General features: G+C 37.8%; 1 protein-coding gene across 1 annotated transcript; it reads right to left on the reverse strand.

The window, feature by feature from the left end:
* Positions 1 to 9,808: 9,808 nt before the first annotated feature.
* CR2 (complement C3d receptor 2) lies at positions 9,809 to 41,054 on the reverse strand (the record flags this gene model as incomplete). Its single annotated transcript, XM_079724695.1, has 19 exons — positions 9,809 to 9,899; positions 14,168 to 14,243; positions 14,942 to 14,965; positions 16,302 to 16,490; positions 17,568 to 17,753; positions 18,798 to 19,190; positions 20,054 to 20,136; positions 20,492 to 20,579; positions 20,654 to 20,830; positions 21,216 to 21,620; positions 22,534 to 22,610; positions 22,903 to 22,993; positions 23,073 to 23,249; positions 23,852 to 24,259; positions 24,774 to 24,856; positions 25,083 to 25,182; positions 25,268 to 25,456; positions 27,307 to 27,696; positions 40,997 to 41,054. 19 exons carry the CDS (start codon positions 41,052 to 41,054, stop codon positions 9,809 to 9,811), a joined length of 3,285 nt encoding a protein of 1,094 aa, XP_079580821.1.
* Between the last annotated feature and the right edge of the window lie 31,035 nt (positions 41,055 to 72,089).

Genomic DNA, 72,089 nt, shown 5'->3' on the forward strand with positions numbered 1-72,089 from the left:
ACAAAGTGGGAAAAGGTAATGTCTGAAGTAGAGATTGGAGTTATGCTGCCATAAGCCAAGGAATGCCAGCTACCTCTAGAAGCTGAAAGAGGCAAGGTACAGATTCTTTTCTGGAGCTTTCAGAAAGAGTCAGTCCCACCAACACCTTGGTCCAGCCCTGTAGTATTCATTTTAGACTTCTGACCTCCAGAATTTTTAAAACAAAAATCTGTGTTGTTTTAAGATTCAAGGTAATTTGTTATAACAGTAACAGGAAATTAATATGGAGAAGGGAGGGTAGCCTGATCAAGGGAGAATGTCAAAAGCTTTTTGGATTTTTAACTGAGAAAGTTATGGTCATTGGACAAATGGAGTTTCGTGACAGCCAGGAGGTGTGGGAATGTTCTAGGAAAAGTTAGGGAATATAGGTAGTTTGTTGATTATGAAGCTGGACTTCTAGTAAGGCCCATAAAGAGGACTTCTGAAAAGGAAATGGATGGAAGAGTGTTAAAAATCTCAGGAATTGTTGGGTCTGTTAAAGGAGGACATGTACAATAAACAATAGAAAGATCAGGATTCATCTAGAGGTTTTAAAAATTTTTTGTTGAAGTATAGTTGATGTACAATATTAGTTTCAGGTGTACAACATAGTGATTCAAAATTTTTATTGATTTTATTCCATTTAAAGTTATTATACAATATTGGCTATATTTCCTGTGCTGTATGATATACCCTTGTACCTTATTTATTAATACATAGTAGTTTGTACCTCTTAGTCCCCTACCCCTATCTTGTCCCTCTCCCCCTCCCTCTCCCTACTGGTAACCACTAGTTTGTTCCTTATATCTGTGAGTCTGTTTCTGTTCTGTTATATTCATTCATTTTTTAAAAATTAATTAATTTATCTGTTTTTATTTTTGGCTGTGTTGGGTCTTCATTGCTGCATGTGGGCTCTCTCTAGTTGAAGCAAGTGGGGGCTACTCTCCGTTGCGGTATGTGGGCTTCTTATTGCGGTGGCTTCTCTTGTTGCAGAGCATGGGCTCTAGGTGTGCAGGTTTCAGTAGTTGTGGCATGTGGGTTCAGTAGTTGTGGTTTGAGGGCTCTAGAGAGCAGGCTCAGTAATTGTGGCGCATGGGCTTAGTTGCTCTGAGGCATGTGGGATCTTCTGGGACCAGGGCTCAAACGCATGTCCCCTGCATTGGCAGGTGGGTTCTTAACCATTGCACCACCAGGGAAGCCCTATATTTATTCTTTTGTTTCATTTTTTACATTCCACATACAAATGATAACGTACAGCATTTGTCTTTTTCTGTCTGACTTATCAACCAGAGGTTTTTAATATTTTTGTGTATCATGGACCACTTTGCCTGTTTGATCAAGCAGAACCCCTTCTCAGAATTATTTTTTAAATGCAAAAAATAAAGTACATAAGATTACAAAGAAAACTGGTTATACTGAAATACAGTTCTAGCCACGAATTTTTGGAGGTCTGTGGTTCCTAAGACAAGAACTCCAGATTTAAAAATTAGTAGAAATAAGAGCCACTCATTTCAGAAGCAAGAGTCGGAACAAGTCGTATGGAGAGTGGAGTAATTCCAAATATCAAATGCTGTAGAGAGGAGAGGGGGGTGAGGGTTGAAAAGATATTGTAGCAGATATTTCAGTAAATATGCTAGCTCTTTTCTCCTCCATGCATAGATATGATTCATGGTGGAGTAAAGACACTCAAGGTTGAAAACTATTCTCTACTCAGTGTACTTTCACTGCTGGAGACCCATGTACACACAGTCCAGCAAACCTATATCACTCAACATGTACAGCCTTAGCTCACACAAACAATCCAGAATACTGTCTTACTTCATTTGTCCCTTTTATTCAAGTCTCACTTCCTAGTTGAGAAAGGGAAGTGTCCTAGTTGAGAAAGAGCAATGTCCCAAAGGCCAGATATGTTCTTAATTTTCCATTCCTTTCCATTAGACTCTCTCCCAAGACTCTACTGCAAGAAACGTCTACTTTGATCACATCATTTACCACACCTCCTTTTTAATACTTTAATACCACTCTATCAAGGATTTGATATTATCCTTTCAAAATATTCTCAACAGAGCAACAGAAAAAGAAGCCAGATCATGGTAGGCCATGGAAAAGGGAATAGAAGATTCAATTCCCCAGGCTTACCTCACATGCTATCAGAATATGCCACTCATTACCACTTCTTTTTACACTAATCTCCTAGCATCTGCTTTCTTCCCTCATATCTTAAAGCTTTTAGCTCCTAGCTCATGGCAAACTCCTCTACTGTTACTTCTGCCATAGTCCTCAGTGATTTGATATTCACAGTGATGGTATTTTCCAAGTACCTGGCCTTTTGGCACCTTGACCTCTTGTTCTTCCTTCCATGATCTTGTTCTTCCTTCTACTCTGCCACTTATGCCCATGGCCATATCTTAGACCCTGTCATCATCAATTACTATAATCCCTTCATAATTTTGGCCATCCCACTGTCCAACCACCAGTCCTATCCTTCTATTTCACCTCTAGTACCCTGATCCCAACAATCTTTGTATCTCTCAGTACCTACAGTCCATTGATCTCACCACCATCTTTCAATCTCAAACCCCCTTAGTGTCCTCACTTTCACCCTTACCAGGTTAAATTCCATGGTCGATCATTATAATCACTATCTTGCATACAACCTCGGCTTCCTTGCCTTTCTCTCACTTTATCATATTTATGAAACGAACAGTCTTGGTTAGATTCATTTCTCCATAATTTTGCCCCTGTACCCATGAAACTGAACGTGGTTGGAGAAAAACACATATCCATGAGAACTAGTCTGTTTAATGACAACTCATTTCAAATGGACCTTTATAATGCTGCCTGGTGTTCTTACTATAGTTACCTAGTCCATTTACTCTCTCATTCTTCCAAGTGACTATTTCAAATTTTTTATTTTGACATTGAACTCTGACTTCTCCTCCATCATTCTTAGTCTCTGTTTATAGCTTCGCTTCTTTTTTTTTTTTCCAGAAGAAAAATCAAAGTAAACTTCCACAGACTTCTCTCATTACTTAACCCCAATACCTCTATCTGGTTTATATAGTTTCCTTATCTCCTCTTAGTATGGTTATGCTGTTCACACCCTTATCGAATGCTAACTTCTCCACTAGTGCACTAGATTCAGTTTGTTCTTACTTGCTCAAAGACATCACTCCAGGAATTCCCCTCTTTCTCCAGAATCATTATTTTCCCCCTTTCTACTGGATTTTACCATAAGCATGCAAAGAAATTTCTCCAAATGCAGCAGACATAGTCCCTCTTTGATTTTTGTTTGTTCGTTTGTTTTTGTTTGTTCTGTTGTGTTTTGTTTTGTTTTTTTCACCTAATGTTTCTTTTGCTTGGAACACTTGCTGACCAGATATCTATCTGCATGGCTACCTCCGTCATCTCCTTGAGTTTTTTTGCTCAAATGTGATCCTCTTAGTGAAGCCTTCTCTGGCCACTATTTACAATTGCACGTCCATTCAGAACTTCCTTTCCTCTTTCTCTGCTTCATATAATTTTTAAAATTTTACTTATTTTTTTACTTTATTTCCATCTGACAATCTGCTTGTTTTCTGCCTCTCTTCACTAGAATAAAAACTACATGAGAGAACATGTCCATTTATCACTGCTATATCCCACAACCCAAAACATTGCTTAGCACACAAGAATGATTTCTACAATTGTTTGTTAACTGAATAAATGAAATGAGTAAATCAGCTAAGGTCAACCCCTTTTTCAGAAAATTTGGTGGTAAAGAGAAGGGAGATAGTTCAAGAGAGAAAGCATGGATGGTTTGGGGAGGATTTGTTTTCAGGTTTGGGGATGGATATTTGTTGCTTTAACTGGGCCCCTTCTTCTGGAATTGGGCCCCTAATTTTTCCTCTTTTCCACAGTTACATGTGGTTCAGGTGGACCATGGTTTCTCAAATACAACACTATTGACACGTTGAACAGACAATTCTTTGTTTTGGGGGCTGTCCTGTGCACTGTAAGATGTTTAGCAGCATCTCTGACTTCTACCCACTAGATGCCAGTAGCACTCCCCTCCTCCAGCTGTAACAATCACAAATGTCTATAGACATTGCCAAATGTCCTCTGAGGGGAGGAGGTGTGAGTGCCCCACTTGAGAACAACTGAGGTAGATCAATCCTATCCCTAGCTCTAAGCCTGGACAAGCAGCCTAGGCCTTGTCATCTGCTTAGTTCACTGCTCTCATCCTAGTAAGTGGTTGAAATGGGGACATGTGACCCTAGTTGGGCAAATCAGAGGTAATGAAGGCACTTTTGCAGGAGTTATTGGACAAGAGAAGTTCGTTGTGCTGGAATGCTAAGCTGACGAGATGTGCGCTTGGCATCGTCAACAAACATTTTGTCAGTTTTTAGGGAGTGTCTATCAGAGAATGAGTCCAGCAAGAAAAAACAGAACCAGGGAATGGAACAGAGTCCTGAGGATATGATTTGAATAGTTAATTCCCATTTTGACTGAAGCCAGCTGTACACTTGACCTTTTCTGCCATGTGGCATAATAAAATTCCTTTTTGGTTTAAGCCAGTGTGAGATGGATTTCTGTCACTTGCAGCTGAATGGGTACTGGCTAGAACATATTTGTAGGTGGAAAGAAGAACCCAGTGATGAGAGATGGTATTACTGAGGGAGCAATATCCTGGAAGAAACAGAAAGAGATGAAAAGAGAACTGTATAGTCTGTAAAAAGTAGTAGGTGGAAATGAGAATAAGGATGAGTGGGTATAGATAAGCTTGGAGGTGAAAGGAGAGGAAATAGAGTTATCCTGTGATGTTTTCATCCTCTGCTATGATAAAGAAGGAGAATAGAGTAGAGATGAAGATATAACAGAGAAGATGGCTTGAGGTGCAAGAACAGATGAGGTGTAGAAAGGAAAATGGTACTGACTGTGAATGAATAAGATACCAAACAGCATACTACTTCTGGGTATATATCCAAAAGAACTGAAAGCAATGTCTTGAAGAGATATCTACACACCCATGTTCACAGCAGCATTACAACCTAAATGTCCACTGATGGATGAATGGAAAAAAAATATTATACATACAGTGAAATATTGTTCAGTCTGAAAAAAAATTCTGACACATGCTACAACATAGATGGACCTTGAGGACACTATACTAAGTGAAATAAACCTGTCACAAAAAGACAAATACTGTATGGTTCCACTTATATGAGGTATCTAAAGTAGTCAAATTCATAGAAATGGAAAGTAGAATGGTGGTTGGCAGGGGCTGAAGGGAATGTGGAGTTACTATTTAATGGATATAGAGCTTCAGTTTTGTAAGATGAAAACGTTCTAGAGATCTGTTGCATAGCAATGTGAATATACTTAACACTTCTATACTTCTGAACTGTACACTAAAAATGGTTAAGATCATAAATTTTATGTTACATGTTTTTTTTAAACCACAGTTTTAAAAAAAAGATGTCAAACAGCATACACAGTCTAAGAGAAAATGGGGAGAGTAAATCTGTGGTAGCCAATGAGCAAGATCTTATTTTCTCAGTAAATGAAATGCTGGAACAGAGAAAACTGACAGCTGAATTTAGAGTGTGGAAGGAGAGAATGAGTGCCCTGGGGGAAAGTATTGGCTGGATAAGTCTTGAGGATGAGGGAACTCAGTTTGGGGGTTGAGAATTTGGCTAACATGATGAAGTGGTGGGATCCAGAATGCATAAGCATTAAATCAGGAACTCTAAAAACCCTAAGACTATGTCTGTTATTCAAGAGTTCATTGACTCCAGAAAAAAAAAATTCACATAAGGCAAGTGTTTTTCTTTAAAGACAACATTTATTTGAATGATGAATGTACACATTATCAAATGACATTTTACAGGCAACTACAGTTACTTCAGGATTAAACTTCAGAATTAAAACTTGACTCCCATAATTTAAAAAAAAATTGTGCAAATTGGAATTACTGAGTGATTATGCAAAGGTAAAGTATATACGATGAGAAAAACTCAAGCCAAGCAGAAATAAAAGTGAAACGTTTAACCATATCAGAAAAAGATACTCCTATTAATATAAAATCAGACTTCCCCCAAAATGTATGCCCATCATAACCACAGGCTATGCTTCCTAGTTTGCTTAAATAATTTAAACCACACTACAACCAAAAGTATATGGTAACAGTAAGTACGCTGATTATAAAAAGAAGAGTCTAGACACGAGGACAGCTCTTTTTAGTGCCTTCCTAAAAAAGGTGACAATTTTCAGAGCTATTTAACTGTTTATATCCATAGCCTGGCTCCAAGTATGTCACAGGTGAGGCTTCAAAAAGTCCTTGAAGAGCACATAGCAGTAAAACTGGGCCTCCATCTTTAGCATCAAGCAAATTTTCTTTGTTCTGCTTGAGGCTAAGTGCATACAGGAGCTAAAACTTATGAAATAATCTCACTGATGTTGAGACCATACCAATAGACTTGCTGATATTAGGTTTCTCTCCAACCGATGTTCAGTTGGGTTCCAAGCAACAAGGCATACTGAAATAGATGAATTTCTATTTAGGAGACAGCATGAAAGGCAGTGGTATAACTCAAAGTTTAAATATGAGCATTAACATTCTCTCTATATATACCAATTACAAGTGCTATAAATAATGGAACATCAAGCCTATGAGAAGGTATCATTCAATTAAGTGGTCCTTCATATAACATGAAGTAAAGCAAATAATAATTAATTTTTATACTGATAAATATGAATAAAAATAAATGAGGGAGAAATGGAAGCAACGGTTTCATTCTCACTCATTCAAATATTCATTCAACAAACATTTAGGTAATAACTTTACTTTGGGCCCCACGGCTTTGGATTTAGAGATTACTCTGGTAGTCTCTCCTGTTCCCTTCTTCTCTTTGGCTATGACCCACTAGCAACAAGTAAGCTTTTCTTCCTCAACTGCCACAGCAGTTTTTCTGTATCTTGTTTATAGCACTTAATCGTACACTATGATATGTATAAGTCTTATTTTTGTTACTAAAATAAGTTCCAAGAGGGCAGAGGTGGTATCTTTATTTTATATCTTATAGATCATGTAGGAGAAAGCAGCTTGAAGTCAGATTGGAGCTTGAATTCTACCTTTGCTAATTACTGACCCCCCAAGTCTTTGGCCAAGAGAGACTTTTCACCTTGGTTTTCTCAGCTGGGATATTATACGCTCACCTATAATCTTGGAATAATACACAACTTTTAAAGTTATAGTGAGGGCTAAATGAGATAAGGTATGAAAGAGACTCAGCATACGGCCTGGGCTTAGCAAACTGTCAAAGGTTCACACCCTTTTTCTCCTGGGAACCTCAGGGGGACTCTTCATGTTGCCTGTCAACCTTTCTATACTCCCTCTCATTCAGGCTTCAACTCTCATGGTGACTATTTAATACCTTCTCATTTCTCCTTAAATCTCTAACATCTCCTTTCCTAATCTCCCTCTCAGCTGATCATTTTTCTTTTTATTCACCAAGAAAACAGAAGCAACAGAAGAGAACTTCCACATGTGCTTTCACCATCACATCTCCCCACCTACCTTCATCTGCACCCATATATTCTACCTTCCCTCCTGTTACTAAGGCCATACTCCTATCTAAGGTCTACTCCTCTGCTTAAGTCCTAGATCCCACTCCTTCTAGCTTACCCAGATGTTGCTCCAGCAATTCTTCCTTTTCTTTCCTGCCATCATTTCCCCCCTTCCTACTAAATATTCTCTTCAGCTTACAGGAATAGCAGCTATTCCTCCACTCTTAAAAATACTTCCATTTACTTCTTATTCTTGCCATTACTCTACTTATCTGCTCCTCTTTATAGAAAAACTCCTTGAAAGAGTTAATATCTCCGATTTCTCTCCTTTCATTCTCCCTTAAGGTCACTTCAATCAGCTCTAATTTGCCTCTTTCCTCTACACCAAAACTGTACTTGTCAAGTTCACCAGCAAATCTTGTGCTGCTAAACACAATGGTCAGTTTTCATGACTAATCTTTCGCAATCTCTCAAAAGCATTTGCCAGGGTCTATCACTCCCTCCTCATTAAAGTTCTCTCTTTGCATGAAGCTAGAACACCACACTCTGGGGTTCTGTCCTGTATCAGAGCTGCTTCTTCACTCCTGTGTTGGGTCCTCCCCACTCCATGACTCCTAATGTTGGAGGATCCAGGGCTCAGCACTTGGACCTTTCCTCTTCGCTAGCCTCTTTCACACCCTTGCTGATCTTACTCGGTTTCATTATTCTGTACACCCATATACTGACAAGGCCCAAATTTGTATGCCAAGCCTGGTCCTATTCCCGAAGTGCTGACCTGTACATCCAGCTACCTTTTCGGCACTTGTACATGGATGTTTATTAGATATCTCACACTTAACATCTCCAAAGTGGAACTCATTTTTCTCCCCAGTCTTGCTTTTCATTCTCAGTTGTCTTAATTAATGGCAATTCTGTCCTTCCAGTTTCTCAGGCCAAAAAACCCAGGCATCATCATAGACTCCTCCCTTTCTCTCATCTCTTGATACAAACTGTCAGCAAACTCTACTGTCACCATCTCAAAATTGCATGCAGAGGGCTTCCCTGGTGGCGCAGTGGTTGAGAGTCTGCCTGCTGAGGCGGGGGACGTGGGCTCGTGCCCCGGACCGGGAGGATCCCATATGCCACGGAGCGGCTGGGCCCGTGAGCCATGGCCGCTGAGCCTGCGCGTCCGGAGCCTGTGCCCCGCGGCGGGAGGGGCCACAGCAGTGAGAGGCCCGCGTACCGCAAAAAAAAAAAAAAAAAGCATGCAGAATCTGAACTCTTCTCACCAGCTTGTTGGTAGCCACTCACAATTTATTGGAGTTCTGGGATAGGGTCCACGGGGATTCCCCAACTTCCACCCGTGGCTACCTACACTCTCTTAACACAGCAGTTAAAGTGATCATTTGCTTCTCTGCTTAAAACCCTCCAGTGGTTCCCATCTCAGAATAAACACTAAGCTCATTACAATGACCTAGCATACTCTGTGGGGTCGACCATCCTCACCCTCCTCCTGTACCTCTCTGGTTTCATCTCTGTCACCCTCTCCCTTGGTCAGTCCATGCAAGGCCACACTGCAGCAGGAACACACCACCTTATTATGATCTTTGCACTTACTGTTCTTTCTTCCTGGAATGCTCTTTCCTTTATAAGGCTAGCTCCTTACTTCACATTAGTCTTTGCTCAAATGTCATTTTCTTAGTGAGGACTTCTCTTCCAACTACCCTGCCCTATCTATCCCCTTTCCTGCTTTCTTTTTCTCCACAATACTTATCATGTTCTTATTTATCTTATTCTTTTTTTTTTTTTTTTTTTCTGTACGCGGGCCTCTCACTGTTGTGGCCTCTCCCATTGCAGAGCACAGGCTCCGGACATGCAGGCTCAGCGGCCATGGCTCACGGGTCCAGCTGCTCCGCAGCATGTGGGATCTTCCCGGACTGGGGCACGAACCCATGTCCCCTGCATCGGCAGGCGGACTCTCAACCACTGTGCCACCAGGGAAGCCCTATTTATCTTATTCTTAATTACTTTGCTATTTATTTAAATATTTGTTGAATAGATGAATAAATTTTAACAAAAACGGACATAGTTGGCAATGTGAAATAGATAAGTTAACAATTTTTGTGCATGATTAGTAAAGACGTGCAACAGAACCATATATATTTAGTACTATGCTTAGTGATAAATTTAAATTGAAGGAAATTTTGACATATAAATCAATAAGAATATTTAAAATTTTGTTAGATACCAGTTTGTCTTCTGATTAGTTTGCTAGCTTGTATGGATCACCAGAGTATACTTCCAGTGTTTCTAAATGAATGTCTTCTTTACGGCTTGTATTTGTATAGTAATTGCTAAATGGAAGAAAAAAGAAAAAAGAAATTCTTTACTCATTGGCCATGATTACTATAAAGGTGTAAAAGTTGTTTTCTTTCCATAATTCCCAACACCAGGTAAGTACTTTTCATGGATGATTTCATTTTATTGTCTTAAATATCCTATGAAGGAACCCCCATTTTTTGGAAAAACCCATAAAAATAACTTGCTAAGCTGCTAAGTATCCAAGACAGAAGTTGATATTAGACAGTACTCTGAATGACTAATAACTATGACTCCCAGATTGAAAAAAAGTCATAAGCTTTCATTTTATAATATGATCATAAATTTACCTTTAGGGAACCAATCTTCCAATCTAACTTAAAAATAAATTTTTTAGATTTGATGTTTAATTCAAAATCCTTACATAGTCATGCAGCGCTAAAAGATTTAAATGACTTTGAAGACATTTTTACTTTTATTCTTTGAAAGCACATGTACTTTACTGTGCTCCTAAAACTCTTTGCCAAAATTAGCAAAGGACAATAAAATGTGATTGTACTACCATATAGAACTCTGAGATAAAGTAATACAAAATTATTGGGGAAGAAATATTACTGTTGAGGGTACTTACAGCCTGTCACTCACTATCATATTTAAGAGGTCAACTTACATATTTAAGGGGAATATACATTAAAATTATTACAAAATGGTAACTTTTAGATTAATGTGAGATTTAGGTTTTATTAAAATATCTTAGAAGACAAGAAAAAAAATAACATAGTCTCTTCTTCATGTGTTTGGATGACTTTTTAAAATATTTAATTTTGTTACTAGACATCAATTTTCGAATGATTCATTACTCATCTTACTTACAAAAAGTATTTAAGGCAACTCAAATGTCTACATCAAGTATCAGAAACTAAATTGAAGTCAGTTAGAAAATGGAAATAAAACAAGTGAGTGATGCTTAAGAATTTAGTTTAACATATATGTTTGGTTCATATCAACTGAGGCACTTACATATAGTATTTGATAAAAACATGTTAATAATCTTAATAATCAGACTAGAACATTATGAATTATTTGAGCTTGTAGGCATTCCCAAAGTTTGCAAATTTTCCTGCACATGCAACGCTCTGATAGCAAACTTAGTAGCAGGAAGGAAAGACATAGAGACCACATTTTCTATTTTACTTAAATTTCTATTTAACTTACCCTTGGCTAAAATTATCTTCTAACTTCCTGTGAGGAAAGCCATGCAAATGACATCCCTAGTTTTGTTTTGAGACCTTTTTCTATCTTGAATTCTGTGAAACTATTTTCCCCTTTCATCTTACTTCTGACTGCTCCTTCCCCTCCTGCCTCTTAAGCATTACTGTCCTTCTGAGATCTGTTCTCATCCCTATTTTAATCTTCTATGTTCTGTTTAGTACCAAGGCTTCAATTGTGATTTAAATGTCATCTACCTGAGTCCAGTCCTCTCTCTTGAGTCCTACGTCATGGGTGCCTGGAAGTAGCAGGTCAGAACTGAACTCATCATCTTTCCCCACAAACATGTCCCTCTCTTCTTTTGATGAACCATTGGATCCACCCAGTGACATCTGCTTGACTCATTCTTTGTGTCCCCTTCTCCCCACATTCATCAATTCACTAAATCCTGGAAAGCCTATCTTCTTCATAGTATAGAAGGTATTTCTTACATCTATTCCATCCTCTTGAGCCCCACCACTGCTGTTTTGGTTGACAGCCCAGTTACCGCCCCTTCTTTTGAAAATGCAAATCTGAATGTATTGTTTCTTTGCTTAAGATTCTACAGGATAAACACCAATTCCTTGTCATCACATGCAAGGCTTTTGATGATCTAGCTCTTGACCATCTTTCCAGATTTCCCCAAGACTGTTAAATTAAACATTAGTTCAATGAGATGTTAAAAGCATTCATTATATGAGAAAAAAAAAAGTTCTGCAGTCTAACTAGTTTGAGAGATTAGTTTTTAAAAAGTTAAACAGGCATCTTTATTGTAGGACTTTAAATATTCTCATGGTCATTGTAAATCACCATGAGAAAAATGTAGTATGAAGTATTTCCCAATCATTTTTGGTCAGAGAACACTGTTTCTCCTGAAATCATTCACAAAACCAGGGTTATGTGATACATACTCTGATAAACACTACTGCCTAAAGTACATCTCAAATGTAGACCCTTGCAAGACCAACTGTGCTCAGGCCCTCCCAGGCTTAGAGCAAACTATTCAGGTTCAAAGATGCCACTATTACATAGTTTCAATGTAACCCCTCCATGTCTGATGCCTGCACTAGGCATTATAGAACTGTGAACAGTGTAATCAGATCATTTAGATAGATCCAAGTGACTTGGCATGTTAAAGTAATTTTGCTGGAGTTTGTGAGTGACATGTTTAGGGTGACATGACTTGGTCATCCCCCACTGGAAGTTACCTGAGATTTGGTAAGACTTCACATGATTATCCTACCTAACACTAGCATGTATGGAGACTTAAGAACCTGAGCACATGGAACATTTCCAGGCTGATACCTGATGATATCATTTGCTAAAAATCTATCCTTTGCACGTATCAGAATATTCTGTAATTTCCACAAGATTTATGTGGTCAGAGGGGTCTTTTATGCCACTCCTCCACATAAACCTGTGCCACCATCACACATACTATTTTCCCAGTCATGTCAACTGCTTATGTAGTTCTCATAATATATGATGGAACGACAAGCCTCTGGGTCTTTGCTCAAACTGCTCCTTCTACCTGGAAGACCTTTCTCCCCTTGTTTACACTCTCTTGAGATGCACCTGAAATATCTCCTCCTCTATGGAACTTTTCTGATCAAAATTCCCAAGCACTGTCCATTTGATTGTGTCCTCACCAAATATCACATCACCCACTATGGCAACATTACTTTATGGATACAAATGTTTTTTAAATAGAATAAATTAAAAATAAAATGTAAAAGTATGTCTCATTTCTGGTTAATAAAACATAACAAAATATAGAAACCTAGTAGTATATTTAAGGAGTCATGAAAACAACCAAGTGAGAGAAAAGATTACTTGAACAAATAGAAAGGCCTAGTAAATTTCTGAATGGGAAAGCATTACAGAAAATGTGCTAGTTTTCAATGGTTAATCTATAAACTTAAATGCAATCACAGTATATCTGTTTTTAGAAAATGACAAATCATCTAAAACTCCTGTAAGAACAAACAGAAGAGAGAGGAAAAGCTTAAAAAATTATAGTGAGGGGGTTCTTGCTTTATCAGATATTATAATAGTAGAAAGCTATACTATTTAAACACAAAGTGGTTTGTGATAGAATAGACAGATCAATACAACAACAACAACAAAAGAATCCAGAAACACAATACATCCAGATAGGTTAATTATCTGACATATAATCAAGTTAGAACTAACCTTCTAGAAAGTCATTTGGCTATATTTACTAAGCATCTAAGTGTTCATACACTTCCCTAGCAATTCTAGGAATCTAGGCTAAGGAAATAAGGAGATGTGGAAAAAGTTTCTTTAAAGGTGTTTCTCATATCTTTATTTATTATCAAAATAAATGTGGAAGCAACCTAAAATTTCCACAATATAGATACATATAATAGAAAAATATGCAATTAAGTAGGTAAAAAGAAAACATGATTTAATAAAAAAAAATCTGTACATGAGGCTAAACGAAAAAAAAATTAAGGCAGGAGGCTATAAGGCCAAAATTTCAATTTTAAAAAGAAAAAGAGGGGCTTCCCTGGTGGCGCAGTGGTTGAGGGTCCGCCTGCCGATGCAGGGGACACAAGTTCGTGCCCCGGTCTGGGAGGATCCCACGTGCCGCGGAGCGGCTGGGCCCGGGAGCCATGGCTGCTGGGCCTGTGCGTCCAGAGCCTGTGCTCTGCAACGGGAGAGTCCACAGCAGTGAAAGGCCCGCATACCGAAAAAAAAAAAAGAAAAAGAGAAATAATATAAGAAAACTGATCATACCTGTATAGGAACGTACCAAATGTCTGCAGTTGTTATGACTGGGATTTTTTTCTATCTTCTAGATTTTTTATTATGTATAAATAAACATAATCTGATCTGAATAAACACCATTCAAATAAAATTAGTTTGTTATCTTTTAAGTTCTTACAGAAAGGACCTTCTATTTAACACAAGATACCTTATTGCAGTTATCCCATTGCAGTATTTATTTCATTTAACTTGTGCTTCTGTGTTTAGTTTCAGGCAAGAAGTCAAAATCTTTTGTGCGTTTTGGTCAAGCATGCGTTGAACTTACCGTTCTCTGTGTTTTAATATCATGCGTAAGGTGATAGCACCCAAGCAGAAAAGAGCTACTACCCCTGCGGAAAAACCTAGAAAACAAAACAGAGTATCAAATGCTAGAAAAATGTGACCTACCTTGTTTTGAAGTGACTGTGGGACCTATTCCTAGTGGTGGGGAAAATGTTATGTGACTTTTCTACTTGTTCTTCTTCAGCCATATAAATCCTGAATTCCTAAATCATCATATATGGGCCTAAAGTTTTGGATTCAATCCAGTCCATATTTAATCTAAAGGATCAAGCATTTGACCACAGGGTTCCAGTCAAGTTTCTGTTGAGCTTTTCTGTTCTTTTCAGTTTTATCAGTAATATTCTTGTCACTGGGGTGAAATTAGGAGCTCAGGACACCAGGATCCCATGACTTTGCATAGCAATATTTAACTCTCAGTTGTGAAATATATTTTGTTACTGCAGAATAAGCCAGCCTATTTTGATAGTAACCAAATCATGCAAAAGACCAAGAGTTAAACTAAATTTTTGGTAAACTTAACTTTCAATTTAAAAACTGGGAATAGCTGTTCAAGTCATTTATTCCATGCTATCCAAAAGTGACAGTTTGTGATGTGAAGTGCACATTAAAAGATCCTTAAAACACTAAAAAAAAAGATAACTTCTTATGAGTTAAAGTGAAAAAAAAAATTAACAGTCAGGATATAGGACCTCAAATTTTACATACATTTTTATAAATCACCATTAGAAGCTTTCTTCAAGTATTTAAGAAAACTTACCACAAATGAGAGGAACAAGTGAACCTAAGGAGAATACAAAATCATGAAAATATTAGTGTAGTTGCATGGTTCCACATATCTCAAAGTCCCATGGTAATGTCCCAGAAATTAATCTCAGCCCCCTCCTCTCTAAGTCTACTTAAAAAGAGGTATTGGAACCCTGAATTATACCCACTCTTTCTTTTTTATATATATATAAATGTATTTATGTATATATTTATTTATGGCTGCATTGGGTCTTTGTTGCTGCGTGCAGGTTTTCGCTAGTTGTGGCTTGAGGGGGCTACTCTTCATTGTGGTACGCGGGCTTCTCATTGCAGTGGCTTCTCTTGTTGCAGAGCATGGGCTCTAGGCGTGCAGGTTTCAGTAGCTGTGGCACACGCGGGCTTCAGTAGTTGTGGCTTGCGGGCTCCATAACACAGGCTCAGTAGTTGTGGCGCACGGGCTTAGTTGCTCCGTGGTGTGTGGGATCTTCCCGGACCAGGGCTCGAACCTGTGTCCCCTGCATTGGCAGGCGGACTCTTAACCACTGTGCCACCAGGGAAGTTCCTACCCACTCTTTCTTCATTTCTCATGTAACAACTTCCTTGGCCTTTACATTTTTTTTCCACCTTAATTAAGTTGGGGTAGTTCATCCATGAAAAAAACCAATAAACTCAACTTTATAATCAGGGATTTCTCAGGTCAGAATGCAAACATTAACTGTTACAACAGGTCGGTTAACATATTTTTGGAGGCCCCTGTCATATTGCTAAGCACTTATAAATCAAGATTCAGCAGTAACAGAAGTCTCAGCAGCAACTCCTTTCAAAATACAGTCTGTCCTCTGTATCTGTGGATTCAACCATCTACAGATCAAAAATATTCGAAAAAGCAAAAAATTTCGGAAAGTTCCAAAAAGCAAAACTCACACTGCGAGCCCAGCAACCATTTACATTGTATTAGGTATTATAAGTAATCTAGAAATGATTTAAAGTATATGGGAGGATATGCACAGGTTATATGTAAGTACTATGCCATTTTATATAAGGGACTTGAGCATCTGCAGATTTTGGTATCCAAGGGGGCCCTGGAACCAATCCGCCTGAGGATACCAAAGGACAACACTATAAGGTTGTTAGTTTTGCACCTTTTAAGTTAGTGCTCTTCTCTCTTTATTTTCTTTCTTTACTTCCCCCATTCTCAGAAAGTCTCACTTTCTCTACAATAGACCACCAACTTCAAATTCGTCTGTTACTATACCACTGGTCACAGACCTATGTCAATTTAAAACCTGGAGTCCCTAACATTGAGGGATACCGCTCACTCTCTTCTTTCCAGTGAAACAAGTAGGAGCTGCAGTGAAGCCCTTTGCACTTACTTGGGGATTTGCAAACAGCCAGGGGAGGGTTCCATCCGTGATCTTCCTGACACTGGCTCTGGGGACTGCCTTCTAGGGTATACCCATCTTCACATTCTAAAGTGATGACAGCTCCATACTGATACATTTTTCCAGGCTGAAGCCCACTCTGGATTCCATTTATATGCTCTGGGAAGCTACAGTTCACCTCTGAAATTAAAGAAATCTAATTGAAGCTGAGTCATATTTTGACATTTTACCAAGAACATAGATACTGCCCTTGATGGAAAGGTTTATGAAGCCAATTTAGTTTATTCTCAGTAAAACTTCACTGAAATAACACAAAATGATGTCCTAGGCATAGCCTTTTAGTGTCAGCCATCTACCTCAGGAATGTCCAGGTAATCATACCAGATTACTTTCCTTCTTTGTGCTTTAGTTTCTAAACCAATAACGCTGAATAAATTTTGTGGCTTCTTAGAGAAATGATGAGGGCTGAATGGGTAACATTAAGACTTCTGAATTTTTGTATCATCAACTTTGACTCTTATTCTTCTTACATGTAAATGCTTCCACATTTCTTCTTTCATCTTTTCAGTGTAGGGGCCAATAGTGTGAGATCTTGAATTTGAACCTGACTCTAGGATTTTCTAGCTGTGGGACTTTGTGTAAGTTACAAATCTCTCCATTCTACTGGGACCTCATCTATAATACAGGGATAACGGCACCAATCACTGATATGGTTCTCAGGAGGATTAAATGAGATAATGCATGCAAAGTGTTGTGCACAGTATCTGGCATATGGTAAGAAGTGCACAACTAATATTCAGTATTAATTCATTACTCATATTTCATATGCACTGCTTATGATAATGAAAATGACATTTTGAAACATTTATAAAAATATACCCATAATCCTACCACCACTTAGAGGAAACATACTCAAAAGATAACTTTACTTTTTATGAGTATTTTGTCAAATGCACACTTATCATAACTGTAACCACAGTGTAAATTCAATCTGTACTTTAGTTGTTTGATTTACATAAAGACTTCAACTTTCCATATTTAAAAGACTACATAAGTGATAGCTCAGATAGAGCCTCAGCCACTTTTCTTCTTTTGCAGTATTTAGATGACTTCATCTATTAATCCAATTAAATGTATTTAATTAAATGATCCAATTAATGCATTTATTTGGCTATTTTAAGTTGAAAGTACCTAACTGAATATATCTATTTGGGACAAATTTTATTTAAAAAATAAGAAAACAAATAAACAACACACCTTTGCAATAAGGGACAGGTCCGTTCCAGGTTCCCTCATGTGTGCAAAGAAGGACTGCCTCTCCTACAAGCAGGTAGCCTTGGTTGCAGCTATACAGGATTGACATTCCAGGAGAAAATCGAGCTATGTCTCCACCAGTATGATTTCCATGGGGGATCTTAAACGGACGTTGACATCCTAAGAAAGCTTAGACACCAATTTAAAAAGATCTTTAATTTAGTACAGAGGAACGCATAGCCAGCAAATGGATGATAGTGATACAGAAAGAAGGCAGGCAACAAGCCAACTAGTCAGTATCCAAAAAATATTCATTTAGCCCAAATCAAACAGTACAGGACAGAGATTTGCATTTCCTACCTATATCATATATGATCTGAAGACAAATGTCAAATGTAAGATAATGAAACATCAGTGGTTACAGCCCACAATTGCAATCTATCAGAGAATAGTGATCTTTTCTTTTCTCTTTAAATGGTAAAAAGGCTGTAGTCAAGGGTCACACCCTCAAATATCTACAGGAGCCAGGAAGTGAAGCCACCAGATATGGTAAGTCACAGAGCAACTGTCCTTCTAAAGATGGCAGCCACTACCCACTTCAAGATACTGGTACCTTGCAGGAAAGCAGAGGGGGCCCTCACTGTATCACAGCTTCACTGTTTGCCTTGGGTGGTGGAGATGGGTTTCATTTAAAATAAGACTACTGTGCTAGCCAAAGAAAACAGTTTTGAACTCAGTTCTTGGTCGCCAGTTGGCAGCCTCTGTTGTAGATAGCCACTGATAGGGATAAAACTACCAATGATAACTAAAATTACAAGACAATTCAGTGAGTTTTAAGGCCAGCTCCATTCTCCAGAATACTCAAAGATCCCTTTCTAGCTGGTATCACAGCCTTAAATATCAAATTATCAAGCAATATTACTGCCAAACATTTGCCCAAAATGGTATGTGCATTTTTCCCATTCTAAAGTAATAAAAATAATAAACTTGGGAGACTCCATCAGTTTCGAAGTTAACCATTATCCTTTCATGTACCTTTTTTCAACAAGCTTAGAAAGAAAAGGGAAAAAAAGAATGAGCTGAGAAGATAAGGCAAGGCAGTTATTTTGTAAAATAATATGACTGCCTTAGCTTTTACGTGCTTTTCTTTAGGTGGAATGGCAAGTGCAGATTCAAAACCCTTTTTCTTTATTCTGTGCAACATCCCATATCTTAGTCCTGAAAATATCTTACCCTTTTTGATACAAGTTGGTACAGCGGGCACCCATTTGTTGTCAGTATGACACCTAATCAAGTGACTCCCATTCATGATGAAGCCGGGATCACAGGCAACATGTACTATGTCATTGTGGGAATATGAAGAACGAGTTTTGTTTAGCTTGTATCCATGTGTGACCTCTGGATTAGGGCAGTGAGTCACAGGAGGAGACTTTATGCACTGTGGGGGAGGTCCACGCCAAGATCCACGTCCTTTAGAATCACTTATGCACCGTATACTTTTCTCTCCCAGAAGATAAAATCCTTGGTCACATTCATAAGAGACTTCATTTCCATACAGAAAGTGTTCTGCCATCACACCCCTGTGCCTCCCATTGTTAATCACTGGTGGAGGTTGACAGTGGATAACTGCAGAAGAGATTAGGAAATTCTACTTCAGCTAGTGCACCATGGTGGACAGTCTTCAGTCAGATACAATAAAACTAAATAATAAAACTATGCAACTGCATGTAGTGCATGTAGCTATTAAGTTATTTAAATTTTAGATGCTAGATTATGCTTTCTTTTAAAAAGCTTTATTAAATTTTTGACTACATGAATAATACATACTCATTCCAAAAAAAATTCAGAAAATACAGTAAGTTTTAAGAAAGGAATAAATACAGCTATGTTCTCATGAAATAGAGAAATAGATCTATATTTGTTATTTTTAAAATTTTGAGCAATCAGCCGGTATATGGCAAATACAGTCATTCCTCGGTATCTGCAGGGGATTGGTTCCAGAATCCCCCATCAATACCAAATTCTGAGGATGCTCAAGCCCCTTATATAAAATAGCATAGTTTTTGCATATAACCTATTCACAACCTCCCATATACTTTAAATCATCTCTAGATGACTTATAATACCTAATACAATGTAAACGCTGTGTAAATAGTTGTAAATAAAATGTAAATGCTAGGTAAATAGTAGCCAGCACATAGCAAATACAAGTTTAGCTTTTGGAACCTTTCAGGATTTTTAAAAAATATTTTTGATCTGTAGTCAAATTGACTTCATGGATATGAAACCTGCAGATACAGAGGGCCAACTGTACTCATTTCCTACTTGACAATTTTGTTTCCCAATGCTAGTACCATCCAAACACTAAAACATGTTTCTTATGTACACTGAGCTAGAACACATCGACTGTTAAGGTATAGATTAGTTCTGTAGTGACCTGTTCTCTTTAACCCCCTACAACCCACTGACAACTTTTTTTTTTAACTTACCTTCACAAAGTAGAATCTTTTGGAACCAAACCCAATTCTTATCATCTTGACATTTCCGATAAGCATATCCAGTCAACTGGTACCTAGAGAAAGATTATAATACATTTTCTCTTCCTACAAATCACATCTCTGAAACCTAGCCTCCTCAAACCACTAATACAGAGGCACTTCTAAATAAGAAATTTGGCAGCAAGGAGTCAAAACTCCTGGCCCTTCAAGTAAGCAAACTACTTTAGACTTAGAGTTACTCCCAGCAAAGCCACTTCCATGTCAAGAAAGGATTGAAAAGTTAGAGATGTTACTTAGACCTTTGGAACCTCACCATCTCTGTTAGTGTGACAATTAGGAATCTCTAGAGGGAGTCACCAAGACAAACTGAGGCTAGAATTAATGCACAAAGCAAGGTGGAGACCCTTTCTGAGAATGAATCACACTTACCCATCTTGGCAGGACATATTAACTGGTATCATGGGTGAACCAACTGGAAGCTCTTGAAGACCTTCTTTCAAAGGTTGGCATGGTGCTTCTAGAGGAGCAAAGTTGGAGTTACTTATACATGCCTGATATAAAAGAGAAAGACAACTCAGGAACTGAAAGTACCTTCACACCGAGGGGCAGAAGGACTCCAATTTCCTGAAGGCATACAGTGAATGGATCTGTTTCCCACAAGCAAGTAGCCAGGATCACAGGTGTAGTCTACAGTCATCCCAGAGAGAAAGAGGACCCTATTTCCACCTGTATGCCGACCATGGTGGAGCCCAGAAGGTGGCTGACAGCCTAAAGAAAAACTTTCCATATAAATACCAACAAAAACTCAAGAACACTAAGTATACAACATTTGACAATAGACAGTCTGAAACTTTTAAGCCAAAGATCATCAAGCTCTTATTCATTACTGAGTGCCTTCTGCTCTTTTGAAGGAACATGGAACCTTAAAAAAGATCCTCTCAATTATCTACCCTGACTGTATCCCAGATCCAAGGGAGCATTTGCACAAAGAATATATACAACAACACACATAGACTGTTTTGTTACAGAATGGAAGAAATGGGACAGTAATCTATGCCCCCTTGCTTTTTTCCATAACTCTAGCTTTGGGTGGGAGATAATAAACAAGAATAAACAAGTAAATACCTCATTTTTCTCTCCACTGAGTTTTTACCTTTTTCACAAACTGGTATTTCAGGATCCCAGGTGTTATTGGCTTTGCAACGAACCTGACTGCTGCCCTTCAAAGCAAATCCATTATTACACTTGAATATCACACTGTCATTGTAGAAATATGGGGCTTCCTTGCTAGATATCTTGTATCCATTTGCAACATGGACATGTGAGCACTGAACAGCAGGGAGGGAAAGTTTACAGAGAGGAGTGGGGCCACTCCAGATGCCCGTCTCTTGATCATTGCTTGTACAACGGATGGTGCTCTCCCCAATGAGGTTGAACTTCACTCCTCTCTCTGGCCCAGGGTTACATGTGTAAGTGACTGTGGTACCATATAGGACATCTGAGGAACTCCCTGTGTGTACTCCATTGTAGATAACAGGGGGTGGTGGGCAGGTGATATCTGGAAAGATGAAAAGTTACTGTACAATTCTGTTCCAGTATTAAACACCAAAGAAGAGAAATGAGGCTGGTTATGAATCTTTCGTTATCAGGTTTCTTGAAGGATATGGGTGAGATGTGATGATATGCATTCTATCAAAACTCATTATTACGCAAAATTCAGTTTAAAAGATTGCATAGGAAAGATTTTTGTAATGTGTTAAAAGTGAAGATGTAGATCAATATCATATTGTGAGGCAGTAAAGTCTGATAGCAAATTATTAATTAAGAAAAGAATTCTTTTTTAAATAACCAATAGGTCAGTAAAAGTCACAGGGGAATAGAATTAAACTTTTTTGAGATCGTACATCTTTTTGCTGCGGTGATATGATAGGCTAGCCAAGAATATTTATTGTTGATTGAACATCTACTTTTTGACAGGCAATTGTCTCATCTGCAAAGGAGGAATAGTACCATTTAATTATAATAACTTTGAGGTCTGCATTCTGATGCTAATGTTACAGATAAGAGGCTAGAGTTCAGAGAAGCTACATAAATTGCCCCCGGTCAATAAGCAGTAGAAATATAATCTGAGTTCAGATCCCACACCAATTCCCGTTCTCTCCACTAAACTACAGTGTGCCAAAATTAAGGATGGTGGCTCATATACTCATTGACCTCATTACTCTTATTCTCCCATATCACAAAAGAGAATCAGTAACTAAATGCATTTAAATTAAGTGATTGCTGGGCTTTGAAGTAAAAGAAAGCAAAACTATGCAACTATAACTGTTGACAAAGTGAATAGAATGGAATCTAATATTCTTAATCCCATAACATGCCTAAAACAGAAATCTCACAGGATTCTAGACCCTCTGTTATTCATATTTATAGATCTCACATTATTCAAGATCCTTTGTTGTTTTTCTACTCACCTTTACAGAGACGAATCTCCATAAACCAAGGAATTGTGCCTTGGCACTGCTGATAAACACTCTCGGCTAGCCGGTACCTAGGGAAAAAGAGTCATGACATTTTGCCATCTGGTGACCACTAACCTAAGCAAGAGCTATTGGCTCAGTAGCAGACACATTACTTTCAGTACAGGAATCAATAGGAACAAAAACAGAGCCAGCATCAGCACGACCCGCCCATTGCACAGCATAGTTTCCATTAATGGAAAAATAGTGATCAACACTTCCATGAACATGTGACAGGGGAGTCTTTGAGATAAACTCCTACACAGAGCTTGCAGTGTAACTGATAAGCCAGACCTAGTTCAGACTGAGACAGTCCTCACTCACCCTTCATCACAAGAAGAGTTGACATCTGGTCTAATAAGTTGGTTCTTGGGTTTTTTAAAGACTTGCTTTCCTATAGGTTCACATTCTGCCACTAAGAAAAGAGAGGAGGATGAGAAATCAACTCAAGGCAATCTCAAAACCAAAAAACATCAACGTTCAAAGCCTGGAACCTTTGCATGTGGGGGCAGTGGGTATCCACACTCCCTCAGAGGTACAATGTATGGATTCTTCTCCCACCAGCACATAGCCAGGGTTGCAGGTATATTTTATGGATGTTCCAGGGTCAAAGCGAATCATGTGTCTATCTTCCTTTTGCCCATGGAGGATTTTAGGAGGAGCTTGACAATCTAAAGGAAAGACAGAGAATTTTTCTTATGTAAACAATGACAGAAAGGAACTGAGCCAAAGAAAGTGACATTTATGCTACAATTCCACTCTGGTGGCCGTTGTACAGTACAGAAGTAATCTTGCAGCCCAATTTTGGGTAATTTTAGACCAGTGGTTATCAATTTTTTTTCTGCATTTAGGCAGCTGCAGATTTTTTTTTTTTCCATTCCCACTGGGTGCTCCAATTCCTCTGTTGTACAAGGAATCATCTTGTACATTTCTAATGGGAGATTCTGACCTATCTGTAGGGTTATTTTGCTGAAGTCAAAATCACTTTTCTTTTAAGAAATCATGGTTAAGACAAACATTTTTTCCCAGTTGTTTTCCCTTTAAAGAAATAGGCAACTTAGTGGTCCCTAATGATTTTCTCCCCCAAGGATAATCCTACAAAATGAATGGGAGACAGTGTTTAAAAAGCCTTCTGTATAATTTATCTTCACTATATTTTGTAAAATTGAGGGGACTGGAAGTAGGAAAAGGCCCTGCTGAAGTCCATAACCCCTTCTCTAATGCTTCAGAAGGATGAATCAGGGGCACCTGTTCCAAGCACTGGAATACCCACCCTTTTCACAGACTGGTACCGATGGTTCCCATGTGCCTTGGGCGTTACATCGGATTCCCTTGCTGCCCTTCATGGTGAAGCCAAATACGCAAGCAAATACCACAGTGTCATTATAGGAATATTGATCTTTCTGGACGGATGATATTTGGCCTCTTAGGATCTGGGGAGGTGGACACCGAACCTCAGAAACAGAAAGTTCACAGCGTGGGGCAGGGCCGCTCCAGGTCCCAGTCTTCTGACTATCAGTGGTACAACGGATAGTTCTCTCCCCAGTGAGAATGAAGTTCACTCCTTGCTCTGGGCCCCGGTCACAGGTGTAAGTGACTGTGCTTCCATACCGAACATTCAATGAAGAGCTGCCCGTATGTCTTCCATTGAGAATAGAAGGAGGTGGTGGGCAAAGAATTTCTAGGAAATTACAGAGAGAGATGACAAGATTCCAACTGTACTACAAACAAAGAATGTCTCGGGTGTTGCTACATGTCACTCTCACATCCTGGGTTCAGGGACAGTAATATTGGAAACTGTAATGAATCTGTCAAAGCGGCTATAGCAATATAATTCAGAAAGTATGATTTAAAACTTTATTCCTGAATATATCTACTTTGCTGATCCTTTGATTTCTTTTACCAAGTATATAATCTCCTTTATGTGCATGGCCTGGCTGGCAATTGTACATAGCTTTCAGAGAAAGAAAAGCTCAGAAACCCTGTTTTACTTGAGTAAGCAAGGGACAAAGAGGTAATTCAGGATGTTTCAGTGAAGAACATATCCCTTAAAGATCTAAAGATCTCTGGGGGAGATCTTTGCTCTATAAGATCCTATATAGTAACAACTGGATGAAAAGCTTTCAGTTAAGCTGAGAATGTGGTGTCCTGTTGAACCTCTGGCCAAGGAACTAGTTGCAAACCACTTAACCTACCTTCACACACTGGCATCTTGGTCCAAAAAGTACGCTGTCCAACAATTACACACTGGCTAGAAGGTTGGCCTTGTAATCGATACCTGGAGACAAAGAGAGGTCATTCAGAACTATTTGGCAGGACAAAACCCTCTATTTAAAATCCAAATTCACTTAATTTGTGGGCACCAACTCCTTTTATTGGCATATCTCTCACAACTTTAAGCTGTCCATTGACCGTCACAGAGAAGCCTTCTTCAGGTTTCACAGTTCACACCATGCACACATAAGTCAAATGAATTAAATCTCATAGGCCCTCTAGACACTCACCCTTCATTACAGGAAAAGTTCACAGTTGCACCAACCCGAAGACTTGTGGGCCTCTTTAACTGCCCATTGAGAAATGGTCTTGGAGGTTCACACTGTGCCTCTAAGAAAACAAGCCAAAGATGAGCAAAGTGTGGCAAGTAACATAATAGCCCAAATTCTTAACATTGATTGTAAATTTAGGGTACCTTTACACGTGGGAGCGACAGCACTCCAGTCTCCCAAAGACAAACAGAGAATGGTCTTTTCTCCAAGAAGCAAGTAACCAGGTTCACAGCTGTAGGTCACAGACAATCCTGGGGCAAAGGAATCAACACTCTCCCCTGTGTGATGCCCATTGGCGATTGTGGGAAGCGATGGACACTCCAGGGAGATATCTTTACACACACACATTAGGAAGAAGGTCATCAGATAGCTCCTTCACAGTTTGACTTAGTACATACATCCAAATAAATGATACATGGTCTATGCTAAGCAGTCGTTAATTAATTATTATTATTATTATTTTTTGCAGTACGCGGGCCTCTCACTGCTGCGTCCTCTCCCGTTACGGAGCACAGACTCCGAACGCGCAGGCTCAGCGGCCATGGCTCACGGACCCAACAGCTCCGTGGCATGTGGGATCCTCCCGGACCGGGGCATGAACCTGCGTCCCCCGCATTGGCAGGCAGACTCCCAACCACTGCGCCACCAGGGAAGCCCCTTAATTAATTTTTTTTTCTCTCTCTTTTTTTTTTTTTTTGCGGTACGCGGGCCTCTCACTGCTGTGGCCGCTCCCGTTGCAGAGCACAGGCTCCGGACGCGCAGGCTCAGCGGCCATGGCTCATGGGCCTAGCCGCTCCACGGCATGTGGGATCTTCCCAGACCGGGGCACGAACCCGTGTTCCCTGCATCGGTAGGCGGACTCTCAACGACTGCGCCACCAGGGAAGTCCCGTCATTAATTTTTGACTCAGTCTTTTAAAGATCAAACAGGTATGGTTTAATTACATCCATTTTATACCACAAATAGTACTTTATTTTTTATTTTTAGTTACACTTTATGAATCACATTTGCAGCGTGAAAAACTTCAATTACCAAAAAAAAGTCCATTTTCACTCATACTCTCATTCTATCCTTAAGCCTATTTTCTGCTCCAAAAGTAGCATGTTGTTATTTATGGGGTTATCCTGCCAGGTACTAGTAATATAGTGTTTTTGGATCCTATATGTAATATATCTATACACATATTTTGGGTGTGTATGTATACTCAATATATATTATTCTAGGCCCTGCTTTATTTGCTTAATAATCTATATCTTTCCATGTCAATACATATAGGCCTATCTAAATCTTTATAATCTTTAATCCTAGCTATAATCTTTAATTGTTTTGCATGGTCACCCCATTTGAGACTATCTTCAGATCTTCCCTCCCTCCAAGATTATATATCTGTTTACAGATAGATAGAACCATATTTTTCTAATAATAATTTTTTCAACTCTTTAATCAATTTAGAATTTATCAATATTGTTCTTTATTAAGAAAATAAATACCTTATTTTGATGATATAATTTTTGTCAAATATTGCTGGTTCCCATAATTACATAACTGAAATTCAGATTTAGAGTTCAGCAGCAACATAAACCACACCAAATAATAGGGAAAGGCAGAGCTTACAGTAGTTCTTATTTTCAAAGTTACTTGATTTGAAATATTATGGCTTAGGACATGAGTTTGAAAAATAGTGGATCACTCAGAAAGTATTTATAGAGGCGAAAGAGAACAGCACATCATTTCTGCCAGACTATACTAACAGCTTTTATAGATCAATTTTAAATCCACTCGTTGTGTTTTTGCTATTAGAGCTTACATTTCTTCTCATTTTAACAATAACCCAGATATGCAGTTGAAAACTGTAAAACCCAATTCCCTCAGTCCAAACAAACTCTGGCCCCCATCCTTGTGGAACTTATTCTATTCAATTATTAGGTGTGTTTAGTTAGATTTTCCCATTACACTTTAAAATTCTTTGCTCTACTGATGTTTGTTGAATGAACATTTATATCCCTCTACAACCAAGAAAAAGCCAGGAAACCGTAATTTTCACCCTTTCCATTGCTTCCTCCCTCCACCCTTACCATTCACACATCCACACTGTTCTTCCTTCAGAATGATACCAAACTTAATCTGCACAGAAATGCGAGGCTCCAAGCTCCTGAATCAGTTTTATTTTCATTCTACTCACCACTCTCACAGGTTGGTAGTGGTGTTGGTCCCCATGTTTTATTTGCTTGGCACCAAACAGTTTTGTTTCCTTTCATGGTGAAGTTGGTATTACAGGTAAATGTCACAGAATCACCATGTCTATATGGTGGTCTAGACATTTTATTTTTGTATCCACCTGGTACTATGGGCTCAGAGCAAATAGAATTTTTATTGTAATATTCACAGATAGGAGCAGCTTTATCCCAGATTCCATTCACATTGTCTTTAGTTATACAAAAAAGAATACTTTCTCCAATGAGGCGGAAGGCACTCAAACATCTGTACCTCACCACAGCGTTAACAGCTATGGGACTAGGATGATAACTCTTCCGCCCATTTTTGATAGGAGGAGGAGGGTCACAAAAAATCCCTGCAAAGTAGAAAAGAAAATATGTGGTCATACTGATCATGACAATAAGATTCAAATTTAGATAAAAGTCCAAATATAGGTCATGTCACTTTTTCAGAAATAGACTTAGAAATTTGTATAATTTATTTCTTACTCACAGTCCCTGCCTGTCCCCAAGTTCCTAAATTCTTACCTTTCTCTTGATCTTCAGCAAACAAAGCAATATAGGACTATAAGCCATCTTGACCAAACAAAAACAATGAAACAGAATTTATTGAATAGTTCTGTGTCCAAATCAACTTTAATAATGAAACAAAAGGCAAACAGTACATGAAAATAATATGTTAAGACATACTAATCACATGTGGAGAGGCACATGGACTAATGAAATCTGGGCTCATTAGACCTGGTTTCAAATCCCCACAGTCATTCAATAGCTGTGTGACCTTAGGCAAGTCTCACCCTCTTTAAAACTCAGTTTCCTAGTCGACTATAATTCAAGGTTGTAATGAGAATCCAGTGACATAAAAGTACCTGAAAGGGGCAAGTACAGTACTGGAACATACTAATTGTGCAGTGCCTGTTTCAAACACACAGCTGGTGCTATAAGTAGTGAGACCACATTCTGTCCCGTTACAAAAGATACTGCAGCCTCACTGCAAGTCATTTGTCATCCTTTGATGCTGGTCCCATTTGAAAGACCCACAGGAAGTGATCAGAGGTTTGGAATAGTGACCTCATATCTTTTATTTATTTGTCCTAATAGGCATGAAGAATATTAATTGTTTATAGCTACGTTGGTATATGCACACCTTTTCTGAGTGAGTCTTAGAATAAAGGAAAAATTGCCAACCTCCAAAACTTCAGGTTGATTTCCATTTAGCTCCAAGAATTGCTCATCAGATGAGGAAATGGCGTAAGAAGACACAGCCAAACCATTTCAGCACATCAGTGCTATTCATTTTCAGTAGGGGTAACTTTCGAGAGCCTTTATCCTTATACACATAGAATACTCAATACCATGTGTAGTCAACTGAGTAAATTTAGTTTTGGTCTGCATTCTAGAACATACAGAAGAGTGGCATATATATGTTCATATTGATAAGATTTTATAATTGATAAATGCATGAGAATACACTAAAAATCAAGAGGCACGATCCATACTTGATTATTTTTGCTTTCTACTCACGTTCACAGACAGGAAACTTATTATTCCAGAGTACTCTCATTCCTTCTGAGACACACTGACTAGAAGATTGGCCATTTAACCGGTACCTTAAACAATAAGGGGCAGCAAATCATCACCAGAACAAACCAATTCTCGGTTGCATGGAATTCATCACTTCTCTCAAGCATATGGTATTAATGGCCTCTATTTTTGTAAGCATTTCTGGCTTAAGGAAAATGTCTAAGATTGTGAATCAGCTAAGCTATGTGAGGACTTCAGACCAGCTAAAAACACAGAGAAAACAGTCCTAATGATCTGTTCTTTTCTTGAATTCTCTCATTCCTCTTTGGCATCCAAATGTCAAGATTTTCTTGTCCATTAGAAGGGAATAACCTCAGTTCCTAGCAAAGAAAACATCAAAGACTTTGTTCCCTAATCTCACTTCAAAGAGCCCCTCTAACTGAACCCCCAACATCTATTCAGACTCCATAATAGAAGCCTTAACTTCAGAGCCCAAACTTTGCTTTTGCAAGTGATGAAAGGACAATTCTCAGCTTTGGCTGGCCATGCACAATATACACATTTGGAGAAAATCAATGGAATTTGCTTAATAACAGAATTCTTAATCATAAAGGGTAAAGAAAAGGAGAGAAAAAAATTTTAACTACCTTTAAAGATCACACTTTGTAATGCTTAGCTATGGATCATAGGCCCCAAGTCAGGCCCCATCACCTTGCACTCACCCCTTATCACAAACAAATGCAACCTCTGCCCCAAGCTGGAGATTAGGAGGAGCTACCACATGACCGTTGAGAAGTTGGTGTGGAATGGCATCACATGATTTCGCTAGGAAAAAAGAGACAAGGCTGGCACGTGAAGAGTCAGGAAACGGCTAAGTTTCCTTGAGATGGAATAGACCTTTAGGCACCTTCACAGTTGGGGGCTGGATGGCTCCAGGTTCCCAAGGAGGTACACTGCATAGGGTTAGTTCCAATGAGAGTATAGCCAGGCTCACAGCTGTAGGACACTTCCTGTCCAACTGCAAAGAATTCCTCATCCAATTTGTTATAATTACCGTGGTAGATATGTGGAGGTGGTAGACACCCTGAGAAAAGAACAGGACCAGAGTCCTTTTATTTCTGAAATAAGAACTTTCTTCTCTACAACCTAAGCCAACTTGAGGTTGGCAGGAGTCAGATGAAGGTGGTCATGTCAATTCTCCAAAGTATAAGGCAGACACTATTTTGAGTGAGGTGCAGTGGGGCTAACATGTGTTACATATTTTAGACATGATCAACCTTGTATCTATCTCCCTTCTGTACCTTGATCTATGCCAGGAAACATTATTCCCATTCATCATTTTCCCATTTCATTTAAATGGATATACTCTCACTAATGTTGTAGCCAAGGGAATCAAACTATTATAATGCATTTTTACCACCAAAAATCTCCTCTTTCTTCCTGCTTCCCAAACCACTGATGAAGTTTCTGAGCCTTATGGGAGGGGCTCCCAATGTTGCCAGGTTATTAGTAAGTCAGGCACTTCTCAATAAGAGTAGGGGAGAAAGGGGGAATGGGGGGAAGTGACTTGATCTTAACTCTAGCCTTATTCCATAAAGGCTACATTTTTCAATAGGAGAATGTATAATACCTATAGTAATTTGAATCAAATTCTGATCAGCCTATTTCCCCCATTGGCCTGGCCAATAGGATTGAGAGATGATTTTATCCTCATTTAAATAAAATCTAATCACATATGATTTTTTAACATCTTTATTGGAGTATAATTGCTTGACAATGGTGTGTTAGTTTCTGCTTTATAACAAAGTGAATCAGTTATACATATACACATGTGCCCATATCTCTTCCCTCTTGCATCTCCCTCCCTCCCACTCTCCCTATCCCACCCCTCTAGGTTGTCACAAAGCACCTAGCTGATCTCCCTGTGCTATGCGGCTGCCTCCCACTAGCTATCTATTTTACGTTTGGTAGAGTATATTTGTCCATGCCACTCTCTCACTTTGTCACAGCTTACCCTTCCCCCTCCCCGTATCCTCAAGTCCATTCTCTAGTAGGTCTGTGTCTTTATTCCCGTCTTGCCCCTAGGTTCTTCATGACCATTTTTATTTTTTTAGATTCCATATATATGTGTTAGCATATGGTATTTGTTTTTCTCTTTCTGACTTACTTCACTCTGTATGATAGACTCTAGGTCCATCCACCTCACTACAAATAACTCAATTTTGCTTCTTTTTATGGCTGAGTAATATTCCATTGTATATATGTGCCACATGTTCTTTATCCATTCATCTGTAATGGACACTTAGGTTGCTTCCATGTCCTGGCTATTGTAAATAGTGCAGCAATGAACATTTTGGTACATGACTCTTTTTGAATTATGGTTTTCTCAGGGCATATGCCCAGTAGTGGGATTCCTGGGTCATATGGTAGTTCTATTTGTAGTTTTTCCAGCAACCTCCATACTGTTCTCCATAGTGGCTGTATCAATTTACATTCCCACCAACAGTGCAAGAGTGTTCCCTTTTCTGCACACCCTCTCCATCATTTATTGTTTGTAGATTTTTTGATGATGGCCATTCTGACTGGTGTGAGAAGATATCTCATTGTAGTTTTGATTTGCATTTCTCTAGTGATTAATGATGTTGAGCATTCTTTCATGTGTTTGTTGGCGATCTCATGTGTTGGCAATCACATATGATTTTAATCATATTAAAATCTCTGATCATTCGCTCTGGTACTACCTGCTTTTTTTTTAAAGTGCCTTCTAATTTCCCTTAGAAATTCATATGTTTCCCTTAGAAATGCATTTCCCTTAGAAATGCATATCTAGCACTGTCCCAGAATATAGTAAATTTCCCAACTCTTCAACATTTAGATACTACTTTCAAAGTTTACTTTTAAATTCTTTAACCAGGATACCCAACTACATACACTGTCTTTATCCTCCTCTTCTCATAGGTACCATATATCTATTCTTCCCAAAGTCTCAATTTATTTCTAGATCCACAAAGTTTCAGCCCAACTCACCCTTGAAGCACCTTGGCAGTGGAGGGTTCCATTTGCTGTTTGGTTGGCACCATACTGTGTTGCTGCCTTTCATGGTAAAGCCAGGCTTACACTTAAACATCACAGAATCATTTAAGGAAAATGAGCGTCTAAATCCAGATTCCATAATTCCATTTTCAACTTCTGGAATTGGGCATTTGACTACAGGAATACACCGAGGGGGAGGGCTGCTCCAGATGCCAACTCGATTGTCTTTGCTGTTGCAATATATTGACTTCTCACCCACGAGGTCAAACAGCTTTTTCCCATTCTGTCCAACATGGCACTTATAAGTAACCACCATTCCATAGTAAAAGTCCTCTCTACTGCTGCTGTAAAAGTCTCCATTGGAGATGGCTGGGGGTGACTCACAAGGAATAGCTTGGGGAGGATGGGGTACATAGGAAAAGAGAGAAGGCATTTAAACGTTATACCTTCTGGGAATTTTGTCTTAACTCTTGCAAACCAAACTTCCACTTAGCCTACAATTAAACCCTATTATTGAAATTCTATATCCTCATCTCAAAGATGGTTCTAAATGGGAAGTAGCAAGGTAGGAAGATACACGGAACTGGCCTGATAAAAACCCACAAAAATATGATCTGGTCACCAGTCCTGACCCCCAGAGTACAGATAAACTGTTAAAAGAGGCCCCTAGGGTGGTGTACATTTTGCATGGATTAAAGTTGGCAGTGTGTAATCTTGAGGCATATTTTAGATTTGAGCACTTATTCACTATGAGATAATGTACCATCAAAGGACAGTAAGCAAAGGAATGTGTAATGGGATTGGGGGCATAGAAGAAGGTAAACCACAGATCTGTGTCCAGAACTACTCAAGCCAAGTGTAACCCACCTGGGTACTTGTTTTGATGTGTAGATGCCCACTTTCCCTTTGGAGGGGGACAAGAGGAATTACCTAGGTGCAATAAAGGGAAAATTCTACTCACATTCACAAAAAGGCATTTCCTTATCCCAGGTTACAATATTGTCTGAGATAATACATGTGGCAGAGGAGTCACCAATGAGTCGAAATCTAAAGACAAAGAGATGAGTGATCATCTCCCAGCTAGACATTTTAGGAAAGCTTAGCTCTTTTTCCACTGAAAGAATGGCAAAGAATAGAATATCATATATGACAAATAATGGTGACAGATTAAGAACTCATGCAAAAGATTCAACAATCTAAAGACAAATGAAACTTGACCTCCTGGTCAGTAACACTGAAGATTTAAAATTGGAAGAAGAATAGCCCAAACCTTTTTCTCTTCTAGGGATCCTCTCTAGTAGGTAATCCTGAAGAGTTCCCTCTGGAGCAGATCAGAGAGGTGATTCTCTTTTTACTTATCTATGGTTAAGGGTGGGTGGCAATTACTCAACTCTCTTTTGGAAGATGGGTGATTTCTGGTTGAAACTAGTGTTCTAATACCCATGTACTCTGGAGATGTCTCCTGGTGACTCACCCTTTATCACAAGAATATGTAATTGTTGACCCAAACACGATACCCCTGGGTGCAAGGACAGAGCCATGGAGGAGTTCTCTAGGACTCACACATGATTTACCTACAAGGGAGAACAAGACAAAACAGGATTTGGGACTGGGATTTGGGGGATGTTTTGTGTTTTACATTAAATTCCAACCTGACTGGACTTGCTGAGTAATCTACTTAAGTTTATTCAAAGAAATTGGGGGCATTTACAAAACGTCTGTCTTCCAAAGGATCAGTCAACTCCATAACACTCTTTGTTTAATGCATGCAGTCTATGTTTCTGAGCATGGATGCAAACATTATTTGTAGTCAGCCATAATTTATAACCTCTGTTTCCCCTTTTTATATTCTGTCAGTTGATGGCAACATCTACCAAGTCTTATGGCTTAAAAAAACAAACAAACAAACAAACCCCTCACAGTCATCATTTCCTATCTGTAACTCATTTTCTCTACCCCCTGCCCTTAATTCAATAGATCACCAAGTTTTCATGACTGGTTTCCAGAAATCTCTCTCCAAACCAACTATTTTGCCACCACTATAATCCTCATTGGATCATCGAGTAATAAAATTTACCTTTCTAATGCTGGTCGCTGTTGGTCCAGTGCATCTTCTATGCTGCTGCACACATTATCTTTCAGAAGTACAAATGTGGTCATGCCACTCCCCACTTTCAAAAACTTACAATGACTTACCATTGTTTATTGGAAAAGAATGCATGGCCCACCACACTTAAACTCCAATCCACTTAATCAACTACTATTCCTCACCATGCATCTTATATTCTAACCACTCTGAATTTTTCTATTTTCCAGAGACATCATGTTCTTCCATACCTTTATGTGTTGGCGTATGCTGTTTCCTCTGTCTGTAATACCTAGATTTCTCTGTCCTCCTAGATAGCACTTATTATTTACTTCTCTATGATATCATAAAATTTTATCTCTATAAATAAAAGAAATTACACCATAGTACAGTATTTGTTTAAAAACCAGTCTTTACAAATAACATAGGACTTCCTCAATGACAGAGACTAGTAGATTAATTTTTATATCTCTTCCAAGCCCCACCATCTAGCCTAATGCTTCATACCCAGTGGTTACTCAAAAATATTTCTTGAATTGAGTTGGGTGAAAACTAATATAAGGTGAAACTAATATTCCTTGTATACTAACTTCTAAGATCACTGTAACACAGTACAGAGACCATAGAACAAGGTCATGAAGATTATAGGATAAATAGGGTTGGCCAGCTGCATGACTTAACTCCAATACCTGATACTTAATGCCCTTAGGAGTAAAAGAAAAACATGGAGAACGTAGGAGCCCCTTTTATCTGAGATTACTTACTAACTTTCTCATCTTTTATCTTGAAAATAATAGGTTAGCCCATAGAGACATGCTATAGACCCAAAGATTCTTCTATTACTGATTACTCACGTTTACAGATTGGCTGAGCATCTGACCACTTGGAGGTCTCTAGGCAGGTGATAAAGAATGACCTCTTGACATACCCAGGAAGGCATTCATACTCCCAAGTTGTCCCAACAGCAAACTCAGACTGATCACTCTGAATTTTAGGCTTAGCAAAAGGATACCTTGGCAGGAACTTACACTGACCTAGAGACAAAGACCACAGGAATATCAAAACTAAGAGAGGCTAAAATCTCTATTCAGCTTGTTTTGTCACCAGTTACAATGACAACTTTGATCTTTAGACAGTAAACCCAAGATGTCAATATTTTCTGGGTCAAAGAAGATATATCTTGCAGTATGAATGCATATTGAATGCAAGAGAAATAAGCTCGGGAGTTTAAAGAATTTTTAGGATTGACTTCAGAAGAAGACCTGGAGAAAATCATTTTTGAATAAAATTCCATAAAGACCCTGGAGTTGTTCTATCTTCTTACAACCTCATAAATAAAAACTAAAACCCTATAAGTAGAAACTTTTCTGGAATAGCACAGGAAACAAGTATATCAAATATATCAGACCTTGAAAGCTCATCACATATATGATCCTCTAAAATTACTTTAATGAATTAACATTACTATCTTAGTCATTAAGCCTTCAGGTCCTAGCAAGAAGAAAATAGCATTGTTTTTTATTCTTCATTATTTTATTCCATTAACCTAGTAGAGTAATATACCCCCAAAAGAGTTAATACTTCCTGATGGGTACCAGATAAAAGGAGCCAGTTTTTTCAAGACACTTCTCTGTGACTTAAAATAATTATGATGATGATGATGAAGATGAAACAAATCTTAGTCTAGGAGATGAGTAAGAAACTGTAACACCCAGATACTTGAGGATGTACCTGGAAAAGAATTTTTCTAGGTATGAAAGAGAGTTCAAGTTTCAACTCCAGAATGGTGGTATATTTGAATATCAAATTTATAAATCTCCTTTTTCAAACAAATCTGAAACTGATACAGGTGCAAGTCAAAGAACAAACATGGACTAACTGACACAAAGGCAAACACAGAACTCCCAAAGTTCTGGCCAGACCCAGCCAGTGTTGTAGCCCAACACTTCTGTTGGAGAAGTCATATGGACAGGATCTAAGAATAGCCATTACTGTTGGGACCCAGATCCCACTGTAGGTCTCCTATTTCTTTCCTTAACTCCTTTGGTTTCCTCCATTAACACCTACAAATGTTTTCAAATGCATACTTTCACAAAACAGAAAGACTCTATAGGGAAAGCCAGGGTTTGACCTCAATAAAGACCAACTTCACGACCCTGCCGTTATTTGTACTAATTCACCCTAATCAAATGATTTAACCTGTAATTATCCAATGTGAATAAGAACAATCCTAAATAATTTTCCACAATCTGAAAACCAATTTGAGTTTACAAGATTTAATCAATAGTGATGACATGGACTGAGAAGTAACCAAGATCTTGAAGCAAAAAAAGTAGAAGGTGAAAGGAGATAAGAATCATACTTTCCGGATGAGAAACAATGGGAAATTTTTATCTTCAATGAGACTTAGGGACACCTCTCTCTCGGGGGACACCAGCTCTTATTAGTTATGATATTGCCAAAATCCCAGGTCACAGGACAGAATTTCCAGCAATCATGTTCTCTTCCATATCAGAAAAGGGAAAGTTAGCCTATGAACATTAATTTTCTTAAGAGTCATTGGACCCTCTTCACATCTTTTTAAAATCAGGGTAAACATCAGTGTAGATCATGGCTGGATCTATAATAGAATATAGTGACAAAACATTGACATACACATTCCTTGAACCATGTTAAAACTAACTAGGCAAAGGACTTTCTAGAGAACAGAAATACATTTAACTCTTTATTTGTGTCTAAGGGGATTTACCTGGACTGGTTTAGAAATCCATTTGAAATGAATGAAGAACAAATATACAAGATGATCAAAATACCCTGAAATTTAGGTCAGATAGCAGGTAGGGGGAAAAATTATTATTGATAATGAGAATTATTATGATCAAATAACATAACACAGGGTTTCCTGGCTATCTGATCATTTTTGAATGATGGGTGTGCATATGAACCAAGATACTGTCTTAAGCACAGAATACGCATCAGTGAACATTAGACACAAGGCTCTCACATTCATGGAATTTATCTTCCAATAGAGGGAGAGAGACCATAAATAAATACCAATAAATAAATAGATGGTAAGTAAAGGAAATAAACAGGGTGATGTATCAAAATGTAATGCACTGGAAAAAGGAAGGGACAGGATGGCATATGACTTCAGTTATGATGGTTAAAGAAGGCTTATGAAGAGGAGACATTTGAGTTATGACTGAAGGAAAAGAAGGTACCAGACAGGTAAAGTGCTGGGTAAAAGCATTTTAGGCAGAAGCCTAACAGCAGGGATGGATTTACTATGCTTTAGGGATAAACAAAAGGCAAGTGTGGCTGCAACTTAGTGATCAGAGTGAAATGGAATTGAGTTAAAAACCCCAGAAGGTAGGATCGCACAGGGTTTCTTAGTCCGCAGGAGGATGTCCCCATGTTGTTCTGGGTAGGAGTCACTGGAGAGTTCAAGCAAGAGAGTCACATGGCCTGATTTAACTTAAAAAAAAAAAAAAAGAGTCTGGCAACTGGATGGAGAATGGACTGGACTTTTACTTTCAGAAGTAGGGAGTGCAGTCTGGAAGCTATTATAGTAGCTTAGAGCAAAAAAATGAAGCTTGAGCACAAGGAGACAGTGAGAAATGGGTGACTCTGTTGTACTTAAATGTGGGGCTAAGGGAATGGGAGGATTCAGTAATGGCTTCTAGGCTTTTGACTTGAGCAACTTGGTTGATGGTAATACCATGTACTGAGATCCATCAGGCAATAAAGACAGATAAAGGCCTTGATCTCATGGAACTTGTATGCCAGTGAGGGAACAAACAAGTAAATAAATAAGCAGGTTTTATATGATGATAGGTGCTCTGTGGAGAATAAAACACGGTTATGTGATAGAGAGTGACCTGGGGTATAGACTACTTCAGGTAAGAGTCACAGAAAAGTGTCAGTGGAGCTGAGATCTGAATGTTGAGGAGACAGACAAGGGATGACCCATAGAAGAGCATTTTAAGAGAGGAACACCTAGTGCATAGCTAAACAAACATGACTCCGTTTAAGGAATAGAAAGAAGGCCAGTGTGGCTGGAGAAGAGTCAGTGAGGGAGGAGTACAGAGAACTTCAGAGAAGCAGAGGCCTGGAGTTGAGGTTAAGGAGCATGGATTTTGTCCTAATGTGATGGGTAGCCCTTCGCAAGTTTTAACCAGAGGAGAGAAAAAGATCTGATCTCAGATGGAGGTAGATGATTGGAAAATTAGGGAATTCCTACTTGATGATTTTATTTTCTTAGTGTTTGTTAAGGTGAGGCAGTCAGTCAAGGCAAGAGCGAAATTTAAGGGTGCAGGAAATTTGAATTGGTTTATGCAAATAGATAAAAGGAGAAAAATGAAAACACTCTGAGAAGGAAATTTGCTCTTTAAGACACTTGCTTCAGACTTTTCCAGAGTGCTTGTTAAATCTCAGCTTCCTGGGCCACCCTCACCCCAAACATATGAATCTCTGGAAGGTGAGATGGAACCCAGAAATGTGTATTTTAAAAAGGCACCACGATTCCTCAAAAAGTTAACAACAGAACTACCATATGATCCAGCAATTCCACTTCTGGGAATATATACAAAGGAAATGAAAACACTAACTTGAAAAGATAACTACACCCCCATGTTCATAGTGGCATTATTTACAAATGGAAACATAGCCAACTCATGGAAACAGCCTAGGTGCCCATCAATAGATGAATGGCTAAAGAAGTTGTGGATGAATATATACAATGGAATATTATTCAGCCATTAAGAAAACAAGGGAATCCTACCACTTGCAACAACATGGATGGACCTTGAAGGCATTATACTAAGTGAAATAAGTCACACAGAGACATACAAATAATGTATGATCTCACTTTTATGTGGAATCTAAAAACAAAAAGACAAAATTTGGAAAAAAGATCAGATTTGTGGTTATTGGAGGCAGGGAGTGGGAGGAGAGAGAATTGGAGGAAGGTGGTCAAAAGGTTGAAACTTCCAGTTATAAGAAAAATAAATACTAGTGATGCAATGTCCAACACGATGACTATAGTTAACATGGTTTTATGATACGTAGGAAAATTGTTAAGGCTTCTCATCACAAGGAGAAAATTTTTCTTTTCTTGTTATTGTATATATATATTAGATGACAGATGTTAACTAAACTTACTATGGTAATCATTCCACAATATATGTAAATCAAACCATCATGCAAAAGTCAGGAGGGAGCGTGGGTATAGCATGAACAAGGGACCTTGGGGTGTCAGTCAGGCAAGAAGATGAGCAGTGCATTTGTGATAGGAAGCAGTGGGGAATCAGGAGGGGCATGCTTAGGTGAGAGCCAATTACCAAAGGCTTGAAAGGCTGAAGACAGATTTTTTTTTTTTTAATGCCACAGGCAGTAGGAAGCCCTTTTAGATTTTTGAGCAAGGGAGTGGAATAATGAAAAAAAAATGTTTTTAAATTTTAGTTTTCACCATTGGAAAAGTTAAAGACGGGTATCAGAATAACCTGTAAGAGAGGAGGTTGTTACAAAGGTAATCATAATGAATATGATTAGAATATTGGTGTAAGAAGAAGACAAACAACAGAAGCACATTAGCTGTGACAGTCGACAGAAAGGTAGACCTGATCTTTCGTGTGTTTGGAGTTAAATGACTGAAAGGATGGTCCTGCTCTGGTACTGGAAGGGGATGCTCTGGCATCCTTGTAGGGTACAATGAATTGACAGGGCTGGAAAAGAAGTTGATTTTCAATTGATAATATCCTCTCTGAAATTTAAAAAAAGGAATGGAATGCTGGCAAGAAGTCAGGTCGGGAACTGTGACACACGGAGGTGTTAGAGAATGCTGTGAAAGTGGGTTTGTTCAAAGAGTTAATATGTAGGAGAGAGAGAGATGAAGATAATGGTTTGGGGAAATGTTCAGTTAAGGGTCAGGATAAAGTTGAATGTCAGGAAGCAGACAAAGTGAACTGTGATAGAACAAACGTATGCACTATCCCTTAACAAGCTGGGAGTGGTCAAGCTTAAATGCTGACTCCATCAAAACAGGTCCAGACAGTCGTCTTATTACTGGCATCTAGTAGTAACATCCAACACTTAACTTTCATTTGCCTAATTTCATCTGATATTCAGGGCAGCCGAGTAGGGTAGGGCTGCTTATCTCTAGTTTCATTTTACCGATGAAGAAACTGAGGCTAGGGAGCGAAATGACTTGCCAAAAGTCACGCAGGTATTGAGGTCTGTATACAGTAAACTTCTTAATAAACTGGGAATCCAATGTACTCTGAAAATTATTAAAAAGTTATACCTATCTTATCACCTAGAGACTCCAATCTTAAAAAATTACAATACTTCTTTAAAATTAAGCCAATCTGGAGGAAGAAAATTATAATAAACGTTTAATGACACCTTCTGGAGCCCTTACCATTACAGAAGGTAAATAACACAAAGAACTGCAGTTTTTATTCACGTCTCAACTTTTCTAAATAACTCCAGATGTTTATCTTTTAGAACCACGCCTGGGGATCAGACATTATTCTTATTCTGGGAAGGCAGCAGGAGGCTGTACTGCTTTTACCAGGCAGGAGGGAGTTCAGTGTGCGCAGAAACTCCCGCGCCTAGCGGAGCATGCAACCGAGTCGCATGCACTCAGCACGAGTAGGTTTCGGATACGTGTCCGGGCTTTAGAGCTCGAAGACCTCCAGACCGAGAGCGCTGAGCACCTGCTGAGTCCCGGGGGCGGGGAGCCCGGAGAGCACAGAGCGGGCACGCCACGCCACAAGCCACACTGGGCAGATCACATAGTGCGTCTCTAACGCAGCCTCCAATTCTGGTGGTCCCAGCCCAGGAGGAGCGAGCGAGGACATTCAGGACCAAGAGATCTCGGGGTCCTCCAAAGCGAGCGAGGCATGCAAGACTGCCCCGCCTTCTAACTTTTGACTGTCTCCTTTGCATCGCGGCACAGAGGCCGTCCCGGCCCCAGACGCGTCCCTACCTCCCTGCTCCCATTCCCAGCTCACCGAGGACTCCTGGCACGGCGAGAGCCAAGAAAACCCAGAGCGGACCCGCGGCGCCCATGCCAAGGCTGCAGCCCCAGCGGCTGGATGCGTCTGAGACCCGCGAGCCTCTGGCAGCTCCGGGATGACAGGGCTGGAGAAGGGGGCAGATGCAAGCAGGGGAAGGTGGGCCCTTAAGTAGTGTCTGGCACCACGTGCTAGCTTGAGCGCACACCTGCTGGCTGCTGGGGGCGGGACCACGCGGTGAGGGCTGCAGAGGGGGCGAGGGGTTGGCCGGGGGCGGGCGGGCGGAAGAACTCTGATTCAGTCTTTGGCTCAGACTCTACTCGTCAGTGCAGTGGCTTTCCAGCGTTTTTGACCACACCACCCAGTGCATCCACTTTTGTCTCTCTGGAGAACTGAAACAAAATACTACTGCCTTTACTAATCTACAACGCTCGCTCCCGTTCTATTCTATTCTGTTCTATTCTATTATCATCTCCTTTCCTTTCCTCTCCTCCTCTTTCCTCCCATTCCCTCCCGTCCCCTTCACTCCCCTCCCCTCTCTCTCTTGAAAATTCTGATTTGGATTCGCTAAATTCATTTCAAAAGTTATTAACGTTTCCAACCCTCCGTTTGAAAACCGTTTATTTACAAAGGAAACAGGAACAGCAACCAGCTCTGCTGTTCTTTTCTTTATATTTTGAAGTAATTACTACAGAAAAGTTGCAAAAATAATACAAAGAATCCCTATACACCCATCACTCAGATTTTCCAAATGTTAACATTTTACTGTATTTTCTTTATCATTCTCCATCTCTATTTCTAGATAAATAGCTATAGTATAGTTATATATAGAGAGATCTAGATATATACACATATACTTTATATGTGTATATAAGTATAGTTATATATATTTTTTACTTTGGAACTCTTTGAGATGAGTTACAAGCATGATACCCCTCCTCTAAATACTTTAGTATGTATTCCCTAAAAACAAGCGCATAGTCTTACACAATTTCAGTACAATGATTCAAAAGAGGAAATTAACATATTACATAAGGGACAGATTGTACAGATTTCTCCAATCATCTAATATTCCTTATTATAGCAAACACGTGTGGGCGGGCGGGTGCCTGCACGTGCACACACACGAACACCCCCCCCCCTTTTTTTTCTGGTCCAGGATCATTCTAGGATCATGCATTGCACTTGATTGTCTTTTTTCTCATTTAATCTGGTAAAGATCCTAAGTCTTTTCTGTTTTCCTGACCTTGACATTTTTGAAGAGTACACAGCAATTATTTTTGTAGAATGACTTTTAAATCAGTTATCTATTGCATAGGAACAAATTACCCTAAACTTATTCATTTAAAGCAAGAATAAACATGTATTATCTCACACAGTTTCTGGGGGTCAGGAATTTAAAAGTAGCTAAGCAAGGTGGTTCTGGCTTGGGATCTTTCAGGAGGTTGCAGTGCAGACATTGGCCAGAATTGCAGTCATCTGAAAGTTTGACTGGGACTGGAGGATCCAAGTCTAAGATGACTCACTGTCATGGTTGTGGACTGGAGGCCGGATATCCTCACCAAGAGGACCTTGCCCTAGGACTATTTGAGTGTCTTGTGACATGGCAGCTGGCTTCCTGTAGAACAAGAGAGAAAGGCAGAAGCCTCAGAATCCACACTGTATTACTTCCACAATATCCTGTTGGATACTGTGATGGTTAATTTTATGTCAACTTGACTGGGCTATGAGTGCCCAGATATATGGTCAAAAATTATTCTGAGAGTTTCTGTAAGGTTGTCTTTGGATGAGATTAATGTTTTGGGGTAACTGATGTATTTATTTTAATTCTTTCCAGTTTTATTGAGATATAGTTGTTATATAACATTGTATTATTTTAGGGTATACAACTTAATGATTTGATATATGTACATATTGCAAATGACTAGCGCAGTAAGTTTAGTTAACATCCATCTCCTCACAGTTACATATTTTTTCTGATAATAACTTTTAAGATCTATTCTCTCAGCAACTTTCAAATATACAATACAGTATTGTTAACTATAGTCATCCTGCTGTACATTGTATACCCAGAACTTACTTATCTTATAACTGGAATTTTGTGCCTTTTAATCACCTTCACCCATTTCCCTTGATTCCCACCCCCCACCTCTGGCAACCACCAGTCTGTTCTGTATTTATGAGTTCAGTGTTTTTTAGATTCCACATATAAATGAGATCATACAGTATTTGTCTCTCCCTGCTTGACTTGTTTCACTTAGTATAATGCCTTCAAAGTTCATCCATGGTATCAAAAATGGCAAGATTCATTCTTTTTTATGGCTGAATATATACATATATATATATATGGCACATTTTCCTTATTCATTCATCCATCTCTTCAAGATAGTGATTCTTTTCCTTCTGATATATACCCAGAAGTGGAATTGCTGGATTATATAGCAGTTCTATTTTTCATTTTTTGAGGAACTACTCTTTTTCCATAGTAGGTACACCAGTTTATAATTTATATGAGTTCCTTTTTATCCACATCTTCTCCAATATTTGTTTTCCCTTATCTTTTTGATAGTAGCCATTCTAACAGGTGTGAGGTGATACCTCATTTTGGTTTTGGTTTGCATTTCTTTGACAATTAATGATATTGAGCATTTTTTCATGTTTGCTATGCAGAAGTTTTTAGTTTGATGTGGTCATAGTTGTTTACCTTTTGCTTATGTTGCCTTTGCTTTTGGTGTCAAATAAAAAAAAAATTTCCAAGACCAATGTCAAGGAGCTTAGTCCCTATGTTCTCTTCCAGGAATTTAATGGTTTCAGGTCTTATGTTCACGTCTTTAATCCATTTTGAGTTGATTTTTGTGTATGGTGTAAGATAGGGGTTCAGTTGCATTCTTTTGCATGTGGCTGTTCAGTTTTACCAGCACCCTTTATTGAAGAGACTGTCCTCTCCCCATTGTATATTCTTGGCTCCTTTGTTGTAAATTAATCAAGTATATATGTGTGGGTATATTTCTGAGTGCTCTATTCTATTCCATTAATATATATGTTTGTTTTTATGCAAATACCATACTGTTTTGATTTTTATAGCTTTGTAATATAGTTCATAGGAGATACTATAAAATATATATGTTGGTCTCTGCCCCCTGTTCCTGGCACAGACCTCCTAAAACCCTTGAAATTGTCTAACTGTTAAGAGTACTAGGAGGATCTCTTGTTCTGATATTTGCCTTTGACTCCATCCCTGACACAGGGCTCATAAAACCCTTGTAAATTCCCATGATAAGAGCACGATGAACATCTTTTATTCCCTTGACATGACTCTGGATGGGCTCCGGATTGAGGCTGGTCATGAGAAAGACCAAGCCATGATTAGAAACTTGGAAGTTTTGCCTCCCCTCCACATCCTCCAGAGAGGATGGACATGGAGTTAATAATTGACCATAGCTACATGAGGAAGCCTTCATAAAATCCCAATAGCATGGCCTTAGAGAGCTTCCAGGCTGGTGAACACATCCACACCAGGAGGGTGACACACTCCAACTCCATGTGGACAGAAGCTCCTGCACTTGGGACCCTCCCAGACCTTGCCCTATGTATCTCTTCATTCGGCTGTTTATCTGTATCTTCTATTATATCCTTTAATAAACTGGTAAATGTAAGGAAGTGTTTCCCTGAGTTTTGTGAGCTGCTCTAGCAAATTGATCAGACTCAAGGAGGGGGTCTTTGTAACCTCCAATCTATAGTCGGTTGGTCACGGCCACAGGAAATAAACTGGGCTTCTGACTGGCATCTGAATTGGGGTGAGGGGGCAGTTTTGTGGGACTGAGCCCCTATCCTGTGAGATCTAATGCAATCTCTGTGTAGGTAGTGTCAGAATTGTAGTGCAGGACCTCAGCAGGTGTTGCAGAGAATTGCTTGATGTGAGGAAAATCCTCCACACATTTGGTCACCAGAAGTGTCAGAAGGAGTGTTCTATTAAAAGTAAAGGAGACACACAGGAAAGAGAAACATAGTGGGGAAGAACTGGGTTTTTCCCTACATAGGAAAGTAAAAAGCTGAGTTTTTCCCTTTATAGTTTGAAATTAGGAAGTGTGATGCCTCCAGCTTTGTTTTACTTTCTCAAGATTGCTTTGGCTATTAGGGGTATTTTGTGGCTTCATATGAATTTTAGGATTATTTTTTCTATTTATGTTGAAACTACCATTGGAATTTTAATTAGGATTGCATTGAATCTGTGGATCACTTTTGGTAGTATGGATAATGTAGCAATATTAAGTCTTCTAATTCATGAGCACAGAATATCTTTGCATTTATGTGTGTCTTGTATAGTTATTTTTCATTTTGTTTATTCTATTTTATTTTTATTGAAGTATAGTTGATTTACAATATTATATTAGTTTCAGGTGTATGGCATAGTGATTCAATATTTTTATAGATTATACTCCATTTAAAGTTATTACAAAATAATGGCTACATTTTCCTGTGCTATACAATATATCCTCATAGGTTATTTATTTTGTACATGATAGTTTGTGTCTCTTAATCCCATACCCCTATCTCACCCCTCCCCCCCACCCTCTCCCCACTGGTAACCACTAGTTTGTTCTGTATATGTATGAGTCTGTTTCTGTTTTGTTATATACATTAGTTTCATTTTTTAGATTCCACATATAAGTGATAACATAGAGTAATTGTCTTTCTCTGTGTGACTTATTTCACTAAGGATAATACCCTCTAGGTCCATCCACATTGCTGCAAATGACTGAATTTCATTCTTCTTTATGGTTGAGTAATATTCCATTGCATATTACTCAGCTTCTTTATCCATTCATCTGTTTTTTTTTCTTAGAAAATCAGTTTATTGCAAATCCATATGCTTTCTGCAAGGAATGCATTATAAAGACAAAGATAGGTAAAATAATTGAAAAGTTATAACATGCAAACAGTAACCACAAGAAAACTGGTATGTCTATGTTAGTATCAGACAAAGTAGATTTCAAAGCAAAGAATTTTACAAGAGCATAAGAGGGACAATACATAATATTAAAAGAAACAATCATCAGGAAAACAAACACTCTAAATGTGCATGCATTTAATGAAAAGCACAAAAGTGAAAACAAAGAACACAACACCAAACGACTGCTAAATAACCCAACTGTAATGAATCTATTTGTTTTCTTCAGCACACATGTACCACTTGCCAATATAAACCACATGTTGATCCATAAAGTAGGTCTCAAAAAAGTCAAATAATTGATACCTTATAAAATACATTCTCTGATCACAATGAAATTAAACTGGAAATCAATAAATATTAGATACCCAGAAAATCCCCAAATGTTTAGATACCTATAAAAAATACTTATAAATAACCCATGTGTCAAAGAAAAAAATCTCAAGAGAAATTTAAAATTTTCAAACTGAATGATAATAAAAGCATAAAATACAAAAATTTGTAGGATGGAACTAGAGCAGCACGTAGAGAGAAATTTATGGCATTAAATGTTTGAAATGATATCAACTAATCTGTTGACGGGCATTTCCATATCTTGGCTATTGTAAATAATGCTGCTATGAACATTGGGGCACATGTATCTTTTTGAATTAGTGTGTTCATTTTCTTCACATTGATACCCAACAGTGTAATTGCTAGATCATATGGCAATTCTATTTTTAGCTTTTTGAGGAATCTCCATACTGTTTTCCACAGTGGCTGCACCAATTTACAATCTCAACAGTTTACTAGGGTTCTCTTTTCTCCACATAATTGCCAACCTTTGTTACTTGTAGACTTTTTGACGGGTGTGAGGTGATTTCTCACTGTGGTTTTGATGTGCATTTCTCTGATGATTAGTGATGTTGAGCATCTTATCATGTGCCTGTTGGCCATCTTTACATCTTCTTTGGCAAAATGTCTATTCAGGTCTTCTGCCCATTTTTTTATTGTTTTTTTTTAATATCGTGTTGTATAAGTTGTTTATATATTTTGGATATTAACTTCTTATTGGTCATATCATTTGCAAATATTTTATCCCATTCAGTAGGCTGCCCTTTCTTTTTTTTTTTTTTTTTTTTTTTGCTGTGCAAAAGGTTTAATTAGGTCTCATTTGTTTATTTATGTTTTTATTTCTTTTGTCTTAGGAGACAGATCCAAAAAAATATCACTCCAATTTATGTCAAAGAGTGCTCTGCCTATGTTTTCTTCTAGTTTTATGGTTTTAGGTCTTACATTTAGGTCTTTTACCCACTTTGAGTTCATTTCATATATGGGGTCAGGAAATGTTCTATTCTTATTGTTTTATAGGTAGCTGTCCAATTTTCCCAACACACTTATTGAAAAGACTGTCTTTTCCCCATTTCATATTCTTGCTTCCTTTGTTGTAGATTAATTGACCATATGTGTGTGGGTTTATTTCTGGACTCTGTATTCTGTTCCACTAACCTATATGTCTGTTTTAGTGCCAGTACCATGCAGTTTTGATTACTGTAGCTTTTTAGTATAGTCTGAAGTCAGGGAGCATGAGATCTCCAGCTTTGTTCTTTTTTCTCAAGATTTGGCATATAATTTTTTTTAAGATTTTTTTTCTAGTTCTGTGAAAAATGTCATTGGTATTTTGATAGGGATTACATTCAATCTGTAGATTACTCTGGGTAGCATGGACATTTTAACAATATTAATTCTTTTAATCCAAGAACATGGGACATCTTTCCATTTCCTTGTATCATTTTCAAATTTCTTCATGAATGTTTTATAGTTCTTAGAGTATGGTGCTTCCTCCTCCTTGGTTAAGATTATTCCTGGCTATTTTATTCTTTTTCTTGCAATTGTAAATGGGATTGTTTCCTTATTTTTTCTGATAGTTCATTATTAGTATATAGAAAAGCAACAAATTTCTGTATATAAATCTTGTATTCTGAAACTCTACCAAATTCATTTATTAGCGCTAATAGTTTTTGGTGGAGATGTTAGAGTTTTCTATATAAATCTGCAAATAGTGACAGTCTTACTTTTCCCCTTCCAATTTGGATGCCTTTTATTTCTTTTTCTTGTCTGATTGCTGTAGCTGTTGCTAAATAAATACTATGTTTAAATAGAAGTGGCAAGAGTGGGCATCCTTGTCTTGTTCCTGATTTTAAAGGAAAAACTTCCAATTTCACAATTGAGTATGAAGTTAGCTGTGGGTTTGCCATAAATGGCCTTTATTATGTTGAAATATATACCAACATATATGAGATATATACCTCTATACCAACTTTGATGAGAGTTTTTGTCATGAATGGAAGTTAAATTTTTTCAGATGCATTTTCTGCATCTATTGTGGTGATAATGTGATTATTCTTCCTTGTGTTAATGTGGTGTATCACATTGACTGATTTATGAATATTGAAGCATCCTTGCATCCCTGAAATAAATCCCACTTGATAATGGTGTATGATCCTTTTTATATATTGTTGAATTCTGTTTGCTAATATTTTGCTGAGATTTTTGCATCTATATTCATCAAAGATATTGCCTGTAATTTTCTTTTTTGTGATGTCTTTGTCTGGTTTTGGTATCAGGGTCATGGTGACCTCATAGAATGAACTTGGGAGTGCCCTGTACTCTGCAATTTTTTGGAATAGTTTGAGGAGGGTCGGTATTTATATATTTGGTAGCATTCCCCTGTGAATCTGCCTGCTGGAAGTTATTTTAAATTACAAATTCAATTTCACCACTGACATGTTCAGATTGTCTGTTTCTTCCTGATTCAATTTTGGAAAGTTGTATGTTTCTAAAAATTTGTCAACTTCTAGGTTGTCCAATTTGTTGGCATATAACTCTTTGTAGTATTCTCTTATGATATTTGTATCTCTGTGGTATTGGTTGTTATTTCTCCGCTTTCATTTCTTATTTTATTTATTTGGGTCCTCTATTTTCCTTATGAGCCTGGCTAAAGGCTTATCAATTTTTTTTTTATCTTTTCAAAAAACAGTTATTGGTTTCAATGATCTTTTCTCTTTTTTTTGCCTCTCTTTTATTTATTTCCTCTCTGATATTTATTATTGCCTTCCTTCTGCTGACTTTGGGGTGTGTTTGTTCTTTTCCTAATTCGTTGAGGTGTAGGTTAGATTGTTTAATTGAGATCTTTCATCTTGATATAGGCATTTATCACTATGAACTTCCCTCTCAGAACTGCATTTACTGCATCCTATACGTTTTGGTATTTTTATTTCCATTTTCATTTGTCTCAAGATATTTTTTTAATTTCCATTTTGATTTTTTTTGACCCACTGGTTGTTCAGTAGCATGTTTAATTTCCACATATCTATGGAATTTTCAGTTTTTCTTCTTGTAATTGATTTCTGGTTTCATGTCTTTGTGGTCAGAAAAGATGTTTGATATCAAGTCAATCTTCTTAAATTTATTAACTTGTTCTTGGCCTACATATGATCTATCCTGGGAGATGTTCCATCTTGAGAAGAAAGTGTGTTCTGCTGCTGTTACATGGAATGTAATATAAATTTCCATTGAGTCCATCAGGTCTAACGTCATTTAAGTATAATGTTTCTTTGCTGATTTTCTGTCTGGATGATTTATACACTGCTGAAAGTGCAGTTTTGAAATCCCCTACCATTACTGTAGTGTTTGTTTCTCCCTTCAGCTCTGTTAATTTTGCTTTATATATTCTGGTGCTCCATGTTAGGGACATAAATATTTACAAATATTATGTTCTCTTGTTGGATTGACCTCTTTATCATTATATATTGACCATCTGTCTCTTTTTACAGTCTCTGACTAAAAATATATTTTGTCTAATATAAGTATAGCTACCCCTGCTTTCTTTTAGTTTCCATTTGCATGGAATATATTTTTTCATTCATTTCCTTCACTGTGTATGTGCCCTTAAAGCTGATATGTGTCTCTTGTAGGCAGCATAGAGTTGGCTCTTTTTTTGTTTTTTTTCCCATTCAGACACTCTATGTCTTTTGATTGAAGAATTTAGTCAATTTACATTTAAAGTAATTATTGTTAGGTATGGACTTACTATTGTCATTTTAATTATTTTCTGACTGTTTTATAATTCCTTTGTGCCTTTCTTCTCTGTATCTCTTCCTTTGTGAGTTGATGGCTTTCTGTAGTGTTATGCTTTGATTTCTTTCTCTTTACTTTTTGTACATCAGTTATAGGTATTTGTGCTGTGGTTACCACAAGGCTTGTATAAAACATCTTGTACTTATAATAGTCTATTTTAAACTCATAACAGTTTAAGATTGAGCATGTACTAAGGCTGCATATTTTCACACTCTCCCACCCATATGTTTTGTTTTTGATATCACAATTCACACCTTTTTTATATCCATTAACAAATTATTGAAGTTATAGTTATTTATACTACTTTTATCTTTTAAACTTCATACTAGATTTATAAGTGATTTATCCACCACCATTACAACATTAGAGTATTCTGAATTTAATTATATATTTATCTTTTCCAGTGAGATTGATACTTCTACATGTTTTTCTGTTACTAATTTGCACCTTTTTATTTCAGGTTGAGAAAGTCCCTTTAACATTTCTTATAAGGCTGTTCTTGTGGTGATGAATTTCTCCCACTTTTACTTATCTGGAAAAATTTTCATTTCTCCTTAAATTCTCAAGGACAACTTTGCTGGACACAATATTCTTGATCAGCCATTGAATATATCATGCCACTCCTTTCTGGCCTGCAAAGTTTCTGCTGAAAAATCTGCTGCTAGTCTCATGAGGGTTCCCTTATACATAATACATTGCTTTTCTCTTTCTGCTTTTAAGTGTTTCTCCTTGTCTTTAACTTTTGACCATTCAGTTATGATGTATTTTGGTATAAGTCTCTTTGGATTAATCTAACTGGAACTCTCTGGGATCCCTGGATCTGGATGTCTGTTTTCTTCCCCAGGTTAGGGAAGTTTTCAGCTATCATTTCTTTGAATAAGCTTTCTGTCCCTTTCTCAACTTTCTCCTTTCTGGGACCCCTATAATGTGAGTATTGATCCACTTGATGGTGTTCCACAAATCCCTTAATTTTTCTTCATTCTTTCCTATTCTTTCTTCTCTTTACTCATTGCATGAATTGCTTTTAGTTCACTGATCCTTTCTTCTGCTTGATCTAGCCTGATGTTGAACCACTCTGTTGAATTTTTCATATCAGTTATTGTATTCTTCAGCTCTGTGATTTTTGTTTTGTTCTTTCATATATTTTCTATTTCTTTGTTGAGATTCTCACTTTGTTCATGCATTGTTCTCCTGATCTCAGGGAGCATCTTTATGATCGTTATTTATAACTCTTTTCCAGGTGAATCACTTATCTCCTTTTCATTAAGGTCTGTTTCTGGAGTTTTATCTTATTCTTTTCTTTATAACATATTCCTCTTCCTTCATCTTCTTTATTCTCCCTGTTGATTTCTGTGCATTAGAGAAAACAGTTACTTCCTCCTGTCTTGACAGAGTGGTTTTATGTAGAAAATTAATCATACTGTTCATGCCAGCCCTAGCTCTTGGTCGTTTCTCAAACTTTTTTGCCCAAGCCACCTCTTTGTTCTCAGAGGCTCCCAATAGATGTGGGTGTGTCAAGATCTGTCAGTGTCCCAAAGGGAAGGATCTCAGTCAGCACCTAGAAGCATGCTGATTGGAAGCTGGAACCTCAGGAAGCAGCTGTTAAAGTGTGTATGTAGACCTCTTTCAAGGAAAGACTGGGAGCTGGGCATTTCTGTCTGCTCCCCCTGCACTGAGCCCTGGGGAGATAGCTGGTTAAGAACTGTTTCTTTGTTTGCTACAGTCTGTGGTAACATGAACACAAGCCCTGCTTTCTACCAGAAGCAGGTGATAAAATGCCCCTGGGTGGCAGCCACAAAAGCCAGGGTGACAGACATGTGTTCAAACTCATTCCAGGTAGACACTGGTGACCTGGAGAAAGCCAGAGGGAGAGCATGGAGATGACACTTGCTAACGTCCCTGGTCTCCAGGGAGGATCACAGTCTGCTAGATGTCTGCTAAATTAGAAGCCTGACACTTGGGCAGCACCTTTTAAAGCAGGCAAATAGACCTCTTTTAGGGAAAGACTAGGAGATGGCCATTTCTGTCTGCTCCTTGTGGACTAAGCCTGGAGGGTTGGGGTAGGGATAGCTGATTAAGAAGTGTTTCTTTGCTCATTACAGTCCTGTGGAACTGGACCTCAAGCAGTGCTGGCCACCAGAACCAGGCTATCCAAGGGGTACATCCCCTGGATGGCAGTCGCAAAAGCCAGGATGCCAGATGTGTACATAAGCTCTTTCCAGGGCGACACCAGAAACCTGGTGCTGGCCACGGGGAGAACATGAAGATAGTGCCTGCAAGTGTCCCTGGTCTCTGGAGAAGATTGCAATCTACCTCAAGATATGTGTTAAAATAGAAGCTTGACCTTCAGGCTATATCTTTTAAGATATGGAAATACGTCTCTTTCAGAGAAAGACAGGGAATGGGTGTTTTGGCATGTCCATGGGAGGAGGTACGTTCAGGAGTCTCCCAGGTCACCATATTGGACTGGAATCCTTGAAATTAGCATGTAATATCAGTAGACTAAGTAAAGCACATTGTCCTGCCTAATGTGCCTTATCCAATCAGTTAAAGGTCTGAATAGAAGAAAAGGCTGACCATTCCTTGAGTAAGAGAGAATTCCTCCTGTGTGACTACCCTCAGACTGGGACATTGGCTTTTTTGTTGCCTTCAGACTCGAACTGAAGATCAGTTCTTCCAGAGGTTCAAGCCTGCTGGCCTTTGGACTAGAGCTACACTGTTGGCTCTCGTGGGTCTCTAGCTTGCCAACTCACCTTGCAGATCTTGGGGATTATGAGCCTCCATAATTGTGTGAGCCAGTTATTTATTATAAATCTCTGTTTCTGCCTCTGTCTCTCTTTCTTTGTCACTTTTTATGTCTCTCTGTTTCTCTCTCTCTGTGTATGAGTCTCTGTGTCTCTGTCTATATATCTCTTTCTCTGTAGAGAACCTTGACTAATACAGACACACAGATCAGCCCTTTTCAGTGTGAGAAGGCATTATACATGGATGAGAATAACAGGAAGCAGGGATCACTCAGAGCCATCCTGGAGGCTGGCCAGCACTTGCCTCAATTTGGTTTTGTCTGATGTTTCTTCATCAGATTAGATTCTGATTATGCATTTTTTTCAGGAACATCACAGAAGGGATATTATGTCCTTTTCAGTACATTATATCAGGAGGCATATATTATCTATTTGTCTTGTTACTGATGGTGTTAATTTTGATCACTTAGTTAAAGTGGTGTCTGCTCAGTTGTTCTAGTGTAAAGTTAATATTTTCCTTTTGTAATTAGTAAGCATTTTATGAAGAGATTCTTTAAAACTATGTAGGTATCTCCTTTTTCATCAAATTTTTACCCACTAATTTTAGTTTTAGTATTTTTATGATTCTTGCCTGAATCGACTATTACCATGATGGTTGCCAAACTGTATTTTTTTCTCATTCAGTCATTACTTCTATATTTATTGTTGACATTCTACTATAAAGAAAAGATTTCCAGGCTTCCCTGGTGGTGCAGTGGTTGAGAGTCCACCTGCTGATGCAGGGGACACGGGTTTGTGCCCCAGTCTGGGAATATCCCACATGCCGTGGAGTGGCTGGGCCCATGAGCTATGGCCACTGAGCCTGCGTGTCCGGAGCCTGTGCTCCTCCACGGGAGAGGTCACAACAGTGAGAGGCCCGCGTACCACACAAAAAAAAAAAAGAAAAGAAAAGATTTCCCTTCTCTCCCATTTATTTATATCAACACAGACTCAATATCTATATCAATATAGACTTCTTTTATTTAATGGGTCATAATCTATTACTATCATTATTTATTTTGATTGCCCTTGATATGGCTGGTGGGAGCCCTCAAAGTAGCTCCTGTGTCATTTTGACTGGTTGTCCTCATTCTTTGAACATTTCTTTTCTGGCAAAACAAGATGTCCCAGACTCACCTTGTGTTTTTCCAGACCCAGCACTAGAACTTGTCATTTCTCCAAAGGATTCTGGTTCCTTTAGTAGAGAAAGGTATTTGAAAACCAAGATCTGGATACTAAGTGTGTTCACTGCCATTGGAGTAACATTGTTTCTAGACTCTCTCAGAAAGCAGAGCTGGGAAATATATGTTTGTATATATATGCCTATATCTATTTAAATCTATTTCTATTCATATTTATGTCTAAGTCATGAATTCATATCAGTTCTTCAAACTCAAGGCCAATACCATGGATGTTATTTTAACCTTCCCTCTTTCCTTATTTGTAACTCCCTTTCCATCAGTGAGATACCTAGTTCCCATTATCCACAATCTATTAACTTATTTACTCAGTCTTAGAATGACAGAAAGAAGTTTTGGAATTGCTAATCCTATACCATGGTGGAAATCAAACCTATTAGTTTAAAATTTTTTTGTTTTGCCTTTAGCCTGAGAGCATAAAAATAACATTGCTTTGTCCAAAAGTTACTTAGATTAATTACCTTCTCCCTGCAGTGTGGGTATGTTATACAGATAGATGTATTTGTTTTTCTTTGTATTCCATTTTAGTTTTTTCCACATCATTTTTTATTTTTTAATTTTTGTATCAGTAAACATTCATATAGTTTCAAATGTCAGAACTATATAAAAAGTTATGATCAGCGACATGTTCCTTTTGCCACCACTTCTACCCTGTCCTCTTCTTTTCCACCCACTTTTTATGGGTACCCAATTTCAGTAGTTTCTGGCTTATATATCTTTTAAATTTTGCCCAAATGAGCAGACCACATATGTCTTCTTATTTCTCTTTATTACATAAAAAAAGCATAGTTTAGGCACTTTTTCCCCACTTAAGAGATATGCTGGAATTCATAAGTTCAGAGGTATTCCTCATTCTTTTATAGCTTATAGGACCTTATGTAGATAACCATAGTTTATTCAAGCATTTTCCTATATATGGGCATTTAGGTTGTATTTAATGTTTTGCAATTCTGTATAATGCTATAAAAAATAACTTTGTATGTATTTATTTTTCTACTATTAGAAATTTATCTTCAGTGAAAATTCCTCAAAGTGGGATTCTTGGTTTAAAAAGTAAACAAATATTTTGTTTTGTTAGATATTGCCAAATTCTCTCAATAAGAGTTGTATCAATTTACATTTCTACCTGGGTTGCATAAGAGCACTCTATTTCCCCACAGTCTCATTAAACAAATATGTTGTCATCATAGTTTTTAATTTTAGCCAAACTAATAGGTGAGAATTACCACAGTGTACTCTGAATTTGCATTTCTCTTATTATGAGTGAGTATGAACATATCTTGATAGGTTTAATAGCAATTTTAATTTTTTGATCTTTTGTGAATTCTCTGTTAATGCTTTTGTCCACTTTTCTATCAGTTTTTGCAGATATTTTCTCCCAGTTAGTCAGTTATATTTTGACTTTGTTCATTTATTTTCTTAAGGTTGAATGGGGTGAAACTTCAGGCTAACATGGATTCACTCTTCAGCCCTTGTAGGATAAGATGGATTTTCATCCTTGAGAAAACTAGTAGCCATACTCTTCAGCCTACAAGTCTCCATCCTGTCTCTGGAAATGGCACAGGGAACTCTGTGAAAACTTCATTGAATTCTAGGCTGGTGAAGCATTTATTCTTGTTCATACTTTTGAGGGTTTTTATCATGCCCTAATTCAAGGCAGTGTGATCTTAGGCAATTACCTTGTCTTCTTTCTCCATCTCACTTGGGGTGGGGTAGGGAAAGCTCAGGTGTATACATTTGAGTTAGTCATGCTCTTCAGTATCACTGGTCCCTGAAAGACCCCTCTCTGGTTTTATTTAATTGATTATTCCCTGTATTAATCAGAATAGGCTAGGACTATGCTGTAGTAATAAACACCCCCAAATCCCAGAATTTTAAAATAGCAAAAGTATATCTTTCACTAAAACTACCTGTCCAATGCATGTTAGTGGGTTAGAAGCTGGAGGAATGCTCAGCTACTTGTATTCACTCAGAGATTCAGGCTGATAGAAGTTTCTTCTCAATGTGTGCTTTCATGATTATTTGCAATAGAGGACTAGAGCACTGGATGATCTCCCACCAGAAATTAAATGGTCTGGTCTAGAACTGGCACACATGAATTCCACCTACAACTCTTAAGACAGAACTAACCCCATGACATTGCCCAAGTAAAGGGTGGAGGGAGGCAGGGAAGTGTTATCCTCCCATACATTTAGGAGGAAAGGAGAATTACCTATAGGTGAGCCTCAGAAGACTCCGTGACATTTGCTTTTATTTCCCTTCTTCACTCTCATGCTTCTTCTTCCTCTCCATAAATAACCACTCTAATGTGTTTGATGTGTATCCCTTTATTTGCATATGTTCTTGCGAAATATATAGTTTTATGGGTATCTGCTTTTAATTTACATAGGTGCTATCATCATATAGGCCTTGTTCTATTTCTTTTCTTCAATCAACACTATGTTTTTAATATCCATCTATTTTGCTAAATGTGCATCTAATCTGTTACTTCTGACTGCTGCATGTACCACATTTCACTTACCTACTCCCTGTGATGTTGGGCACCTAGATTGCCTTTAACTCTCTTTTATTACAATGCTATTAGGAACATCCTTATATATGTACCATATGGAATTATAAAAGAATTTCATTGGGAAATTTACCTCGGAGCAGAGTTACTGGGTTACAGAGTGCCTGTATTATTCGACCATACACACTGTTACTATTGGCCCTTCCTGCATCAGTCTGCAGTCCTACCAACAGCTGAATCAGGCTTCTTCTGCCTCCATATCCCTGCCAGTCTTAGACATTATCCAGCTTCCTAATTTTTGCCCTTCTGAAGGGTGTGAAAGTGATGTATGTTTATGTTGATTTTGCCTTGTAAATATTTTCTTTTACTTTTATCAAAAGTTGATCAATATTTTCTTTTATTGTATCTGGATTATGAGCCATAGTGAGAAGGCTTTATGTACAATACACCCAAGGTTATAAAATAATTCATCCATGCGTTCTTGCACTTGTATCATTTTCTTGATTTTACAGGTAAATCCATGATACATTTGGTGTTTACTCTTGTGCTCATTCCTGGATTTCCAAAGTATATTCTTTTGCAAATAAACACCTCTCACCAACACCAAAACCCAAGTTCTCAGTAGGTAAGCATGCTGAGTGTCTAGTGTTTTGCAGTGATTCTGAAAAGAAAATTACTTCTTCCTGATCCAAACCCTCCAATAATTTCCTGTCTCTTTCAAAGTAAAAACTATATGGTCCTATATGATCTGGTTCCCTTTAACCTCTTTGAGTACATCTTCTGCTAACTTCCCTTTCTTTCCCCCCTCTGATCGCAAAGACTTCTGCTGTTCTAGAATAGACCCTTCATGCTCTAACTAAGGTCCTTTGACCACAGAGGGTTTTGTGTGCTCTACCCAGAACACTCTTCTCCTGAATATCCCAATGGCCAGCTCCCTCATTTCTTTCTAGTCTTACTCTAAGACACCTTCTCAGTCTAGTCTTCCCTGGATAGCTTATCTCACTTTTTTACCTACTTTTCCATTCATATTTCCTTTTATTTATTTTTTTTCTCCTTAATACTTAACCCTATTGAATGCTTTATATATTTTACAATGATCTTGTTTATCTGTGTTTATAATGTAAGACCCATGAAGGCAGGATTTTTTTGGTCTCTTTGTTTATCCATGACCAAACCCCCTAGTTCCAAGAGTATTGTCTGGTACATAGTGGACACTCAATAGAAATTTGTTGAATTTAAAAAAATATGAATCCAATGGAGGAATGAGGATGCTGCACAGGGTTTTCCTCCTGTACTGCACTTAAGACACTAGGTATGCATTGGGAGGATTTTCTAATTATTATTAATAAACAAAATCCAGAATACATATTTTTTGCCTGTGGGGCCAATTTAAAAAATCTAAATGGAACTGAAACTGTAACAATGAATTATAGGCATTCACAAAAGGCAGGTTCCCTGAGAGCAAATGTCAAGTTTTACTGCAATCAAGGGACTAAGGTTTGCGTGTAGGGATTTGCAAAAGGTAGGTAATTTGATCTAATATTCTTTTTTCTTAAATGTTTATTTATTTATTTGGCTGCAATGGGTCTTAGTTGTGGCATGCGGGATTTTCACTGTGGCATGCTGGATCTTTTGTTGTGGTGTGCTTTCCTCTCTAGTTGTGGCACACAGGCTCCAGAGAGCGTGGGCTCAGTAGTTGCAGTGCACGGGCTTAGTTGCCCCTCGGCATGTGGGATCTTAATTCCCCGACCAGGGATCGAACCCACGTCCCCTGCATTGGAAGGCTGATTCTTAACCACTGGACCACCAGAGAAGTCCCCATCTAAAATGCTTGAATTAAGCTGAGTAACCTAAAAGCGGGCCATTGTGATCCTCCAGCTTCTGACTGAAGAAAACACATTCCTTCAGAGGAAGCATACTTGATGGAGGCTATCAGATTTTTCAGAGATTAAGATCAACCAAATATAAACTCACAAAGTATTTAATAAAATTTAAATCATGTATATATATATATATATATATATATATATATATATATATATTTTTTTTTTTTTTTTTTTTTTTTTTTTTGTGGTACGCGGGCCTCTCACTGTTGTGGCCTCTCCCGTTGCGGAGCACAGCCTCCGGACGTGCAGACTCAGCGGCCATGGCTCACAGGCCCAGCCGCTCCGTGGCATGTGGGATCTTCCAGGACCAGGGCACGAACCCATGTCCCCTGCATCGGCAGGCAGACTCTCAACCACTGCGCCAACAGGGAAGCCCAGTCATATTTTTAAAAAAGAAAAACTCTTAAATAAATCAGAATTGAGAGGAACTCCCTTAGCCTGATAAAGGTATTTGCAAAAAACCTACAGTTAATACCATCTTTTATGGTGAACTATTAGAAGCATCCTATTTTAAATCCAAAGAAGACAAGATGCTTACTATGTTTAGCAAAATATGTGAAGAATCTTTATGAAGAAAATTATAGAATGTTATTCAGAGAAGTTGAATATGCCCTAAATAAGTGGATAAGTAAGCCCATCCATGGGTAGGAAAACTTGATAAAGAAAATATATCAGCTCTCTACAAACTGATCTATAGATTAAATGCAATTATAGTCAAAATTTAACAATAGTTTTCAAGGAATTTGGTAATATAATTCTAAAATATATAAGAAAAGCAAAATGACAGAAACAGTTAATGTGGAACTTGGTGAAACTTGTTCTATTAGGTATCAAGACATAAATTCTTTTTTCTTTTTTTTTGCGGTACGCGGGCCTCTCACTGTTGTGGCCTCTCCCGTTGCAGAGCACAGGCTCCGGACGCGCAGGCTTAGCGGCCATAGCTCACGGGCCCAGCCGCTCCATGGCATGTGGGATCTTCCCAGACCAGGGCACGAACCCGTGATCCCTGCATCGGGAGGCAGACTCTCAACCACTGCGCCACCAGGGAAGCCCAAGACATAAATTCTTAATATTTAGGACAGTGTGGTATTTATAAATACACAGACAAATTAATGAGAAAAAAAGAAAAAGACGTCATATATAGAAGAGAGCTATATGACACAGGTGGCACTGTAGATCACTGGTGAAATATGGGACTGTTAAATAAATACTGTTAGGACAGTCAGTTACACATAATGAAATAATGAAATTGAATCCCAACCTCACAGACTAAATCTATTCCTAATGGATAAAGGCTTAAATGTGAAAGACATTAAAACATTTAAAAGAAAATATATGGCAGTTATTTTATGACCTTGGGGTAAAGAAGTATTTCTTATAATAGACATACAAATGGAAACCCTAAAGGAAAAGATTGATGAATTCAACTATATTAAAATTAAGAATCTTGTTCATTAAAAACAGTATTAAGAGTAAAATAATATAAACTACATAAGACATTTACAACACATATAACTAAAATTAAGATTATTATGCAGAATATGTAAAGAACTCCTACGTATCAATCATAAAAAAGTCCCAATAAAAAATGGACAAAGGAACAAATTTCTACTTTCAGTTATATTATGTCCTAAGTAAATTAGACAAATCGTTCTACTGAAAACAATTCTAAGTGCTAGTGTGTGTGTGTGTGTGTGTGTGTGTGTGTGTGTGTGTGTATGGATATGGATCTATTTAGATATCCATATATGTAATCAGAATATGTAAGTGAAATTATCAGGGCAAAATAAGAGAAAGAGGGAAACCAGTTAGGTATTTTGGGGGATGTGGGAGAATTTGAGTTTTGATTCTGAAAGTTTCTTGAGCCACGGAGAACAGAAATCAAGCCTCACAAGGATGACTAAAATAACAAAATCAGATAACAAAAGTGTTTTAAAAATATGGAGAAATCAGAACTCTCTTACACCGCTGGTGGGAATATAAAATTGTGCAGGTTATTTGGAAAACAGTTAGGAAATTTCTCAAATGATGAAGCCCAGCAATTCCACTCCTTGGTAAATACCCTAGAGAATGAAAACATGTGTTCATAATAAGACTTGTAAATGAATGTTTATAGTAGCATTGTTCTTAATAGCCAAAAGGTGGGAATAATCCAAATGTCAATCAACTGATGAATGGATAAGCAACCCATACAATGGAATATTATTCTGCCATAAAAAGAATGAAGTACTGATACATGTTACAAGTTGGATGAGCCTTGAAAACATGTTAAGCAAAAGAAGCCAGTCACAAAATTTCATACATTATATGATCCATTCATATGAAAATCCACAATAGGGAAATCTATAGGGTCATTACTGCAGATGGATCAAAAAGTCATGCTAGGGCTTCCCTGTTGGTACAGTGGTTGAGAGTCCACCTGCCAATGCAGGGGACACGGGTTCGTGCCCTGGTCCGGGAAGATCCCACATGCCGCAGAGCAGCTAGGCCCAAGAGCCATGGCCGCTGAGCCTGTGTGTCCGGAGCCTGTGCTCCGCAACGGGAGAGGCCACAACAGTGAGAGGCCCGTGTACCACAAAAAAAAAAAAAAAAAAAAAAAAAAAAAGTCATGCTAAGTTTGCTGAATGAATGAATCAACCCAGAATTCCCTTGCAAAATGCCTCCCAGTCTGTGATTTACCCAAAGATATTTATCTATGACTATGATCAGTTTTGGAACTTCCAAACTTCTGGTGAATTATGAAGGAGATTGATTTCAAGTCATCATAAAAAATCTCCAGTCCACTGTTCCTATGACAAAATTATATTTACGCTTAGGTTACCACAGGCTGTGGATGGGCACCTGGCTCCAGCATGGAGCAATTGCCATTATAAGAATGGGGCTACCACATCTGCATATTGTGATGTTCAGTAGTGACAGGATCTGGGATGCAAACCTCCTGGGGTATTGCCAAGAACACATATGTATAAGAGGTGTATAGGCATGGTAGAGAGCACCCAGATAGCTACAAGGGAGGAAAATCATTCTCCATGAAATTTAATTTTTCCCAACTTAAAATAAATAGTGTTAAAAAAAAATCTGTCATGACACTAATCCGATCATGACATTAATATGGAGTTTTAAAAGAACTGCAATGTTTTTACCATCTAATTAATTAACATTGACATTACCTAGAATGTGGTCTCTTGAATAGAACAAAAAGTAATGTGTGTGAAAGAAAGAAAAAGAATCCCTAGGGATTTCTTGGGGAAAAAAGATATGGTCAATTCATTTAAAAAGCAGAAGAGGAACTGCTCCTTTGGGGAGTTTCCACACTGGCTTGGGGGTGTAGAATGCTGGACCTCAATAGTTAAATAAGTTCATTCAGGAGTCACATAAGGAAAAATGTTCTTTCCCTTTTGGAAAGCAGAATTAATGTAGTTTCAGACTGAGTAGAATCAGTGTCTAGATTCTGGCTAGGACAATTCCTTCTCCCTCCCAAACTGCTTGATTATTTCAGTGAGTGGCCAGTTTAAAACAAGCGCCTCCTATACTAAGTTGCCTCAGAATACTTCTATCACATAATGTTAATCAATGAATGAACTGTCCACGAAAGTGGTCAAACATCAATTTCTAATTCAGAACCTTGAGGCCAGGTGGTGGTGCTAGTGGTGATAATGGTGTGGGGTGGTCAGGAGGCTAGGGGACAGGAACATTTACAGGGGCTTTGCAGGCTGCCTAACTCTTTATAGACATTCATTTCATCACCATTTCTTTTTTCATCCCTTTAAAGTCAAGGCAGAAGAGATTTTGCTACCATTTGGATCTACCTACCTGTAAAACTCATGAATTTGCATATCATATTTTTCTATATTTAACTTATATCCTGTGATCCTGTGTTTATAGATTACTGAAGCAAAGCCTTGACCAATTACAGTTTTCAGAAGTGCAGAACCCCTGAATGTTCCTCGTGAAGGCCCTGGGAAGGGAGACTGACTGCCATCCTTTTTGGCATCCTATCTTGCCTCCTGAGGAGGCCTGATTAAGAAGAGCAGCAGGGGACAGTAAGTAGTGGAGGAAGGTGTCCTTTCACACTCCTTCCAGACTTCTCCAACCTTCTTAATGGTTCCTTTGTTTCTCTTATTTGGGGTTTATCCAAATTTTCATTTAAACAAAGATCTTTGGTTTCAAGAAGACACAGGACTCTCACCGCTCATTGTCTCCCATTTCTGCCTGACATGTGAAGAAATCCTCATTTGATGTTCCTTGCAGAGAGTTCACTTTAAAAAGAACTTTAACAGACTAATTTACTGATAACACTAATTTAAATTCCAAACACTTAAGACGTAATTTTATTTTTCAAAAAATTACTTTCCTTAATTCACTCAGCAATCAAGTATATTTTTTAAACTTTTCGCTGAAATTTGAAGATTGAGGAAAGACGGTGCCAAATTATACAGTTTATCAGTAGTTAGTTGAAATATATATACAAGCTTACAAAGAACAAATAAAAGTTTAAAAAGGCATCTTTATAAGCCCAAGAGTATTTAGTATTCTAACAGGAAGCAAATTTTTATAACTTGGAGTTCAGTTTGTGTATTAAGAGGAATTAGAAGGAATTATTCTCAACATTGGCAATAAGACAAAGAGTAATCAAGTGAAGTAGTTTTGAATTTCTGTCAAAATCTATAACCTGTAAAATTAGTAATTAATATGACAACAGTATAACTAACCCAGTGAAAATTTAAATTTGTTCATGACAAGAATACTTATATACATAAAAAGTTGATAAGCTTATTACAGCAATTTTAACACCTCTGTAAAAGCTCTAAATCAGTATGTTCACTTAAGTTCATAGGATCTGAAAATTAAAATAAAAGCAATGCCTCTAAACTCAAAAACAATAAAAAGCAACAGCAACAATAAACATGATAAAACCTTAATTTTATAAACAATTTGAAAGATCTCCTTTTTAATTTAATTTTTATTTTATATTTGAGTAAATTTGATTTACAATGTTGTGTTAGTTTCAGGTATACAGCAAAGTGATTCAGTTATACATATACATATATCCATTCTTTTTCAGATTCATTTCCCATATAGGTTATTACAGATTATTGAGTAGAGTTCCCTGTGTTATACAGTAGGTCCTTGTTGATTATTTATTTTATATGTAGTACTGTGTATGTGTTAATCCAAAACTCCTAATTTATCCCTCTTCCCACCTTTCCCCTTTGGTAAACATAAGTTTGTTTTTGAAGTTTGTGAGTCTGTTTCTGTTTTGTAAACAAGTTCATTTGCATCATTTCTTTAGGTTTCATGTATAAGTGATATCATGTGATATTTGTCTTTCTCTGTCTGACTTACTTCACTTAGCATGGTAATCTCTAGGTCCATCCATGTTGCTGTAAATGGCAAAGCTACAGTAATCAAAACAGTATGGTACTGGTACAAAAACAGAAATATAGATCAATGGAACAGAATAGAAAGCCCAAAAATAAACCTACGCACCTATGGTCAATTAATCTACAACAAAGGAGGCAAGAATATATAATGGAGAAAAGACAGTCCCTTCAATAAGTGGTGCTGGGAAAACTAGACAGCTACATGTAAAAGGATGAAACTAAAACATCCTCTAACACCACACACAAAAATAAACTCAAAATAGATTAAAGACCTAAATGTAAGACCGGATACTATAACACTCTTAGAGGAAAACATAGGCAGAATACTCTTTGACATAAATTGCAGAAATATCTTTTTGGATCCACCATCTAGAGTAATGAAAATAAAAACAAAAATAAAGAAATGGGACCAAATTAAACTTAAAAGCTTTTGTACAGAAAAGGAAGCCATAAACAAAATGGAAAGATAACCCACAGAATGGGAAAAATATTTGCAAATGAAGCAACTGACAAGAGATTAATCTCCAAAATATACAAACAGCTCATACAGCTCAGTATCAAAAAAACAAACAACCCAATTAAAAAATTGGCAGAAGACCTAAATAGACATTTTTCCAAGGAAGACATACAGATGGCCAAAAAGCACATGAAAATATGCACAACATTGCTAATTATTAGAGAAATGTAAATCAAAACTGCAATGAGGTATTACCACACACCAGTCAGAATGGTCATCATCAAAAAGTCTACAAACAGGGCTTCCCTGGTGGCGCAGTGGTTGGGAGTCCGCCTGCCGATGCAGGGGACACGGGTTCATGCCCCGGTCTGGGAAGATCCCACATGCCGCGGAGCGGCTGGGCCCGTGAGCCGTGGCCATTGAGCCTGCGCGTCCGGAGCCTGTGCTCCGCGACGGGAGAGGCCACAACAGTGAGAGGCCCATGTAATGCAAAAAAAAAAAAAAAAAAAAAAAAAAAAGTCTACAAACAATAAATGCTGAAGACGGTGTGGAGAAAAGGGAACCTTCTTGCACTATTGGTGAATGTAATTTGATACAGCCACTATGGAGAACAGTATGGAGGGTCCTTAAGAAACTAAAAATAGAACTACCATATGATCCAGAAATCCCACTACTAGACATATATATCCAGAAAAAAAATATTTCAAAAAGATACATGCATCCCAATGTTCAATGAAGCACTATTTATAATAACCAAGACATGGAAGCAACATAAATGTCCATCAACAGAGGAATGGATAATGAAGATGTGGTACATATATCAATGGAATATTACTCAGCCATAAAAAAAGAATGAAATCATGCGATTGGCATGGACCTAGAGATTATGAAAAATCCCTTTTTAAAGTTCTTAGATCATCGGGTAATACAAAACAGTTTGGGATTATGGTATTTTTATACATATTTGGCAGAAATAGATAGCTAACACCTGCACATATAGCAAGAAGATGAAAAAGTCAAAGTTCATAAAGGGTCTACAACTTGTAATCACAAGACAATAGAGTCAATATACTAAAGCACACAACGTATACAATCTCACTTTTGATTCTGGTTTTTATTGAGCAAAGATCCATAAAATCAGCAGTGACAGCAAATAGGAAACTTAGACAATCTGTCATCCCCCAAACTGTAAATCTCCCTGAAAGTCTATAAATTCTTGCCAGTTAACATACAATTTTAACTGGTAATTAGTAGTCATTTCAAGTTCCATTGTATATAGAGCAAATTTAAAAAATATCATTAAGTTTTTCTATGCTGGATAAAAATATTTGACTCTTGTTTCCTAGCAAAGGAAAACTGTATAGCCAATATATATGAAAAGATGCTCAATCTCACTAGTAATAAAGGAATTACAAATTAAAACCCATATTATTTTACACTCATTAGATTGGCAAAATTTTAAAGTTGGTATTGGCAACAATGTCTAGCATTGATAAGGCTGTGATGCAAATGGAACTTTCATACCCTGCTGGTGGGTGACTAAATTAGAACTTCTTTGGAGAATAATTTAGTTACATCAAGGAAAGTTAAATATGCATATATATATTGACTCAGTAATTCCACTTCTAGATATATACCCAAGAGAAACTCTAGCATGGAAGTTACATTTATATAAATTCATATAGTTTATACATCAGTGAAAATGGTTGAATTGAAGTTAAATGTATTAAAATAAATAATTCTCCAAAACATACTCTTGATCAATGATGGAAAACTGCAGGCTACATGAAGGATGATGCCATTTATATAAAAATTACAAGTACACAAAACAGTTCATTTTTTTGCATCAGTTTAAAAAGGCATCCATTTTTGGTAAAAGGATATGCTTAGAAATAATGAATACCACTTTAATGATCATGGTTACCTCTAAGCAGAGAAGGAGGAAAATTGGATTGGACAAGAGTGTATAGGGGACTAAAATTCATATCTGTAATTTTACAAAATATCTGAAACAAATGTAAAAAATGGTTAGATTTGACAAAGTTTGGTTTTGGATTCACAGTTATTCATTATTCTATTTTCTATCCTAGTCTGTGTTTGAAATAGTTTAAAGTGAAAAAGAAAGTATATGTCAATGGAACAGAGGTGGTTTGCAACAGAAACTAGAAAACCTGGGGTCAGAGACAAGAAGTTGGCAATATGTATCCTGTCTTGTCCAGTGAGCAAACACTGAATTTGGAAGGGTGTGAACATCTACTCAGTAGAGGAGTTGTCTCATCAAGTTATACCAGGACCTAGGTCAATGGCTGTATATTAGAATCATGTGAGAGGTTTACAAAAGTAAATTGGGGCTCACTCCTGGAGGTTCTGATTTAACCAGGCTAAAAGGGACATCAATAATTTTTTTTTAAAAACCTCCCTGAATTATTCTAATATACAGTCAGTGTTGAGAGCTGCAGGCTGGGGTAAAATATCCCTCAATATACTTGACTTGTCTCTTTTCTCTGATTCTAACTTAAGAAGTAACTTTCTGAGGTCCAGACTTGGATACAGAGAAGGGAGGTGAGATTCCGTGTAGGAGACATGAATGTACTGGTCACTGGAAAATTTATATAATTGATAGAAAAAGTTCCTTAGAAGTTCTGTTAGTGTGAGACTATCCACCAAGGAACAATCCATTGTCTTTATGCTGATGAAAGCCAATTTCTGAAACTCTGAAGTCAAAGATTAGACCTTGGAATGTGGGGATACAAATAGTAACCATGAGAAACATTGTCTGGGTGGCCATCCAGTCAGATTTTCTCAACACCTCACTCTTCCCTTCTAACTGATCACATGGCTCCATATAAAATCTTTGACTCATCATTATCCTCAAGTAAAGTCCAAATATTTTAACAAGACCTGTAAGACTTATGAGTAGGGTCCTTTGGGCTTTTTGCTCTTGTCTTCACTTCCACATTACTGAATCACTTGCCTTACTACCTAAAGTTGCCAAATCTCCTAGCTTTCATCCTTGAACAAGGTATTCCCTTGCCTAGGATATTTTTCCAACTCCTTTTCCACAACTATTACCACTTTCCCTCTTTTGGACAACTATTCATCTCTCAGGTTTCAAATTTAGAGCTCACATCCCCTGGGGATCCTTCTCTTTTACTGCTTGACTATTCTCAATGTTATTGGAGCTAGAAGGAAGTGCACAATGCATAGGAAGGAAATGCACTTTTAAAAGTTTGCAATCACATTTCTATCTATTGGAATGAATAGTTTTCTTTTATCATCAGTATTATTCATCTCAGATGGAGATTCATCCATTTTCTATCCATACAATGTTACTACCATTTGCCCAAATGTAAAGTGACTTCTCTCAAAACACTGAGTCCCCTATATATTTTTATCTCTGCCTGAAGCGTTTTTTCCGTATTCACACATTTGGCAAACATTAATTGGGAATTTGCTCTAGGCCCTGAGCTGAGTCTTGGGAAAACAGCCTTGACAAGGATCATTAACTTCTACTCATCCTTTGGTCTCAATTCAGGCCTTACTTCTTCCAAGGAGCATTCCTGACTCCTCACACCCAGGCTTATGCCTCTCCAGCATCTCCCACAGCACTCTGGACTGTCCCGTATCCCAGGGCTTTTCACACCCTAAAATCACCTGTTTGTTTGACTATACACCTCTCTTCATCTTCAGGCTTTAAAATCTGCAAAGGCAAATTTAGTTTATTTACTGGCATATCCCCACTACCTAGGCAATGCCTGGCACCATAGCTAGGGCTCAGAAAATATTAGTGGATATTTGTTGATGGTGATATCCAAATGGATTTATGCTATCAACAGCCAGGGATGTGGAACCAGGGCTTGAGGGAAAGACAGAATGTGAAATACAGATTAAAAATTTGCAACACAGAAAAGGTGTAAAGTGATAAGTAACAATTAGGTCTCTGAGTAAATTCATATATAGAGAGAAGAGCAGAAGCACAGAGACTCTTCTTGAGGGATATCTTTTGTCCTATATGAAAAGGTCTGTAGCAGATGATGCTATAGCTAGAGGTCCCCTTGTTGTTTTACCTCTACATACCTAAGGCTGTTTACTGTAAACACTGGGAGCCTCTGTCCATGGACTTTTTTCTCACTATGAAGGAATATTGGGCCCAAAGAGGGCAAGTCAGAACTGTTTGAAAGCCATGTTCCCCTAAGCAATTCTCGACTAATGACAAATTGGGAGTTGGTGGAGAAGCATCCCACCTTCTCTTCCCCTCGGTTGGGATAAATGTGAGGTGGGCTCTTCACTGTTGGAATTCCCCAGTGGACTGGAGTGTAATAATGCTCACTTTTGGTTTCTTTCCCTTCCATGTCTCATCTTCTCATACTCCTATTAGTATTTCCTGGCGTCGCCTCCCTTTCAGACTACTTGTACTCAGGTTTGCTTCTGGGGCAACATAAATCAAGATGAGGGCTAATGAAAGAAGCAGGTAATTTAAAAAACTTGAAACATCAAGATGTCTGTGACTTAGAGAAGCATTTTAAAAAAGAGAATGTCTTTAGTCATCTCCAAGCTGCATAGGGTTTTCATGGTAGAATTAAGACAATCCAGATACTTCTGTTTGAGTGCTAACTGTGGTAGCATTCAGGTGAGATGAGAACAGAAGACTTCTCTTAGCTAAATCAAGAATGCACACAAACTTCTTGCCTTGTGATTCTGACTCCACCTGTTTGGGAAGTTGTCATTTATTCCACACAAAATTCTGGATCTTGTCATTTATTTTGCAGATTTTCCAAACCAGTTTGGAGTTTGGGGGTCAACTTTGTTGCCCCAGCCATTAGCTTTCTGGTCCACTTTCTAATTCTATACCATGAAAAAGTTTCACTAAAAAATTCTACAATTCCTTCACTTTCGATAAGATCATTATAAGTGCAGTACATGTTTTCTTTGAGTGTTTCCTCCTAAAGATTTTATGGTTTGATAAAACTGAATTTTATCCATTAAGTTCCATCTATGAAGCACCTGAAGTTTACATGATATGTGAGTTCTCACTTCTGGTAAAGAATTTAATTTAACTGTTTAAAACAAATGCTTATTATTTGAACAATTTTATGAAAAATTAAGACCACTCTTCTTAAAACAACAGCTATATATATTCTATGGTCTTTTAAAATCTTTATCCAAATGTAAAAATATTTTTCCTGTAGTTATAATAATGATATTTTATATTTAATGCCATTGTATTGTTTAAAATTACTATCATCAATTATTTATTTTAATCCTCACAATAAACCTGTGGTATATGTTTCACTTATCCTAGACCTTACATTTAAAAAACGTATTTCTAAAATTTTCATGTGTCACTTTAATAGTCACATAATATTCACCAAACATAATCCAAAATTTACTTAACCATTTACCCAATTTAACTATGACTCCACACTCCTATCCAAAAAAATGAATGACAGCTGGTTAAGTTTTAGGTTTGTAGCATTTCCACAAAGTTTCATTTTATAATACCTGATTGTTTTCCAATTTGATAGGTGAATCAAAATCCTAACTTCCTTCTAGAATATTCTTTCCTGATTCCACCTCATTGTCATCCTATTTACCTGCCTTCTACATGCAGAGCAAATCACTATCCAGTTCTGGTTGTCAGCACAGAGCATATCAAGTGTTAATTACATCTCCCATCACGACTTCTCCATTTATATGGGGCTCCTTTTCCTCAAAGTGGTATCTTGGATGTTTTTTTCAACAGGCCTGAGACTGGAGATTCAGATTCCAGTCCCAGTTCTATTACTATCTAAGGGAAAGACTTAGGTCAAGTCACAGTCCTTCTCTGGATCTCTTTTCTTGTTTTTAAAGGGGGTTGCACTCTATACTGTTTAAGAGCTGTTTCAACTCTTGTGTGTTATGATTTTTAAGTCTCTTAGCACTTTCAGGACTGACCTATTGAAAATAGGTCTACGGCCTCACCCATAAAACTCTGCTTTTATCCCAGCCTTTTCAGTTCAGGTATCCTTGTTCTGAGGAAACAAATTACTGTCCAAGGTCCTGGTTGCCACATGTTTGAGTACACACAGTGGGACAAGAATCCAGGAGTAGAAAACAGATATTGCAGAAACAATTTCTAAGTGTTACTGGCTTATTTTCATGCTGACTAAAGAACATTTGTGCTTTGTGAAACTTTTAATCATAACAGTTTTCTTTCTAATATGTTTTTTAAATGAGCAGCAATAGTAGACAATACAGTTGGCTATTTGGACAAAAGATCCCTTGCTCCCTTTTGGAAAACCCCTATATCAAACTAAGAAAGACCGGTGCTTTCTGCAGGATTGCAAAGGAGTATTATATTTGACCCCAGGGCTTCCATGACATCTAACAAACATCTATGTTCTTAAATGATCTAGTGGAATGACTAGATAGCAAAAAAAAAAAAGCTAGTGTTTGGTTTTGCTTCTTAATTCTTCCGAATTCTCTTTCAGGTCATGTTTTATTAGGACATTCATATATGTTAACCAATGACAAATTAATAAATACAAATTAAATCTTAACCTAACTGAATATCTCATTAGATCATTTGGCCAATAATATGATCTGTTTTAAGTACTTGGAATTATAAAATTTAAGAGCTGAAATATACTTTTGGAAAAAATATGATTCAGTGGTTTCCAAACATGGCTATTCATCACAATCACCCAAGAGCATGTTAAAGATCCGGATTCCTGTGCCACAACCCAATTAAGTCCAAATAACTTAGAAGCCCCAGGTGAAGAATCTAGAACTTTTGTTTTTAATGATCTCCCAAGTGATTGTTTGCATGTAGTCAGTTTAGCACCAATATGTGAACAATTATTGAAGGCCTCTGAACATTTTATTCTTATACCTTATGCAAGACTTTCTGTGTTAGTATTATCCCCAAGAAGCTTTACTAGTTCCCTCTTGGCTTGAAATTTGTTAAGCCATTCTCTTCTTACTTATTTTGGCACACAGACAAAATTTGCTTACTTGCTCTTTTCACCCATTGGCCTTTCTGAGTCCTGCCACTTGGAACTACACAGAATGAATCTAATGTTACTTCACATATTTGTCACCAGCTATGTCTTTCTCTTATATAGGGCAAGTATTTTGCTTCTTTAATTAATTACATTATGGATTCAAGTTCTAGTACGATTGTCTTCACTCGCAGTTGGATATAACCCAGTTTGCTTATGTTGTTTCTAAAATATGGTGGGCAAAGCTGATCTCAACACTGTGCAGTATAAACAGTGAAGAGAAGAATGAGATTATCATTTCTCTTTTCCTGAACACTATACTTGTGTCAACGTGTTCCAGGATAACAGAAGCAGTTTAGACTATTTCATCACATTATTGGCTAATATTGAATTCATTAAATCCTGAAGTTAATATGTGCTGCTCTTAAGCCATGTTAGTTCCCATACTGAACTTACACATTTGAACACTGGAGATGCTTTAAAAATTAAGTACCAGTGTTTATAGTTATATTTACAATATTCTTCATGCTTCATTTGACCTAAACTTTTCCTAGGTCAATATTATTTTGGATCCTCATCCTTTCAACTAGCTCTGGCCCTTCATTCTTACTTCATATCAATCACACATTTTATACACAAGCCATAAGCAATTCTTCTGAGTCACTCAGAGAGCCAAAGTCATGCTTCTATTTAGAATGAACTATCAATTGCAAGGAATAATTATTTTGTAAGGATTAAGGTAAAAATAAAATGAGTTTAACTTAAGCACAACCTCATAGATCATGCATATGTTTCCCTGCAGTGTTGAACTCTATTTCCTTA

This window comes from Hyperoodon ampullatus (genome assembly GCF_949752795.1).
Source record: "Hyperoodon ampullatus genome assembly, chromosome: 2".
In the NCBI taxonomy this organism is placed as follows: Eukaryota; Metazoa; Chordata; class Mammalia; order Artiodactyla; family Ziphiidae; genus Hyperoodon; species Hyperoodon ampullatus.